General features: G+C 32.3%; 8 protein-coding genes across 15 annotated transcripts in view; 4 read left to right on the forward strand and 4 right to left on the reverse strand.

Annotated features, from left to right (window-relative positions):
• Nucleotides 1-7,425: 7,425 nt before the first annotated feature.
• Nucleotides 7,426-8,938, forward strand: LOC114751926 (putative clathrin assembly protein At1g33340). Its single transcript, XM_028940626.1, has one exon. The coding sequence runs from the start codon at nt 7,475-7,477 to the stop codon at nt 8,747-8,749; it is 1,275 nt and encodes a 424-aa protein (XP_028796459.1). The 5' UTR covers nt 7,426-7,474; the 3' UTR covers nt 8,750-8,938.
• A 6,325-nt stretch (nt 8,939-15,263) lies between these two features.
• LOC114751927 (monooxygenase 1) lies at nt 15,264-18,031 on the reverse strand. Of its 4 annotated transcripts, none has more exons than XM_028940628.1 (6): nt 17,859-18,031; nt 17,593-17,739; nt 17,113-17,163; nt 16,562-16,730; nt 16,181-16,409; nt 15,264-15,908 (listed from the first exon to the last, which is right to left on the reverse strand). In XM_028940628.1, the coding sequence occupies exons 1-6, from the start codon at nt 17,993-17,995 to the stop codon at nt 15,421-15,423; spliced, it is 1,221 nt and encodes a 406-aa protein (XP_028796461.1). In that variant the 5' UTR covers nt 17,996-18,031; the 3' UTR covers nt 15,264-15,420. The 4 variants fall into 4 exon arrangements, with proteins under 4 accessions (XP_028796461.1, XP_028796460.1, XP_028796462.1 ...); XM_028940627.1 differs by having other exon boundaries at nt 15,264-15,914; nt 17,859-18,030; XM_028940629.1 differs by lacking the exon at nt 17,113-17,163 and having other exon boundaries at nt 15,264-15,914; nt 17,859-18,029.
• A 1,556-nt stretch (nt 18,032-19,587) lies between these two features.
• Nucleotides 19,588-20,310, forward strand: LOC114751929 (22.0 kDa class IV heat shock protein-like). Its single transcript, XM_028940631.1, has one exon. It carries the CDS (start codon nt 19,588-19,590, stop codon nt 20,137-20,139), a length of 552 nt encoding a protein of 183 aa, XP_028796464.1. The 3' UTR covers nt 20,140-20,310.
• Nucleotides 20,311-22,621: 2,311 nt separating this feature from the next.
• Nucleotides 22,622-28,384, reverse strand: LOC114751915 (meiotically up-regulated gene 184 protein). 4 transcript variants are annotated; one of them, XM_028940611.1, is made up of 3 exons: nt 28,229-28,384; nt 26,953-27,093; nt 22,622-25,732 (listed from the first exon to the last, which is right to left on the reverse strand). In XM_028940611.1, the coding sequence occupies exon 3, from the start codon at nt 25,583-25,585 to the stop codon at nt 23,240-23,242; it is 2,346 nt and encodes a 781-aa protein (XP_028796444.1). In that variant the 5' UTR covers nt 25,586-25,732; nt 26,953-27,093; nt 28,229-28,384; the 3' UTR covers nt 22,622-23,239. The 4 variants fall into 4 exon arrangements, with proteins under 4 accessions (XP_028796444.1, XP_028796443.1, XP_028796445.1 ...); XM_028940610.1 differs by having other exon boundaries at nt 28,222-28,384; XM_028940612.1 differs by lacking the exon at nt 26,953-27,093.
• LOC114751916 (CLP protease regulatory subunit CLPX3, mitochondrial) lies at nt 27,000-42,918 on the forward strand. Of its 2 annotated transcripts, XM_028940614.1 has the most exons (16): nt 27,000-27,007; nt 34,403-35,637; nt 35,867-35,928; nt 36,078-36,175; nt 36,317-36,396; nt 36,686-36,736; nt 38,015-38,089; nt 38,167-38,244; nt 39,265-39,321; nt 39,703-39,773; nt 39,893-39,992; nt 40,208-40,312; nt 40,854-40,916; nt 41,477-41,599; nt 41,714-41,866; nt 42,566-42,918. In XM_028940614.1, the coding sequence occupies exons 2-16, from the start codon at nt 34,693-34,695 to the stop codon at nt 42,638-42,640; spliced, it is 2,136 nt and encodes a 711-aa protein (XP_028796447.1). In that variant the 5' UTR covers nt 27,000-27,007; nt 34,403-34,692; the 3' UTR covers nt 42,641-42,918. The 2 variants fall into 2 exon arrangements, with proteins under 2 accessions (XP_028796447.1, XP_028796446.1); XM_028940613.1 differs by lacking the exon at nt 27,000-27,007 and having other exon boundaries at nt 34,351-35,637.
• Nucleotides 42,919-43,815: 897 nt separating this feature from the next.
• Nucleotides 43,816-46,119, reverse strand: LOC114751930 (probable fructokinase-5). The gene is made up of 5 exons (XM_028940632.1): nt 45,914-46,119; nt 44,973-45,383; nt 44,754-44,888; nt 44,048-44,164; nt 43,816-43,958 (listed from the first exon to the last, which is right to left on the reverse strand). The coding sequence occupies exons 1-5, from the start codon at nt 46,094-46,096 to the stop codon at nt 43,821-43,823; spliced, it is 984 nt and encodes a 327-aa protein (XP_028796465.1). The 5' UTR covers nt 46,097-46,119; the 3' UTR covers nt 43,816-43,820.
• A 7,870-nt stretch (nt 46,120-53,989) lies between these two features.
• Nucleotides 53,990-55,883, reverse strand: LOC114751913 (reticuline oxidase-like). The gene has a single exon (XM_028940606.1). It carries the CDS (start codon nt 55,859-55,861, stop codon nt 54,233-54,235), a length of 1,629 nt encoding a protein of 542 aa, XP_028796439.1. The 5' UTR covers nt 55,862-55,883; the 3' UTR covers nt 53,990-54,232.
• A 10,309-nt stretch (nt 55,884-66,192) lies between these two features.
• LOC114751914 (histone-lysine N-methyltransferase ASHH3-like) overlaps nt 66,193-71,006 on the forward strand; it is a 6,170-nt gene continuing 1,356 nt past the window's right edge. Inside the window, exons 1-12 of the mRNA XM_028940607.1 lie at nt 66,193-66,243; nt 66,621-66,750; nt 67,204-67,315; nt 67,789-67,888; nt 68,031-68,109; nt 68,191-68,362; nt 68,466-68,546; nt 68,643-68,769; nt 70,411-70,438; nt 70,626-70,692; nt 70,822-70,873; nt 70,951-71,006. The exon at nt 70,951-71,006 is cut by the window's right edge and continues 28 nt beyond it. Coding sequence (XP_028796440.1) covers nt 66,226-66,243; nt 66,621-66,750; nt 67,204-67,315; nt 67,789-67,888; nt 68,031-68,109; nt 68,191-68,362; nt 68,466-68,546; nt 68,643-68,769; nt 70,411-70,438; nt 70,626-70,692; nt 70,822-70,873; nt 70,951-71,006 — 1,022 coding nt within the window. The 5' untranslated portion in view covers nt 66,193-66,225. The remainder of the gene's footprint in view (nt 66,244-66,620; nt 66,751-67,203; nt 67,316-67,788; nt 67,889-68,030; nt 68,110-68,190; nt 68,363-68,465; nt 68,547-68,642; nt 68,770-70,410; nt 70,439-70,625; nt 70,693-70,821; nt 70,874-70,950) is intronic.

The following is a 71,006-nucleotide window of genomic DNA, read 5'->3' on the forward strand; positions in this document are numbered from 1 at the left end:
GAAGAAATTATGATTAGATTAGATTTTATATCCATAATGTCATTTTCAGGCTAGGTATTATGCGCCTTTAATTTACAGAGTTGAAATTGAAAGGCTTGGATGAACACCAATCAATTTGTTCTTGTCACCAATCATATTCTCATCCATATCATGGTTCCAACATTCGATGGTTTCACTTCCAGAACCAGATCAATGAAATATATATATATTTATTTATTTATATTTAAATAGGCTAGTTTATGTTTTTAATTTGTGCCACATAACGTGGGATTATTTTTTCCACAAAAGGAAAAATCTTATTTCAAACGATACTCATCTCAATTACACCCAAAAAAAAAAAATGATAGGCTGATAAAAAATAAAGCAAAAAAAAAAGTTTGATACTACCTCCAGTTATTAATATAAAAGCTTGTTTAATTTTTATTTTGATCTTAAATATAAGACCCCAATCTATTTTGTCTCTTATATTTATCTATTTTTTTCCTAAGATAATTTTTTTAATGATAGTAATTCTAGCCAATACATTTAACTACCAAGGATATTTTCAGAAACACAATATTTATTTATTACAAATAACTAACTTAACTAGTTTTCTTAATCTACTTAAATTAGTCAACTAGCTCTTATATTAAGGACCGGAGGTAGTATAGACATTTGTCACTAGAATTATAGGCTCCCTTTATCCTAAATAAATGAGCTAGTCAATTGAGAAATTTGTTTTGATCCTAAACATAAAACATCAATATGTTTTATTTTTTGAATTCATAATTTTTCTCTTAACGATGATAATTAGGCATGTTAAACGAATTTTTCATCAATGAATTCAATACAAATATTAAATGGGATTTATTTATTTATTTTAGTTATGATCAGAGTGAGCAGTATACACTATGTGACTCTTGGACTCTTGGTTTAGATTTATCACCAGATGAATGAAACATAGGAAAAAGTTGGACCTGGAAGCATATATACTTTGTGCATCAGTCAAATTTTGGTGAAATTCTTGGATTCTGGCTTATCTTAACTCTTCTTATTGACCTTGACAAATACCTGATTTTGACACTTGAATTATCTGATTACATATAATAATATTTCACCTTATCAGAATCAGTGGCTTGATTAATGGGACAAATTTATAAGTACCAAAACGAAAATGGTAAAGAGAAGAAAATGTTGATTTAATTCTATATTTTTATGAGATGACCAAATTGTTTTGTTTATTTATTTGAAATTATAGTAGTCATTGTTCCCATAGTGTCATACTACTTCCGATCTTTAATATAAGACCTTGTTTTATTTTTATTTTGGTCCTAAATATAAAATCCCAATTCACTTTATCTCTCATATTTATGCATTTTTTTCTCAAAATAGTCCCTCTAATAATAGTAGTTTTAGCCAATACACTTGATTAGTAAGGATATTTGAGCAAAGACAACACTTATTTATTACAAATGACTAACTTAACTTATTTTTTTAATTTCATCAAATTAGTCAATCAGCTCTTATAATTAGGACTGGAGATATTACTCAGTTTATCTTTAACTCAATTAGTTCTTATTTCAATAGAGCTGATGAATTTGTTCTCATGCAACTATTTTTTTCTTTTCAAAATTTATTTGTGTGTTGTGCCTCTATGTCACATCACACTACATTAAATTTCAAGTTAATTTTTTCCTAAAGAACAGCTCAACAGAAATTTCCCTACGCAAGCTTATAATGTTGGGTTTGTATATTATGTAATAAATTATACAGCAGCACTTTTCTGGCACAAAAAAAAAAAAAAAAAGAGAAGAAATTATAGCACTATGGTGCATTCGAATAATAGAGCCTGAAATACGTTGCACTGTTACGGTTTATTTAAAACTTTATTATAATATCGTTTCAAATTAAAAGATTTTTTTGGGGAAAATTTTTTATCTGTTTCATGATAGATTTTAGTCATAAATCAAGGGGCATTATTATAATGTTACTATTTTTTAAAAGAAAATTAAAATACTAAACTACTCTTCACTATTTTTAATTAGTGTTTAAACATTAGTTTAAACATTTTGTAATTTAAAATAGAGGGAGAGTATATCAATGGCAAATTACTAAAAAAATCTCCCATTGCAAAATTTATTAACCAAAGGCACCAGAAATTTATTTTCAGGACATATGTGTAACTTAAGTTTAGTGGATGCATTTTTTTGTTTGTTTTATGTAATGTATCTTTAATTATGTGCAAAATAAAAAACATTTACACATTATTAAAGATAGGCAGCACAGAAATGAAGACGATTTAGTGATGTGAAACTTTTTTAATAGTTTTCTATATATTAATATTGATGACATACATTTTTGTGACAGATATCAACTCTAAATTTTCGTGTGATATGAAACATTGAGAATGAGCTGATTAAGAAAACTCATTAAAAAAGCATTAGTACGAGGGGTTATTTATTACTTAGAATTTGACAAATCCATGTAGGTGGGATTAGAAAATATCACATTTTTCCCGAAATTTCTTATTTCTCTTTACATGGATTTGTCCAATCCGAAATAATAAACAATATTTTATTACCTCTCGTTCTAAATATAAGAGATAATTGATTAATTTGAATAGATTAAAGAAATAAGTTGAGTTAGTTATTTGTAATAAATATGTGTTATCTTTACTAAAATATCATTACTAATCAAGTTTCTTTGTTATAACTTAGAAGGACTATCTTTAAAAAAAAAAAGAATAAATACGAGGGACAAAATGGATTTGAGTCTCGTATTTAGAATCAAAATAAAACTCAAACAAGGTTTTATATTAAGAATCAGAGGTAGTACATTAATTAACAGGCTTTCTTAATACCAATAATTTAAATTCTTACTTTTATTTTTAATACTTCATAACAAACGGATATAATGTTATTAATGGGAGAGACATTAGCTAATATTGAGATGAGGGGAGCTATAACACATCACTTGGGGTTGGGAGAATGGTATTCAATTGGCAGCCGCCAACAGCATATAGAATGGTTATGATTGGACAATTTGCAATTAATTAATGTCATTTCTTCATTGTAATGATAATGAATATCTTGTAAGTTATGTAGGGTTCATCCCCACTCAAAATTCTCCACTTTTCTTGTGTTTTAATATAATTTAATTGTCATTAATATTTAATTAATTAAGTAGGCAGTGGTGTAGTGTTCTACCACTTTGATTCTGCTCCTCCTATCCCTAATTAACACCAGTCTCACCCCCCTTCCATCTATCAAACTCTCCCAAAATCAATTTATTTGATTACTTTTCTGAGTTATTCATAGTGTTTTTAGCCTCGCAATAGGGCACAAACACTTAGATTGGTCTTGGATTAAAATATACTTCTTCCTATCCTATATAATTAACAACGTTTTTTAATACAGGGATGATCATATATAAACGATATTTTTTTATTTAAAAATTTAATATACTTTTTTATTTTTACCCCTAATTAATTAGATGTTTCTCTCATATCTTTTTTCTACTTATTCTCTTTTATCTTTTTTTTTTCACTTATTCTTTCTTGCATCATCATCTTCATAAATAAGGATAATATTTAAAAAATTGCATTTCTGACACATTTATTGATTTTAACCTATATTTTGACTCATGTGATTTGATTAGTTGTTGCTCATATATAGGAGGGGAGGGAATTTAGCAGCATGAAATTAGTTTAATAATTAAATGGCAAGGGTAGGATTAGTTTAATAATTAAATGGTAAGGGTAGGATAGGATGCTTGCAGAGGCGCATATACAAGCTCTTTTTATGATCTAATAATTAAAAATATGCATGCAGTTCAATACTATTTGTTAGTTAAATTGATTTTAATTAGATTAAATATTTTAATTTTATATACATTATTGAAATGCCAAAAAGATCATTATTGATATTTTACATTTAAATAGGTTAATATTAATAATGGCAATTAACTAAAAAATACGTTGGCAAAAAAAATTAACTCAAAAATAGTTCGCACCAATTAAATGCATAGTTTTATCATTGAGAAATACTTTACTTAAACAACAGTTGTATGACATTGCAATATAACAATAAAAAAGGTTTTTACTCAATAAATAACATCAGTTTGTGTCAATAATACAAATATTGAACAACTTGAGTCAATAATTAGTTTGATTTTTTTTTTTGACGTACTCCCTCTGGTCTTTATTATAAAAATTTACCAACTGATTCACATGTATTATTAAAACTAGTTAAAAGCATTAAATTTGTCATAAAATTCAAGTAATTTTTAATGTTATTTTTTTTGGTGAAATATATTATCCTTATTAATCACACTAAATTTCAACATTATATTAATTTTTATTCTCTCACTAACCTTATTAAATATGAGCATATAAGAAAAAGTCATTTAATACTTATTAAAACTATTGAAGGTTCTTTTAAAAGAACCAATAATTTCTTCTAGAAGGACTCCTATAATAAGAATAAGATGGAGTATAAGTTATGGATTATTTTTCACCAATCCCAAAAATAACTGCTAATGTAGAGATTTCATGCCGATTAAGGCATTGGCTCACTGATCCCTCAATTGATTGAGTTGGTTCACTTTAATTTGGAAAACTAAGATATTATATTCTAGTCCATTTCATTTTATATACCAAATGCATCCCATCAAAATTAGAACACATGAAATAACAATGAGTGACAAATTTAATCGGGCTTTTCCAATAATAACAGACAATTCAGCATTTGATACTATCAACTAATTCAAATTCAAGTAAATATAAGATATACTACGAAAAAGCTCTCCTTATATGATTAGTCTTGCCATCACAAGTTTCAAACTCCATAACCTTTTTTAATTTCTTTCACAAAAAATATCAATAAAATGATACTTTCAATTTGAAAAACCTCAAAAAGTCGCTTGAATAAAAAAAAATTTCATTTCAGTCACACATGATTAAATAGAAATTTTGAAATTTGTTAAAATAATGATATTGCCCTTATGTCATTTGTGCTTATTCTCTAAACATATTTTGAAAACATGTTAATTGCGTTACCAAACTTATTAATAGTGTTACGTAATTTGTTAATCATGTTATAGATATTGAAAAATTCTCAATTCGTTAGACACTCAAAAAAATTTTAAAGTCAAAATACCTCTCAACTTATGTGGTGATAGTGTTATTAAAGTTATTAACCATGTTAATGAAATTTGAAAAAAAAAAACCCCATTTTCACAATTTTCTAAAAAATAGGGTGGTAATTATGATACCAAACTTGTTAATACCATTATATGATTTATCAATCATGTTACAGAATTTAAAAAATTTTCAATTTCTTAAGTACCTAGAAATTTCTCAAAGTCAAAATACCTCTTAGATCACGTGGTGAATAGCATTTATTACAGTTGTTAATATTATTACATGAGTTGTTAACTATATTAACAAAGTTGGAAAAATTCTAGTTTCACAATTTTTTGGAACATAGGTTGATAATTGTATCATCAAATTTGTTAATATTATTATATGACTTGTCATATAACGCAATTACATGAAAATGGAATTTTTTCAACTTCATTAAGGCGGTTAACGATTCTTGTAATGATATTTATAACTCTAATAATGCTACTCATCACGTGATTCGAGAGGTATTTTGACTTTGAGAGATTTCTAACTACTTAATAAATTGAAAATTTTTCAATTTTTGTAGCATAGTTGACAAGTGATATAACAATATTAACAAATTTGGTAATAGAATTAGCAACCTATTTTCTAGGAAATTGTGAAAGTGCATTGTTTTCAATTACGGCAACACATTTAACAACTTTAATAACACTATTTACCAAGTGATCTGAGAGGTGTTTTGACTTTGAAAGATTTTTGAATGTCTAATGAATTGGAAAATTTTCAACTTCTATAATATGGTTAACAAGTCATATAATGTTGTTAACAAATTTAATAAAGCAATTAACATGTTTTTAAAATATTTTCATAGAATAAGCACTAACCACATGCATGAAAGCAATATAATCATTTCAAAAAATTTCAAAATTCCTATTTTTAGGTTTTTCAAATTAAAGTATCATTTTATTATATTTTATCTTTCTTTTATTACTTTCTGTTCTAAATATAAGAGCTAATAGTTTGTAGTGTAATTTACTGTTAATTTAAATTCACGCACAAACCTATTGATACCGTGTTAAAACTTGAGATTTCATCCAAATGTGGTGACCCAATAGCATTGTTACCGGGGCAGTTTGTTGTGGACCAAACTCCATAACTTATTTAAAAGGTGTTATATCACTCAAACCAATCACCATTCACACACTAGCCACTCTAGGTGAATTTTGGCAAGTGAGTCCCGTAGTAACAAGAGACATTAGCCATTTGACTTTTTTTCTGAATAAAATAATTCTTCTGACCAAACCAAAATAGTCATGGGCAGAAACATATGGGATTATTGGTAGAATAGAATATACATATGGCAATAAGAATCTCCTTTTTCTTCTGTTAATATCTGTATGTGCGTATGTGAGTGCCAGTGCACGGGTGGGCCTTGAACTTCCCCACCATAAACAAAAAATAAGCAAGCTTCGCCATCTCTCTCTATATATACACATATGGAGAACCTGTGGATGAGAAAAAAGAAACCTTTTCCAAAGTCAATATATCTTTTATGTCTGTGATGTTGCTCAATGGCTAGAGAGAGAAGAGAGAAGAGAGAGAGAGACCTTAAGATGCCCTCAAAAGAATCATATTCTTGCAGAACCAGGTTCTCTCCCACCCCTCCACCACCATCCTTCACTTTTCCCCCCTCGTTGACTCTCTTCACAATAATTACATCAAATTATTTGCTTTCTCTCACACCTATGTGGAGTACTCATCAAACCCTTCTAACCCAAGTTTCATTTAATGTGTCACATGTTTGTGTACTATATATCCGATCTGATCTTTCTTGATCTTTTGACTTTATCAGAAATAGTGATATCTGCTATGTATTGTAGCTTTGATTTTGATTATCCACTCACCGTTTTACATCAATCTCTTCATTATCATGTTGGGGTCACCACTAATCCCATCATGATTAAACCAAATGAAAGGATTATTACCTAGACAGTAAGGTTTGGCATTTTCTGTGTTGTTATCATTACATTCTGTCACTTCAGGAATACAAGAAAAGAAAGGGCTTTTTGATTATCCTCTCGTTGACTTGAAACATATATAGATAATAGCCTATCTTTTTCTTTTTCTCAATAGAAAAAAAAAAAAAAAGTGTTGTGTATTCAGACTGCTAAACAATCCACCAATAACAATTTTATATGGGTGAACATTCTTGTCCTTATTGTAATCTTTCCCCCTGTAAAATACAAGAGATTTGATTCTGCTTTTGCCCTCTACTTCATCAATCTCTCTCTCTCTCTCTCTACCCACCTTTATATTTGTGTACTTGTACAGCTTATTATTATCTCTACCCAGAAAAATTCCTGAGAGAGAATAATGGGTGTGGACATACAGGGAAAGCTTCGTCTTGCTCTTGGGTCTGTTAAGGACCATGCCTCCATTGGAAAGGCTTTGATCATGTATCACCATCAACAAGACGGCTTCTCCAGCATAGAGATCGCAGTTTTGCGAGCCACAGGTCATGATAATGGCACCATTGATGACAAATACATGCATGAGATTCTCTTCCTTGTCTCAAACTCTCCAGGTTCAATCCCTTTTCTAGCCGAGAAAATCTCTCGCCGCCTTAACAAGACCAAGGACCGCCTTGTCGCCCTCAAGACCCTCGTCCTTATCCACCGTCTTCTTCGTGGAGGTAACCGGAGCTTCGAGCAAGAACTATGCAAAGCCCATGTCTCAGGCCATCTGCAAATAAGCGCGAGGTGTTTCACAAAGAACGGCTCATCACCGTCATCATCATCAGACCATCCCTGTGTTTGTTTTCTGCATAAATATGCTTCTTATCTTGAAGAGAGGATGAAGTGGCTGATAAACCAAGCAGGGAAGCTAGAACCGATTATGTCAAAAGGATTAGAATTTAGGAGATACGATGAGAAATCCATTGATATGGTATTTAGAACGTTGCCAAAGTGTCAGGTTCTGATTGATAAGGTATTGGACTGTTCTCCAGTTGGTGATGTTTTAGCTTATGATAGCTTGGCTCAAACTGCTATGAGCAATACTTTAAGAGAAAGCTTCCAAGTTTACAAAACTTTCAGTGAAGGCGTTTCAGCTCTTGTGAACATGTTCTTTGATTTAACAGCTTCAGCAAGAGGCTTGGCATGTGAGATACTCAAGAAAGCTTCCATACAGAGCGAGAGGCTTCATGAATTGTACCAGAACTGCAAGAAGATAGTGGAAAACAAGAACCTGGAATACCCCCGTGTTCATATTATCAGTATGGATCATATAATGGCAGTAGATCGATGCTTAAGAGGAGGAGGAAGTAGCATATCAAAGCCTCCACTTGCTCCTATTTTGGACCATTTGAGAAGATCAACTGAGTTGGAAATGGCAGTAACAACAGAAAAAGCAACAAGGAAGAAGAAAGTTCATAAAGAAGACAAGATTGATATAAACCTGTCATCAACCCTCTTCTCTTGGACAGTACTAGAGACCAAGATAAGCAAGGTCTGGGTTGTGTTTGAAGATGAACCTCCCAATAATAATGAATCATCACCACAAGTGCTTGAAGCTGCTCAGTCAAAATTTGGGGATATAATGAAGAGTGAGTATAGTTCTAGTTCTTGTGTGTTGCTAAACCCATTTTGATCATCTGGTATTGATAGAAAAGGTACAAAACATGCCTGATCATATCAAGTAACTAGCTACGTTGATGAGTTGTTTCATTTAGATATATAGTTTTGGTGAGGTTATGACATATACTGTTAATTGTTTTCTTTGTTGTATAAGTTTTGAGCAAAGTACTGTTCTTGATATATATATATATATCTGTGATTGATGGAGAAACTGCTGCTTCAAATGGTGTACTGTATGAACAATAATAACAAGATTACGAAGTTTTACCTGATAACAGGAATGGAAAGGACAAAACAGAACAAAGAAAGGGGAAGACTAATGTTTCAGTCCCTATAGTTGATGTTAATTACTACAAATCACTCCTTCAAGAAATCTAATTGTTAGCACGTTTGCCCCTGTAGTTTCAAGTCGTCTAAGAATTCGTCCATGGAAGATCCAGCAAAACAAACGAGGTAAATCATTAACCACACTTGTCCTTTTCTTGTGGGTTTTCAATGACGCATCAGGAAATTATATAACCTCATCAATGTGTGTGTGTGTGTGTCACATTTCTTCTAGCAACCATATGAGAACTTTCGTTTCCATGGCTATCTTTTGCTGCAAACACAACCATATTGGCATAATTATGAGCAGAAGAGATTTTACCATCTGAGAATTGGTTAAACAAGAGAGATAGAAATAAAGGACGAACAGAGTGTTGTCAGGTCATCGTCATTATTCATTTGCTTCTTCTTTTAGGCAAGGCCAATAAGAAGAGGACGAGATAGAGTTTCTGGGGTCGCTCTGTTCCTCTTATTTTCATTGGTTGAGATCAAAGCTAGGTTTTTAGCTTTACAGATCAGCTTCCAATTCCAACCTTACCCACCTTATGAATATGACCAACGAAGCCGGAAACTGTAGAAGAGTTCTTCAGATAACCACCATGGCCGGAGGTTACCGGAATTTTTCTTTCATGATATGATCATCCAGCTGATGAATGCCATGCATGACTTCACGTCTTCCACATCAGCAAACATTGACGCCGTCTTGCCGTGATCTATCAAGCTCGACAATGAATTTTCGAACGGCTTTCAAGATTGGGGACTAACACCTGGACGGGAAAGAAAGGGTGATGAGAGATCATTGATGCGGTTCAAAAAACTTGAGGGACTAAATTACAAATCAAGAGTTCAATTGGACAAAAAAAAACAGATGAAAGTAAAAATGAGATAAGCTTGATTTTTGGGTTAAAATTTAAAAATGATTTTGGTGGATAGAAAGAAATCATAAAAAGATAATACTATTGTTTTTTTTTGTGACAAGATAATACCATCTTTAATTCCCGATATTTGTTGGCAAAAAAATTTCTGAAATTTAATTTTAGTTTAATTTAGTTCTAAAATTTGAAATAAATAATTCTAGTTTTCAAAACTACGTTTTGAGGTAAAAAAAAACATTTTTTGGGAACCAAAAATCATTACAAGGATCAAAATAGGATCAAATTTTGAATCAAAATCACTAGTTTCATATTTTAAGGATTGAAATCAAAATGATAAGGTCAAAATTGAGGAACTAGGTATTATATTAACCAAATCATAAATTTTTGATCTTTTATTAAAAGTTTAGTACTCCTCCAATCTTTAATATAGAAGTTAATTAGAGAGTTAATGTTTGTTCTATATATGAGACTTATTTCATATATTTTTTAATATTTTTTTTCTAAATCAACTTTATTTTCCCAACAATAATCAAGTAGAATAGAGAAGAAGGGAATTAAAGATACTTAAAATATTTTTAAAAAAATATATCATATTAACTAATTTAATCAACATATCTAATATACTTAAATTAGTTAATTAGATGACTGGAAGAGTATAAAACAATTAAGAAACGAAACAAAGGAATCAAGGTGGTTAAATAATATGAATACTTCTAATTAAACTATCCAAGTTGAATTTTAAAAATTACAGTCATTATTTTAATATAAAATAATAAGCTAACATTTTTAAGGGAAATAAAAGTTTAATTTTTACGTAAAAAATTCAAATACATTGAAGGATTTTTTAAAAGGAAACAAAATGGTTAAAATGTCTTATGAGTCGGCGCAAAATTGATTATACATTTTTAACTCATATAAAACCGATCTCGAATTTAAGTTCATATAAATGTTAAAAATATTTTTGCAAAAAATTATTTTTAATCATATCCAGTAATATTTGAATTTGCTATATAGTAGTATCAAATATGAGATATATTCCTCTTTTTATGAGATGTACATAAGTTGTCCCTGGCAAAAAGTAGAGGATGTATTTTATACATGTGTGTGTATTTTATGTATAAGTTCTTGGGAACCGTTCATCAATGACAAACATGACTTTAATTATAATCAGATAATTATATCAAAATACAAAATGCATGGTTTAACGGGGTCGAGGTAGAGCCGGTCAAAAAAGAAAAACAGTTAGGGCGTAGGGAATAAAATAACAAAACTTAATATCGTCTCTTTTTTCAAAAGAAAAAAAAAAGATAAGTATCCAAGGATTGTAGATTTTATAATTTTGATGGAGAGTAATTTTAGAAATTATAGTTGTTCTTCTAGAACAAAATTATTAAATTTTAGACTAAAATATACTAACTACCCTTTTATTTTACTTAAATTACAGAAATCTCTTTTATGTTTTAAAAATGTATATAAATCTCCCTTAAAAGTAAACTGTTGGCAGGAATGGTTTTTTGAAGAGTATAAGAAAAAGAGATGAAAAAGAAAGTGGTGCATGACGTCTTTAAGGCGTGGGCAGTATTTTCCTTTAGGCTTAATTCACTCCCACTTAATCCTATCTTTTAGGGTGCAAGTTGGGTTGACTAGTGAATTTTCTTCAGGATACAATGAAGACTCTTGAATATGGATTGTACTTCCCAAATTCAAGTAAAGACAATAATGGCTTTTACAAAGTGATAATTTGACTCTATCTCTGTGTGTAGACAAAGGCAATGAGTTTGATTTTAGTGTTTGTGTTGTGTTGTCTCCAAATGAAGTGATGGTGGAGAGTTTATATAGACCATGGAATGATACCTTGAAGAGATATGTTTTTGAATAAAAACTTATTAAATAAAACGTCACAACCATACGTTGGTTCATGAACCAACATAATTCAAATAAGTACAATAAATTTAATATGTAGGTTCATTTAATGTTTTAACTTCCTACATAACCTTTCATATAAATATATTAATTTATTTATATGAAGACATAACCTCTCATATAAATTTATTAATCTAATAAATTTATATAAGGACATGACTTTTCAAAAAACACATCTCTTCATTTTAAAAATATTCCAACATAAACTTTGTATATTTTACGTTCTATTGCCATACATTAATAGACGGTTAAGTTTGATTTCTAAATTTTTTAACTAAAATATTCTGCCTTAACATAAAAATTCTTTAAACATTTATATTTGTCAAAAAAAAAATTGTTGATACAAAAAAAATCATTTTAATACATGTATTTTCAAATTTTTTAATCTATAATAGAATTTATTGATTTTGATTATATTATAAAATTTATAGTTTTAATTTTTCATCACAAATATAGAAACTTATTTATTTAGGTTTCCGTTAAATGGTTACAAAATATATTAAATATATATTTTCCCCATCATATAATATAAATTATCTATGAGAGATTGTAAAAATTATTTAAATTCATAATTTAAAATTTTTAGATAAAAATTTTGCTAGAAATATTTATAACTTATTTAGGAAATTATATATTTATTTAAAAAATTCATTAAATTTTCATTTAAGTTTTTTATGTCTACATTAACTAAATTATTTAATTTTCTATCTCAAAGCAAAACAAAAAATTTTAAATTCTTCAAAACTTTTTAAACCAAAATTTAAGGATTTAGTATCATGAAGGGTAAATTAGTAAATAAAAATAATTTTAATATAAATTTTAATTAAAAAATTATTTTTTTAAGAATATTCTTACCGGACAGTTTAGGCTTAAGTATATGTTTTCAAAATATAAAGAAGGTCCGTATAATTAGAGCAAACTATAAAGAAGATCAAAATATTTTACTCTGAATTTTAAGACTCATTATTACGGTTTGGGGGGAAAAGACAGAAAGACTTGTTACTTTTTTGGGGATAAAATAGCTAAAGAAAGTATGATTAACTGTGATCATTATTGACGCGGTATGAATTTAAACCATTTTACAGTCAACTGCAATTTCTGCTGACCCAATTTCATTATTCAAGGGTAAATTTCATCCCTTTCTTGTTTACAGGGGGAAAAAAAGTTCATCCTTTTATATCTTTTTTTTTTTTAATATACATAAAAGTTTAGTGAGTTGGCTCTCAATGATTGGCCAAGGCCATACTATGCCTCAAATATCAAAGAGTGCTTTTAAAAGTATTAGGTACTTATAGATTGTCTACTAATCATATCTTCACATTAGCAACGAGATTTAAACTCACAACTTTATAGATTGTGAGTTGATTTTTTATCAACTAAACTAACTTTTATTGACATTCTTTTTTATCAACTAGATTAACTCTTGTTGGCATTCTTTTATCTTTCATCATAAACAGGAAAGCAAATTGGTTTAGTGGGCTTTAATGGCAGATGGACCTACAAAGTGGGCCAGAAGAGGAGTACGGGCCCAATAGTCTAATTTAAGCAAAATTGGCAATGAAGTAAAACAAATTAATTTACAGTTTACAATGCTTCAAAAAGGATTAAAAAAATTAAAAATACAAATTAGTCAACTAAAGCAGATTGTGGCTTCAGAAGCATACTAGTAAGATATGCTAGTGCAGTGCATTTTTGAATTGCATATGAATTGTCATTCATATAGATGTATTTATAAATACAACTTCCTAAGATTCGTGATAATATAAAGGCACTCAAGCCTGCATCTTAATCTTAAGATAATACTCTTCTGGTGTTTAATATAGGACATAATTATTAAGTTAATTTTGGTTCTAAATATAAGACTTATTTATTATATTTATCAATTTTTTCTAAATAATCCATATGAATACTCCCTCAACCATAAGCAATCATGTAGAAGAGGGAGAGAGGATATTAATAAAGATGACTATGGTGTTTGAGGAAAAACATGTCATATTTCTTATAATTAACTAACTTATCTAACTTTTTAAATCTAATCAAATTAGTTAAGTAGATCTTCCAGGACCGAAAGAGTACATTTAGAATGAAAGTAGTGATCACGCGGATACTAATTATGATGGCATAAATGTCTTTCATTAAAATGACAGGGATAGAAAGAACATTCGTCAGTCAACACTTCAAAAACTGGTTAAAACTCATCGCTCCATTAGTTCAATCATGATTCTTGTGATCCACCATATGCTTCATTATAAATAAAAGAGGTTAAGAGAATATAAATATTTCTAATTAAAATATCTAGGTTGAATTTTTAAAATTATAGACATTATTTTGATATTAAATAAAAGAATAACATTTTTAAGAGAAATAAAATTTTAATATTTATGTAATGTAATATACTTACTTTTGAAAATTCAAATTTGGTTAAAGGTGAGGTACACTTTTTTTTTATTATGGGAAAGCACCTTTTTTAACCCATATAAAGGAGATCTAGAATTTAAATTTATGCCAATGTTAAAGACAGCTCTAAAAAAATTATTTCGGACACTTCTCAAAAAATCACGTCCAATGGTAGCAAACAATTAGTTGGGGATTTATATGTGGGGCAAAAATTAAGGTAAGTAGATCAAATTTTACAATCATACTTATTATTTTGTTACTGTTAGTTGCTAAAATACAATAAATTTATCTATAAATACTTATAATTTGTGTATCAAAACTCTTATATTGTAAATTATGATTTGTAAATTTTCATTTACACATTTATTAGTTTGTTATTTTAGTTGTTAAAATACTTATGTGTAACTATAAATTCACATATAAAATATAGACACTTGTTATTTTGTTATTGTTAATTATTAAAATGCGCACGTGCAATTATAAATTTACTTATGAAATATGAACACTTGTTATTTTGTTATACATGTAAATTCACCTATGAACTTAATCTAATAAATATAAGCAACTTCTCATGTTTTATCCTTATATTTAATAGTAGTAATTTATCCAAAAAACACTTTTAAAAAGTTCTTTCATGCAAGTCAAAATGAAATTATTTTTACATACTTATTTATATGTCATAAAATTACTTTTAAAACTATAGTTTGGTTTCCAATCAAAACCTACCAAGATCTTTTAAATTTTGACTATCAACTCTCCTACAATTAAATTATAATAAAAAACAACAATAAATGTTAGTCCAGTTAGTAAAGAGTTTATTTATAATTCATAAAGTTACGAGTCCAAATCCATAAAGACTTTATTAAAAGGTAATTTGTAAATATCTCCGTAAATGCTGACTTTCCTTCATATATGGTCATATAGCCTTTTTTTTTTTCCCTCCTTAGGTGTTGTTCCACTTGTAGTTATATGGCTTCTATCTACTTGGAAGCAATTAGCATACGACACAAGATAAGAAGTTCCAGTCATGTATATTCTGAAATATGTACATAGGAAAAACAAGAGAACACATCAGTTTCCAACTTAAAATACTTCAATTTGAAGGTCTTGTGTAACTATATGACAGAGATTTCCAATTGAAACCCAAATTTACCCAAGTATCAAGCTAAAGGGGGCCACAATTATAGCGGGTATGACCAAGCATGTCATGAAAGAAGACCATTAATAGCATCAAACACAGGTAGTGAACTATAACAGATGATGGTTCCAAAAGCATGCCAGTAAGATATGTTTGCGTAGACAACTTCACCAATCTCATTCTCCGCTGCTTCACATAAGTTTGCAGTGGTGCTTGAACTTTGTTGCGTGTCAGGTGTTGTGCTAAGCACCTAGCAAGAACAATTGCATCTTCTATTGCAGCTGAGGCACCTTGTCCAAGGAATGGAGCCCATAAATGCATGGCATCGCCGGCTACAGTCACTGTGCCTGTTGTGAATCTCCCAAACAGGATATCCCATGGAGCATGATATTTCAATCTTGTGAGAATCAACGATCCAATGTCACATTTCCTTATCATTTCCACAACTTCCTCTGGAAAATTCCCAGTTGATTCCAATGCAGATTCTCTAATCATCTCTGGATCTTTCGAGATATCTGAATCTGTTCCCAGACATAATACAAGGGAATCTTAAATAAAACTGGAAGTTTCGGCGATATTTAAAAATACAATCCTCAGGGCATTGAGATATCAGTTTTATTATTTTATGAAATTTCAAAAAACAGAACACTTCTTTTTTATCTGAATTCTGAGCATCACGAAAAGCAATATCATTGTGTTCGGAGACATGAAAAGCAACTGATGTGTATTTGGCCAAAAAAGAAGAAAAGCAACTGATGTGTAGAGAAATATTGTGTCCGTAACTGACCTTGGGGTGTCCACTTTCGTCCCACAAACCAGTAAACAACTTTATCATCTACTGGAATTCGGCCAACAGAAATGCTTCCTCTCCTCATCCGAATAGACTCACTTTCCAGACCATGGCCATGAGGATAATTTGTGAAACCAAGTATCGAGCATGAGGATAAATATTGGGCAGGTTTTAATCCAAGAAACTTGGACACAACGGAGTTTGCTCCATCACATCCTATCACAAACTGTCAACAATTCAGTCTGATCCTTGCCACACAAAAAGAAAATAAATAAAACAAGATATTTTATCTCTATGTGCATCATTTACAGGACTACATGAGAAGGATCCAAGAGACTTTCACTTCATGGCCAGTCATCCACTAACTTGGAATGTTACCTTAGCTTTAATGGAATTACCATCACGAAAATGAAGTATAGGAAAAGCAGTAAGAGGATCTGATTTTATGGTCACTACTTGGCATCCAAAGTATGATATGCTAGCAGGAAGCTCCTGGACTAGAGTTTCAATTAGGACACTCCGTTTTAAGCACCGCAGTTCTTCACTCCTACAAAGGAAAAAGCACAACAATATGGAAATTTCACTTGCTTCTAGCTCTAGTCTTTTCACATTAGCAGTACTAAATTTTAGTAGCTTTTTCCAATACTACAAATGTAATCCCACTGAAGTAATTCCAGCAAGAAGAATTGCACGACTAATCACAGGATTCATTGACTTACAGACTCATAAAGATAAGATAATTTATGACATGAGTCATTTACAAGTAACTCTACAAGATACCGGTCATCATGTGCAGATAGTTATATATATGCACTGAAAACTCTATAATAGAGTTTACCAATTGACCAAAACATAAGAACCAGAAGAAACCCACAAAATATTAAGACCTCCCCTTACACCTAGAAACAAAACATTGAGTAAGAATTTACCTGAGTGGTATCTTTTGGCTGGAACCATCATCCAAAGATAGTTCATGCAGCCTGGGTAATAGAAAAGAAAAGGAGGGAGGAAGAGAGAAGATTAAAAGCAGAGCAAACGGAAACAAATTAACAAGTGAGACAGGGTTCGGGATGCTTGTACGGCATTTCTGTCTGTCAACATGACAGAGATTTTTCCCTAATAGATGCGTCTTACAATCTGGATGCATAAATTTTAAATTTTCAAACCAGTGAATAAATTTGGGAACTCCTCTTCAGCTCCTAGGGTCTTTCATATTGGACATGCAAGAGATAAAATTTAACTGGATTTCTACTTAAAAAAAGCACAGTTGGCTCTTAAAAAAAATTTCTAGGCATTTAAATCCGCTGCTATCAGTAAATATTTGGGAATCTTCAAAGGGCATTATCCCATCTTCATTTTGAATTCTATTGCAACTAGATAAGGAGCAGTAAGTATAAACCGAGCTCAACCCAGTGATTGGAATTGCAGTAGATCGCAGCTTAGATGCAACACCCAGCTGATCAAGAGCTCGCCAACCATTCGTGAAGATGGTAATTGCTGACCCTACTGCTCGAGTTGTCTCTGATTTCTCAAAAACCAGAGCATTAATACCCTTCCTGCGAAACTAGTTACAATTCACGTCACCAACATTCAATTCACACAAATTGATTAATCAGGAAGAATTTGAACTGGATGTTCCATGAATCAAAGATAAAGTTTGAGAGTGATAATTTACCTATGAAGAGCAAGAGCGGTGGCAAGGCCACAAATTCCTCCACCCACTATTGCTATGTCTGTATCTTCTTGTTGCCGCATGGGATGGAGTTCAACATTTTCTATGAATTTTTCTTTGGATATGGTTCTCCTATTCATTGCTCTGCGATCTTTGGGGCTTTTCTGCTCAATCCCTCACCGGGACGATGCAAGTCTGATAGTGATAGGTCATCAGTCGTCATTACTCGCTTGTCATCGTCATTCATTTGATTTCACATGCATAAAATATCAAAATTACAAACATGCAAATGGCCTGTGCGAGTGACACGTGTCTTACCCAAATGAATGAGCTGCACTGATTTTATATGAATACGTACTATATATATATATATATATATATATATCTCTCTCTTCGTAGTGTAATGATTTCATTGCACGTATTAAATGATATTTGAAATCATATAATCTATAAGTCCATTTCTATATATTTGTATATTCATTTCCATCCTTTTCAAAAGCTCAATTAATTACTTTCTATTCGTCTGTGTTTCGGCTGACCTCGTGCTCAGCCAAAAAAAACTTGACTTATTCAAGGTTTCGCTATTTGTTTTCTTTCCATAGGAGCCGAATAGGCCTACTGCTGCAGCTTATTCTCAGCATGTTTTATATAGATTCCATTAAAAGTTAACAAACTTTTAATTTTGATCCTATTTAATATATATACCTTCAAAAAAATATAACTATTTGCATTATAATAAATAAAGAACAAAATAGTATGTTTATATTAAAAATTTAATAAAACAACTTATAAATAGGATAAAAAAAACTTTTCTTTACATTATAAATAAGATCAGAAGAAAAGAGTATTTCTCTTATATTCATGTTTGGATCCAGATATTTGGGCTTCCTTAAGATTCGCTCTGGCTGTCTTGTTTCATTGGCTAGTTTGGTCACTCGTGAAAAAAAAACAAAAAGCCGGCACTTGAGTGTGACTACTGGAATCAAGTTATTGGGCCTAGTTCGGCCCAAATGACTGACATGTGACGGATTAGGCTTCTTGTTTGGGCCGCTAGTCACAAGTCGGACTCACCTTTTTATATTCTAATGGGCTCTGCCTTCCGAGATGAATCTCAGAAGCACTAGTTTAACTGAACTGTCAGCAGAAACTAAAAAAGTGTTTAGATGGAAATCAAACTGTGGTTTCAAAAGTGATTTTACAGTATACGAAATAAATATATGAAGGAGTTTATCTTAATTTATGAAAAAATACTTTTTAGAAGTACTTCTCATGCCATCCAAACACCTCATAAATTATAATTTTAAAAGTGATTTTACGTTCCAGTGATAATTCGACTTCTCATAATGCCTTGTGTTTGCACCATGGGTTGGATTACGGATATAATGAGACCAGCCCAATTTTATGTTTATCTTTTTAATAATTTAATATTTTAAATTTGAAGGATGAAAACCATCCCTGGATAATCCAAATTTCAGCGTAGCAATAAGCGGCTCATCACTAGTAAAGTTAGCAGGACCGTGGTCTTCTCCGCTTTACTACCCAGCACGTAAGCTGAGGAAGGTGTTGGAGAATTCTAGGATCCTCTTTGTCTTGAACTTTCTTTCTCTCTCTACACTAATCTCCCACTCTGTTCCGTTCCCTCTATATAATCATCACAATCATGCCCTTGTTGTCATCTCATATCCGACACGAATCCGAGTACAACCAGCTTCGCTGTAATCTATTCTCCAAAATGAGGCAGCAAGCCACCGTGTTATTGATGCCATTTCTGTTGCTGATTCTACTTCTCACAGCAGGTTTCGCAAATGGGTCTCTGCTACCATTCACAGATGGTCCAGAGAATTTCTGGGTCGATCGCTTCCCGGACCCATTTCGTGTGCTGGAGCAAATCCCATTTGGGATCGACAAAAGCGAAGCGTCCATGGCTGTGTCTCCGGCGAGAGTGGACTGGAAAGAGACGCCGGACAGTCACGTGATAATGATGGACGTGCCGGGGATGAAGAAGGAGGAGATCAAGATAGAAGTGGAGGAAAACAGGGTTCTGCGAGTGAGTGGCGAGAGGAAGAAGGAGGAAGAAGAGAAGAAAGGAGAGCACTGGCACAGAGTTGAACGATCTTATGGCAAATTCTGGAGGCGGTTCAGGATGCCACAGAACGTGGACTTGGATTCTGTTCAGGCTAAGCTGCAAAACGGGGTGCTTACTTTGAAACTCAACAAGCTGTCACCTGATAAGATTAAAGGCCCAAAGGTTGTGAGCATTGATGAGGCCAAGCAGGAGCTGTGAGTTAGTGCACCTTTCTTAATGACAATTGATGGTACTGAAACAGGGCTATGAATCGTCTTGTGTGGAATAAAACCTTTGGTTGTTCTGATGTACTACTGGGTTTACTGAGTTAAGAGCTTAGATTATGAGTGTGTCCAGTGATGTACAGGCTAATCCAAATCTCCTGTTGAATATAGAGGTGCTTCTCATAATACAGAATTCGGGAGTCCTTCTCCTCTACTCGTGTTTAGTGAAAATGCTATACACTGGATACTTTTAAAGTATTCTTATACTCCGAAATATAAGATTATTATACTACTCCTCCGGTCCTAATTATAAGACCCAATTGACTTATTTGAGGAGATTAAGGAAGTAAGTTAAGTTGGTTATTTATAATAAATAAGTGTTGTCATTCCTAAAATATCCTTGCTAATTAAGTATACTGGCTAAAACTATCATTATTAGAAGGATTATCTTGGAAAAAAATGCATAAATATAAGAGACAAAATGGATTGGGTCTTATAATTAGGACCAAATAAAAAGTCAAATTGGGTCTTATAATAAGAACCGGAGGAGTAGTACATATAGATATTTTATATTTAGAACGGGGTATATATGTACACACACAGATACATATATGCGCACTGCTAAAGATATCACTCCTTAGGTATACGCAGCGTCTTTTTATTTATTTATTTAAAATCACTTTTTTCTCTTTATTCATCAATAACTTGAGCTCCTTTTTATAGAATTGTGCAGTTATCGCTTACTACTTTGCATGTGCTCTTCACTTGCCCATTTTGTTTTTTTCCCCTTTCTATGCACTTGATAGGTTTTTTCGCCTAGGTTCTCTGTTTAGATCTCAGTCAGTCCATATCCGTATTCAAATTCATATATCAATCGATCCAAATTCAAAGTAGATTGAACTTGAGGACGTCAGTGCTGGAAGCCGAGAATATTGGCCCAACATCTGATGGCCTGTTTACTTGCCGGGGTCAGAGCCCAAAGAATGCTGATTTTCATTCCTCTCGTTGGTACTGCCGTTTGGATGGACAAGGCCTCACTTCGTAAATCATCCTTGCAAATGAAGACTTTTGCCTTTGTTGAGCACTTGCATTTCCCTTTCTCAAGGGAATTCACGTGTAATAACCTACTAATTCTCAGCATACACGTGTCTCGTAAATGCTCATTTGTGCTTTCATAACAAATTATAGTCAGCAATAAAGAAAACATAAAGTCAAAATTTTATAGCCGAGTGGCATTAACAATCCATTGTAACTAGGAGGGTTTGGATCCTCTCAGAATTTTTCTTTCTCCTTTTCTTCTCAGTACCTGATCTTTACCATTAGATGATTCAAATTTCATGCTTTATAAAACTATTATTATAACATTACATAAATAGGAGAGAGAAATTATATATCTGCTTTTTAAAATATTAAATCTGAATCATCTATTATTTAATCCAATAGTGGAGATGAGATTCTTTGAAGAAAAAGAGAAAGAGAGAGGCCAAACCCGTAACTAGGAAGTTACACATTCTATCTCCTACTTGTAATATCAAGCCATTGGTGCTTATTCTTTTAATTAAAAAAATAAACATAAAAAAATTAAATACAGACAAATAAAGCACTCAACTCAAAGGCATCTCAAATCCTATCATTATTGATAAACTGCTAGCTTCCTAAAAAAATTAGAGACCTCACATCAAATACTCACTTTCCTTGTCATTCCCTGGACTCTGCTTTCCCAACCTCTACTTCATGCCACCATTTCATCTCATATTTCTTTTTCAATATCCATCATGCCAAGTACTTGAAAAGAGAAGGGGGAAAGATTACCTATGTCAATTCCTCCTATTTCCTTCAAATGTTACCGAAGTAGAAAAGCATCACAGAATTCCCTACTATTCTTGTTCTCTCTCTAAGGATTCAAACTTTTCTGATGTAACCTAGAACAAAAAATCATGATTTTGCTCATGAGCCTAGAGACATTCCACAAACCGAGAAAACCTCATAAAAAGGAGCCATTGTGCTCGTAATAAGTTTTAACCATAGCGGATGGAGAGTCTATAAATATAAAGTCAATAAAAATGCATGAGCATATATTCACCGAATGACTTTATGCGGCATGAATCTCTACTTGGAGAGTGCAACTGATAACACTCCAACAAATGCGCCACAATTAACATTCAGTCACACACCATGTATGGCAAATTTTTTTAAAAGAAAATCCTCTTTTTCTAAAGCAAATTAATTCCAATTCTTGAATAATTGACATCACTCATGCTTCTAATACCCCAATTGCCAAATGAGGGTAAATGGGTATTTGTATAAAATAGTGTATTTCCGAACATATATGATCCACTAAAAAGATAGATCACACAATTTACACTATCGGATGATGAAATTAAAATCAGATGCAATAATAACACCAATAGCAGCAGCAAAACCTTATCTCACTATGTGGGGTTGACTTACATGGATCGCATGGCACCATTATGCTCTATTAGTGATCAAGTATTTGAGTCGATTGTTAACCAAAATTAAAATCACATAATATTACAAAAAAGAATCTATCTTCAAGAAACTTAATCTTCCTTTGGAAAGGGGGAAACCAAGTGTGAAAATACACATGGTGGGAATTGGCACGATCCATTAGATTAATCTTGCAAAATGGGGCCAATCAAGCATGATAAAGAGGAAAATGGAATCAACTTGCAATTGACTGTTATTAATCTATATTGAGAGCTAAAAAGTAGTACAACTTCGCATAGAGGCTGGGAAACGCGTCAATTTCTGAAGGCTACAAAAAAATGATGTGAAAATTGGGAGAAGAACCTATAAAACAGAAGGGAAAGATAGCTTGCAGCCAGACCTCTAGACCTCTATGTACATAAGTTCCACCAGAAACAAGTGTTCCCCCGGAAAATGTAATAGCAGTTTGCACGAGGCAATAAATCAGTTTTTGATGGCGCATGACCTGGAGTTCCAACTTCTCATGGTCTTCAATTCGCAAGATATGCAATGTTACTAGGGATCGTCCTTCCACAGTTCTCCAGAAGAATGACAGTCCTGAATCTGATTCCCTCCAACAGTCAAAAAGCTCTTGCCAATACCCCCTTCTATTTGTCCTCTTCCAAAGGTCCAATTTCGTTAACACCTTTATCATTTTTCTCCCTCTCATTTCCAAATTTTCCTGTGTCATTTATCATTTCCTCATCATTAGGTCTTTTAATGTCATCATTTGTTGTTTCTTTTATAGGACTACCTTCCTCGCCTACAATTTCTTCCTCTTCTACAGCTTTTATAACTTCAAGAAGTTCAGATGGAGTAGCAGCTGGGTCTAACTCCCAACAACCCCTTACGATATCTGGTGTTTCTTTACCCCTGTGTAAGTATGAAGGGACCTGATGAGAGAACCGAAACATCTCTTCTCTTGGAATGATCCTAATTTCTCCTGGGTCCAAGTGCCGGCGAAATAATGTCTTGAAGCCAGCCACTTTTACTAGGGGAATGACCATAACACCATTTTCTTCACTAAAATCCTCAAGTACCTCAACCATATCATACTTGTGTATCACCTCATCTGCTGTCAGCTCATTCCAATCAGGTGACCAATTCCTATAAAGAGCCCAAACATCCCCTTTCATGGGATAAATACAAATGGCTCCATGAGCACCCTTTCTCCATCTAACCTTATGAGAAAAAGAATTAAGTGAGTTATTGATTTCATTTCTACCCATTCTAAACTCTCCGCAAGTTTTAGAAAAGCCTGAAATGATCCAATTTAGAGGGGCCAGTTCATCATTGGTCTTTGAATTGAGCCAACTGATCTGCATCTTTAATGGACTCGAAGAAATCACACTGTGAATCATAGCATAAATTCGAGGCATCCCATCATCATCATATGCAACCCATACCTGATTTTCACCAAAAGACCTATCAGTTCGATCCTGATCAAAATCATGAAAATCAGGATCAGGGATATCAATTGTCATGGTTTTCATGTCCACATTAGCACTAGTAGTTCCAGCAGAAATCTCAGTGGCATGGAATTCACTATTCCTATTGTTAGAATTGCAGAGGTTGTTTTGATCACATCTCTCTGAGCTACATATAACTTTTTCTCCTTTCTCATTTTCTGTCTCACTTCCATTTCTACTCTCTGTCATTGCTCTCTTGGAAATAGTATTTGACTGAATATCCTTCAGTTTCTCGCCAATCTCTTTTCTAGCTCTCACCATAAGAAGATTATTAAGCTCAAGCTCGGAAGTTCCTGCACCACTGGTCTTCAAGCTACCATTAATTGAGAAGCGATCAAAATTACCAGGTTTAGAACCACATGAGCTACCTGCTCCTACTACTCCATTTCTCATTCCTGCTTGATTTGAAGGTTCCTTACCATGGCTGCTCGCACCAGAATCCTCCATGCCTCTTCTTCTCTTCGTAGGATTCATATTACCTTTTTTAGAAGCATGCTGCTTCCTTCGTAAGGCCTGTTCCCTTTTTGTAGCTGCTTGTGCCTCCTCACGCTCCCGCTTCACTTTCTCATATGCCTGTTGGACCACACTTGCAGCTTGAGCTGCTGTTGAAACACCAGAAGTTTTCGAAAATGGAGCCCACTGGAAATCAGTATGGTTATAGGAATCAGTATTACCATAACCTGCTCCAACATTCGAGGTTGGCTTGTTCTTTCCTGCTTTAGACTTGCTTTTACTAGGCGCTGGGTTATTGAAATTTTGCTGCTGCCGGGAAAAGTTAAATGAGGTGGCGGGTCTTACACCACTTGCAGGTGGAGGAGATGTTTCTACAGCCAAAAATGCCCCATGACAATTGGGACACAGGAGTTTCAAATTAAGATAAACTCTAAGATATTCATACTGCATTTTGCATCGATTGCAAACAGTCCAGAAAGTATTTGATTTTGATTTGTGAGTTGAAGTTGAATCTGGTTTAGTAGTATGTTTATGAGCTCTGGCACTAGAAGTGGTAGTTTTTGCAAAATTGAAATTCCCATTAGTCCCTTGATGTGCTGATGCACCAGAAGACTTTGTCGAAACCTTCTGCACTTTTGTGTTTCTCTTCTGATCATATGCTACCTTTTTAGCCTTATCTGACAGCAAACTCCACGCCTCCGAAATAAACTTAAATGCCCCATCAGCCCCAATAGACTTGTTCTTATCAGGGTGGAGTGTGAGAGCCAGCTTCCTATATTGTTTCCGGATTGTTTCGTCATCAGCCCGAGGATCTGCACCGAGTATACCATACCAATCTGCTTCGCCATTTATTTTATTGTCTGCAGAAATATACACATCAAGTGTAGCTAGCATTTGAGAAATACCCTCAAGCTCAGGAAACAATGTTTGGGCCTTTAAAGCAAACTTCTTTGCCCCCCGCATATCCTTTGCAACAAACTTCCTCTCGGCAATTTCTTTAGCTCTGGTGGCCTCATCCTTATTGCATTCCATTTTTCTAGACAGTCTTCCAGTCTATATCAGTGCTTCATTTCCATGTAACAGGAACATTGTCTAATTGATCCAAGTTTTGCAACCTGGTACTATTCAACATAATCAGATTTCCTCCTTATTCAAAAGTTTGCCCATTGTAACATAACCCTATATGAAGAGAGAGAGAAAATATGTTAGCCATGAAAATAATGAAAGAAGCATCAAGCAAAATTCAAATTGTTCATAAATTGAATTCAATCAAAATGAAAGTGATAAAATAGTTTGCAATAATGTTCCTAAACAATATGAGTACATTTGGGCATTGAGATTAATTATTGAAGGTAACAAAAGAAAGGAATTGAGAAATGAATGACCATTCTCATTTTAGTGTTCAGTTCCAAGAGGGATAAAATGGCGTTACATTCTATCCCATTTTGTTTATACGTTTAACATGCAGAATTTCGATATCACAAAATCATAACTGTAACTGAGCAAGACTAAATAAGGATTATATAAAACAAAATTAAGGATCGTGGTTCTCTAAATATTTAATTTCCCTTAATCTAAACTAAATAAGCCTCATCGGCCCATACCTGTGACTAAACGACAATAAATAAGGATATAAACAAAAACTTTAAGTATCATGATCCTCTAAATATTTAAATTCACTTAATTGGGACTTTCCAACCAAGTAAAACTGATATCTACCATCAATTCATGCCATGTCATAATTTTGCAAGTTCCTTCTTGCCCTTTTTTCCTTCTTTGCACAGACTATAAACTCATCTATTACTGGGCAATCAGATCCACACACACACACACATATATTGGGGTAATGTTTTTAATAAATGCTAAGACCACTCCCCACAGACCATCTTTCTTGGGGCTTTGAGTTTTGGCGAAGTACTTTCCTCAATTATGTCTCATCTTCATAAATTAAGTGCCACCGATTAGCAAAAGTTCCAAATGCACTAGACAATGGCATATACATAGCAAGGAAGATTTTAGGAATGATTGCCCAAACACTTGCAGCAAAATTGAAGCTGGACCCATTCATGCATTTTCAAGGATTAGGATTTTTCAAGCACACCAGAGAAGCCCTTGAATTTAGTAAAAATAAAAGTTAATAAAGGAGACTATAAACAGACTCAAACGCTTGCCATGTTCAGGACAATGAAAACATATTGAAATGATGCCAGCTATACTTGATAATAAAAGGATTTGGTAGAAATATGTAAAAGCATCCCTTCGTAAAAAGATTATTCCAGAATAACTGGGTAATAGTTAGGAGAGGTGTGCCAACGGAAAACAGAAGGAAGGTTGTTAGATAACTCAAGAATTTGCTAAGGGATGCTTCATAAACAATTCACAGATCATGAAAGTTCTACCCATCAGCTAGAGTGACTTGATCCACTACTTCAGCTCATGACTCGGAGAAGAAACGTCCTTGTCTGCTGTCTCAGTGCAACAGAAACTTTCTTTTATTCTCTATTGTTAACGAATGATTTTTCACAAATGCAATGTGACTTCTACAAGGAAGAAAGAAATAGAATGAATCAGTGAACTTGTGAGATGATACCACGGCACGAATAAAGGGAAGATGTGATTTTTTACTTGATTGAACAGTCTAAATTAAAATCCCTCCCCTTCCCTCCATTGAACCAATCACTTATAAGCCTTAGAAGAAGTACTTTGCAACGAGCTTCTTCTCAGCTTGCCCATACCACTGTTCTAAGTACCGGCATTCTTTCAGCAAATGAAAGATTTCCCTTGCCTCAGAATAAGGGATGAAGTGCTGCGGTATCCATGGGTTCCGTGCTAAGGATCATTGGAATAAGCAAGAATACTAAAAAATACCATCGAGAGGCATTTCAATTGAGACACCGGGAGGGCCATTAGTTCTTTGTCTCGTTCTTGAATAGATTGGAATGGAATAATTAATCTATTTCTTGAGGAAATTGATCCACTCAATTTCTCGTGATACAAAAATCATAGATCTAATACTTGCCCACAATAAGTATTCCTTCCTATATTTCTTGGAGAGAATGATAATTCCAGCTTCAGCAGAGTTAAGGCCAACATGAGACCATCATTCCTATGAAACAGAGACAAGTATGGAATTATAATTTCCCCTTGTAGACTATCTATGGAATCATCATTCCCACACTCCATGTCAAATTGAGAAAAACTACTTCTGCATTCAATCACTAGGGCAACAACAGATAATAGAATTCAGGGGCGTCTTTGAAATGCAAGAATAGTAAAAGGCCCGTTAAAAATTTCCTTTTACAAGTGTCGTTTATTTATAGGATTAGTTCGTAATATTTCCCCCAAGGATCAAAACATGGTGAAAGAATGATCAGAAGGTGGAACTAAGTGAAAATGACTATCGATACATAAAATCTTGAAAAGAAGACCAAGTGGAGAAAACAAAAGCCAGCAGTTTAATTGAAGTCATATTTAACTCAAACTAAAAGCTTAATCAAACCCTAACTATGAACGATCAGGAAGGCAAGCACTAGAACCAGTTATAGTTTCCGAAAACAATAAAATATCCCGGAGAACCAAATATACGTATAAAGCAGATTGATTAAAGTTAGGTTTGTGGGAGTCAAAGGACCAAAGCTTCAAAAAATACAAAGTGCCGCAGAAATTACCAAATACCACAGAGTTGGGAAGATCCAATAACAAAGGAGGAGTCAGTTTTCCAGAATTTCCAGTACAAGGGCGTTCTTCTTTTCTTGCCTTTTCCCGACGACAGCCGAGATTCTTTCCCTTCCCAACCTTGAGCCCTGTGGTCTGGGTGGGAGACTCAACTTTTTTCCAGCATTATTTAGATTTTAAAAAAAATTCAAATCAGCCATACATGTGGTGCGTGGTGGGGAATGACACTTATAGTTCAAAAAGTGAATTTAATAGTTCCTAAAAAAAATTCTTGTCATAAAAAAAACTCTTTTGTTGACAATTTTGGTAATTATAAATATAAGACTATTAATTATAAAAAGTAAAATATAAGCAAATTTTATTATATGGATTAGGTCCAATTCTCTAGTCAAATCTTGTCATATTTAATTTTATTATTAATAATGATTTAACAGAGTTTTGAAGTTGGAACAAAAACCAACAAAGTTTTGACATTTTATCAATATAAATTTTTATTATAAAAAAGTTCGTATATTAAAATTTGATTAGGAAATTAGACCTAATAGATATAAGTGAATGGGAATAAGTTTGTCTAATTATAAAGTAAATATTTAAGCCATATAAGTTATGTTTTATGATTTATAACTAATAATCTCATACTTATAATTATTTAAAACAATATTATAATTTATTTTTAACAAATTTAATGTGAAATATGAAACTGGGATGGGATTCGACCAAGCCTAATAAACTTGTTCTTAAAATGGATGGGCTCTATAAAAACAGATTTGGAAAGCTTTATTTACGCAAATGTGCCGATTTTGTGAAGCCCCATCCTAATGCGGGGGATTAAAGGGTTGGTGCTTGGTGGTTTAGTCCAAATACGTAGTCATTAAAGTTTTTAAATTTAAAAACATGTATCTCATTATTTTATTATTTAATATGTAAAATCAAAATATACGTAATCCACAGCTTAATTCAAGCATCCCACTATTCATATTCATAATTTAAACTATAATTCATGTAATTCATCCATAACAACCCCTCATCTAAAGTCTTACTATCTCCGGTCCTAATTATAAGATCCAGTTGACTAATTTGAGGAGATTAAGGAAGTAAGTTAAGTTAGTTATTTGTAACAAATAAGTGTTGTTATTCCTAAAATATTCTTGCTAATTAAGTGTGTTGGTTAGAACTATCATTATTAGAAGGACTATCTTGGAAAAAAACATATAAATATGAAAGAAAAAATGAATTGGGGTCTTATAATTAGGATCAAACTAAAAGTCAAACGGGGTCCTATATTAAGGACCGGAGGTAGTATTATAGAATGATCAGAATCATCATCAAATTTTGTGTGTGCGCGTATAAAAAATTCTCATCAATAGCTTCTGATAAAAAAAAAAATCATCATGACTAATAATATTTGAAGCTCAGTTGATCTTGATTTGGTCGAAAATATCAAATTTTAGAATTTATTCTTTATTTATTATTATCCTTATGAGCAGCCACAAAATATTAATAAATAAAGGTTAAAGTACATATATGTTTCAATTTGATCCCTTGATTTTAAAAAAACACACATTTGGTGATTTAACTCTAAAACTGTTAAATTTAAATAATATTTTTGTAACATTTAAAGTTAAACTTAATATATTGGCATTTGAGAAGATTTTATCAACATATAAAATTTTAATATCGTTATTTTTTATTAACAATTTTAATGTTAAAAAACTAAAAGTATATGTTTTTAAAATTAAAAGATTAAATTAAAACTCTTTATAAAGTTAAAGAATTAAATATATATTTTTATCTAAATTAAAATATCACATATATAATAATGCCTCACTAATTATTGACAAATATACATCTCATTACTCTATGTATCATTTTTTTACTTAAATTTTATTGACACTATTTACAAACCATGCAAAACTCATTTTAAGCACTGTATATTTGTTTTTAATTATATTTGAAGAATTTTTTTTTTTTCATCTACTTCCACCAAAACCCCATTCCTTCCAACAAGTGTGGCGATGTTCGGGTTTGTGACATGTCTTATCCCTTGATTTTGAACGAGTTTTGCTCTAGTCTTGTTATCCAAAATAAATAAATAGGTCAGGAAAGATAAATGGGAAATTTGGTATAAAAAAAATCCTTATTTGGAAAGTTTATTGATTAGCTCAAAAAAAAAAAAAGGGGACCTGGTACAACTCATCTCCAGGCTCCAGCGATGTTTTTTTTTTTTAATTATGTATAACATATTTTTAATTATATGCGAAACAATCGTTAAACCAAAAATTTATTTAGTTTCAATTATTAGAAATAATTGCACCTCATGACCTCGTCAAATGATGATTCTTCCCCTAATTTTTTTTTTTAAATTTAACGATATAAATTGAAGATCAAATGAAATCTGGCCATCCATTTTGTTTTAAAATTGTCATTCAATTTCTTCCTTCATGCATCTCTCAAGCATGAGAAAGTTCTCCGTCAACCTGCCTACCCAATGGCCTCCATCATTTTGCTTTGGTGCTACATAAAGTGAAATCCCACCATTTTTTTTTTAAAAACATAGTTAATTGACCGCAGCAGAGAGTAAGGAGGACCTAAGAAAATTAGTGGCTTTTAGAACACAAGAGCCAAGACTTACAACCTTACTCAAAACTAGACGAAAAGCATGGTTGGACGATGAAGGACCAGCTAGAAGATCCTCCAAGACTTAGTACTACCTCTTATCTTTAATATAAGATTTTATTTTATTTTTATTTTAGTTCTAAATATAAGACCCTAATCCACTTTATCTTTCATATTTATCCATTTTGTTCCAAGATAGTCCTTGTAATAATTGTAGTTGTAGCTAATATACTTGATTAGTAAGGACATTTAACAACACCTATTTATTACAAATAACTAACTTAACTTCTTTTCTTAATCTACTCAAATTAGTCAACTAGCTCTTATATTTAGAACCGAAAGTAGTATAAGACTTAATTAACTAATTTGAGTATATTAAATATGTTAGTTAAATTAGTTAATATGATATATTTTTTATAAAGCATTTTAAGCATCTTCTTTAATTTCTTCCCTTCTTCTCTTACTTGATTATTGTTGAGAGAATATCAATATGGTTAATTTGAGAAAAAATTGATAAACGTATGAAATAAATCTTATAGATAAAACCAATATCAACTTTCTAATTAGATCCTATATTAGAGATCGACCGAAAGAGTATGTGGGAAAAAAAGGGAACTTGAATAGTATGATAATATTCTTTTTGAATTAGATGCAAGAACAACCCACAGCCTCTAATTTGTAGAGGATTATTCATGGCTATCGATTGATGGTAATATTTTACAGAGATAAAATTGCATGCAGTTATCCATGACATTGAGTTTGATAGAAACAGTCTAATTTCTCACAGCATGATAAATTAATATTCAAAATTCCATTAAGAAAAATATCTATATTTAGTACCTAAATGTCTCAAGTAGGATTGCTTCTAATAAAAAAATACATATGCTTATTATAAAAAAAGAGAAAATCCTAATTAAATCCTGCTGAAATACTTAAAATTAAATTGAGGCCTACACTTTTAACAAATTCTTTATTAGGACATAAGACCTAATTAGGAATTGCTGAATATTGTTAAGTAACTATAATGCCCCTCTTTAGTTAAAAATGAAAATTGATTATTTTATCCCTCTAAAATGGTTCATCATCTCTTATTATTAATATTTAGACAAAAAAATATAAATAATTTTTTAGTGTTTGAAATTTTGTAATATAACTAAAATCTTCAAAATATTTTCATAAAACATTTCAAATTATAATATATGTAATCTTTAAATAAATATTTTTAATATATTTTTTTTCAGGTTGTAAATATTTATTTTAAAATTTTAAAATATTTTAATTATAATAAAAAATTAATATTAAATCGTAATCATTTACGTTTTCAATTCGATCCAACATTGTTTAAATAAATAAAACTAACGTAAATTACAAGAACTGAAAATAAAAAATATTTATAATTTTACTTATATTTGTAATTTAACATGTTTTATTAAAATATTTTTAATAGTATAAGTTATATATACAAATTTCAAACATTGTAAAATTACTTATATGTTTTTTGGTTTAAAAAAAATCATAAGAGATGAGGAATTACTTGGGAGAGGTATATTAATCAAGTTTTCTTTTTAATTGAAGAGGGGCATTTTGGTGATTTAACAACATTCAAAAATCCCTAATTAGATCTCATGGCCTAATTAGGAATTTGCTAAAAGTGTAGGCCTAAATTTGAATTTAGGTATTTCGGCTGGATTTAATTGGGATTCTCCCTAAAAAAATGTCTGAATATGAATTTTGCAAATAATTTTAAATAAGCTGGTCATATAGTTAAATAATAAATATTATTCTTAAAATAAGCAAACTGTGATTTGGATATAATCCAAACAAATTACATTATTCATTAATAACTCCCTCAATTTTTTACGAGCTAGTGAGCTATACTCCTCTCATTCTATATATATGAACCGGCGAACGAATTTGTTTTAACTGTACAACCCAATTCATTTCATCTTTCAAATTTAAAATTTGTTCGGCAAATTATTCCTATTAGTTATAATTAATAAGGAGATTTATATTGGGATGAATTTTCAATACAAATGATTAAAGAAGTATTTTAAAAAAATCAACATTTTTTTAACTAATTTTTTAAATTTCTATCAATTAATTATTTAGTTCCTACATTTAAGATCAAATGTATAGAATTTATAAAATAATACTTAAGTTAAGTTTTTTATATTTATTATATCAAATTCTTCAATTACATACTAATCATGTGTCCTATTTTTAAAATATTATTATTAAAATATAAACTCATATGAAAGAAATGACACATGGCCATATGAAAATTTCACATAATGAATATATAAAACTTAATGCAAATATTTTCCTAATTTATATAGGAATGCCTGGCTTTTTCCCTTTAGTTCAATAACAAAGTTAATCCCGTGGGAGAAACGAAAATTTATATACCAATACATAGATAATAATTATATTGGCGTAACTAATAAGGGTTGGTCCAGTTGGTAATGAGTTGGCTCATAACCCATAAGGTTGTGAGTTCAAATCCTGCTGCCGGATGTGAGAACTTTGTTGGTGGACAGCGCTTTTTGAATCTGGAGACATATCCTGATCCTAATAAGCTCTTAAAACCCAGCTCACCTAAACTCTTTTTTAACAAAAAAAATAATTATATTGGCGTAACTTCTACTGTTCTGCACGTACCCAAACTTCTAAATATTACAACTCACGCGAATCTGGTCACATGCGTGCGCCAATGCATGGAGCAATGGGCGCCGAACTTGGGCATCACGTTTTCCTTCTCTCTGTTACAAAAATGTAATTACCAAGAAAATGCTGTTTACTTGTTGAAAAATCCTTTTAATAATTACAATATATTTTTGACTAAAGTATACATTTAATTCTTTAACTTTATGTAAGGTTTTAGTTTGATCTCTTAATTTTAAAAAGTATAATTTTAGTCCTTTACCTCTAAAATTATTAGCCTTAAATGATATTTTTTATAATAATCATGGTTATTTTGAAAATTAAACTTAATATTATAGTATTTAGTAATGTTTTATCAATATTCAAAAGCTCAATATCATTGTTTTTTTATTAACAATTCTAAGATTATAGAAATAAAAGTTTACTTTTTAAAATTGAGGGATTAAAATGAAACCTTATATAAAATTAAAGGACTAAAAGTATACTTTAGCCTTTATTATTTTATTAGAGTCTCTTTTTGAAAAGAATAATACATAATGAAATTTCCTAATTTTACCCAAAAAAAAGAAATTTACTAATAGTTTTTGTAGGATCAATTTACTCATAAAAAAATAAAATTTTTCAAAATTTTTGTTGTAAAAATTGTAGATTTTTAAAATTTACCTTATCCATTACTAAGAATATTTGTGTTTGAGAATTGCTGCCACGATTTATCTGTGGGAAGAAAGAACTGCTGGAATCTAACCTAAATACTTGTAGAACGTATGAAGTTGAACAGGAGGATACGGTCAAAGTGTCAAATTTAGGAACTATACACCAAAGCCGTCACCTTCTCCCTGCCTCAACCGCTCTACGGGCAGTGGTTGGGGGAGAGAGAGTGTTTCTTTCTTCTCCGAGAAACACTCCTCTCTTTATCTTCGTGCTCAATCCCCTCTCATTCTCTGTTTCCATTTCTTTATTCTCTCTCCCTTTCTGTCATCCCACGTTTATTTATTCTATCTCCCTCATATCCATATCTTTTAATATTACATGCCCACAATTTGTTTACTCATGCAGATCCCAAGGTTCTTCATTTTCTTCTCTTAGCTTGGATTCTTCATTGGGTCATTCAAAAAGGACGAGTTTATAGTTCAATCTGTCTGTCATTTCTCGTACTTCATTTGCCCATTAATCCAAACAAGTTCTCTATGTCTCGTGTTTTCTCGAGATGGAGGAAGCTGAAGGAAATGGCGATGCTTACTTATGGAGACACAGAGTTGGCTGTTCCAGTACGGTCTCGGAATAACTGGAAAAAGTGCAATTTCATGTTCAAGCAGGTGCGTCCAATCTCTACCCACTTGAATCACCTCCCAATTGCCACCTATAGACGGCGGGAATCGCTTATCGGAGTTCAGAAGAGGTATAAGTGGGACCATAGTGGCTCCGATGACACTCACAATCCGACATCACAGACCCGCAAGATTCGGGCCGAGACTAATTGCCCGCGCTGCACCAAGCACATGGCCATCCTGTTCTCTAATCACCATTTCCCCGTTTCTTCTGGTTCTGATCCCAATTCTAACCCTTCGGTCCCTCTTCAAGGAGAAGGGGGTTATCAGGCGGTAAACATTTGTCCTAGTTGTGGAACTGCCTATTATTTTCGACCTTATAGCATTGCTCCTCTTCAGGGCTCCTTTATAGAGATTGGGAAGGTAACTAACAGTAGTGTTAATAATACCGCTAATAAAACGCCGAAGAGAACTCATAGCAAAGACAATGTTCATGATGGAGGCTCTGGAGTAGAAGATTATGATAAGAAAAGAAATAGCAGCGATAAGCTTAGAGTGACATTCTGGGACACTCCAAGATCGCACAATGGTGAAAATGGCGGGGAACCACCAGAGAACTGGCCTCCCCCTTTACCAGGCTTGTCTAATGGAAATGGGTTGACGGCGCATACTCCACCAGGCCCACCGCTTCCACCAGGGCTGAATGCCATTCGATCTTCAGGGCCACGGCAAGGTGGCAGAAGCGGGGCTGGCAAAGTGAAGACTATCTGGGGGGGCTCCAATTTGGGTAAGGATTTACCCACGCCGAAGGAGATCTGCAAAGGTCTTGACAAGTTTGTTATTGGTCAGGACAGAGCTAAAAAGGTATCTTAGCCTCAAATTTTTTTAAGATCAATGTCCCCTATTTTATCCAGTTTTACGTTATTGCTTATTCAGTATGCTGACAATACTTAAGCAGTTTATTATTCCTACCCTAAGAAGACGTAATAGTGTGTCAGTGCTCCTTTAGCTTTATCTTAGTAGTCTCAGTAAACGCAATGTTCCAAATTGTGGCCTAGGATGACCTCACGGTTGCTCCATGTTTGTATTGAAGGTGCTTTCTGTAGCTGTTTATAACCACTATAAAAGAATATACCATGCCTCTTTGCAGAAAGGGTTAGTTCTTGCACTGTGCGTTTTATTTTCCCATGTACCTTAATGGTAATACAACTGATGCTCCTGAGTTTCTTCTTTCCGTTTATTTATAATTCTTCTTTGAGGAGTTATTTATTTGCTATGACTGAAATGGTGGATTTTATTACTAGGTCAGGGGCAGATTCAGGAACTTCAGAAACATTGGATGTTGATCAAAATGTGGAGCTAGAAAAGAGTAATGTTCTATTGATGGGTCCAACTGGATCAGGTGCAGCTTGCAACATGGCTACTTTTTGTTCTTCTCAATAAATGAGAAACAGTTAGACCCATATTGTTAAGATGCTATTTTGTATAAGGCATCTGAAATTACAGTATGATTTCTTTGCTTATTTGAATTTTTGATAAATAGGGAAGACCTTACTTGCAAAGACACTAGCTCGTTTCGTGAATGTTCCATTTGTCATAGCTGACGCTACAACCTTAACGCAGGCAAGTTGCTCTTTTTTTTTTTTTTTTTTAGTAGGCCAGCCAAATATGCTTTTATAAGGCAAGTATGCTAGAATTTGTATTGATATCTTCATCTTCTTCTGCCAAATATTTGAATTGCATCTGATATATATATTGAATGAACTATTGTTGTATTCTTGCTTCTTTCATTAAGTTTTACATACAACTGAAAATCTGAGCACATGACAGTAGGTTTCATGACTGTTCAATATATTGTTGCTCTAGGAAGATACTTTTGGTGTTATTGACAAAAGAGGAAATTACTTTGCAGGCCGGTTATGTTGGAGAGGATGTTGAATCAATCCTGCATAAACTACTGGCGGTATGTGACTTCTTTCTGGTGACCTATCATGTTCCTGTAATAACATTTCAAGCCGTTCCTCTCTAGGGATGTGCCTGTTGATGGTTTTCACAACCTTCTCTGGATGCTTTGATGAAATCTGAAAAATCTATTGTGAATCCCTATTAGCTCAAAGAGAAGAGTATTTAGTTTGTGCCTTCATTGATTTCTTGATTCCTAAGCTCACACGATGTACTGTATCTTATTTACTTTTGCGGTCAAGTCATGAGTTTGAAAAGGGCCTGTATGGTTGACTCGCTATTCCTTCAGGGTTGATGTTTGTGGACATGATCTAGATTCTCTGTGTTGAAAAGAAAAATTGTTGTTGGAATTTGTGGAGTGGCAAATAGTGACATGTAATCTGATCAATATTGTTTTTTTTTTTTTTGGTCTGGTGCTTTCCTTGTATCTTAGCTATAATCTTTACTCTGTGCTCCTGCAATTATCTAAATCACATAGAAACTGCTGCTTTTATAAGATCTTCATTTCTTTTGCTTTCCAGGTAATAATAATCTGGAGTGGGTCTATTGCATGTAATTCTTTTGTTGACTGTCTCTTTTGTATTTAGGGAGTTAATCATTTAATTAATACCTACGGTTCTTAAGAGGTATAATGTCTCTGTGAAATTTAGATCTTTTGTCTCGTCCTTTTTAAAGTACCACATGCATTGAGGATTTGGGTGTCCTGCTATTCTTGTTCCCTGATGAATGTTTTGTTACAAGCTTTAGTAGTTTGCAGGCACAATCGAATTTATCATCAATTATTGAATGGCTTAAATACATATTGTAGATTGTAAGTTAACAGTAGGTTGATGTGGGTTTGCCCTCAGCTCTGAAATATCCTCTTTTGACTTGTTTTAGGGATATTGGCGGGAAAAAAAGGTGGCAAAACTTGTGGGGATTTAAAATGTTCATTTAATTTGGTGTCTCTGGATTAGGTAGAATGTTAGAAATCCTTGAAAAATTTTACCTTAATGACCCTAATATTACTTTTGAATTTATTGCCTCTTGTATTGTCAATCTTCTCTTGGTGCTTTAACCATATTTATTTATTCTCAGTATGTCTACTTTCATTTCCAATCTTTCGTAACTGGGGTACTTTCTTTGCTTATGACTTCTCTACTTATATTATTTAGATTTTATTTTGTTTTATTTGCTATTTGCTATTTGCTTTCCGGAAGATTACATCAAATGTTCTTCCTATGTACTTATCATTATACTCTCAAATAAATATCATGCGCTAATCATTCTTGCTGCACAGGCAGCAGAGTTCAATGTTCAAGCAGCTCAACAAGGGATAGTTTACATTGATGAAGTTGACAAGATAACTAAGAAGGTATCTTTTTCATATAACTGAAAGGTTCATGATTGTACATCCATTGTATCTTTCTAAATTTATGGGTAATATTACAGGCTGAGAGCTTAAATATCAGCCGTGATGTTTCGGGTGAGGGTGTTCAACAGGCGTTGTTAAAAATGCTGGAAGGAACTGTGAGTAAATTAATTCCATACTTCTTGCCGATTGGTTCATCTACTCTTTAATTGAAATCTGCTTAATGTTATGATGTGTTCCTTTGCATATACTCAGCAAATCGTATGTCTTTATCACTGCCAGCATATGAAAGTCATTTCTTGTATATACTGTAGCTGAATACTGCTGTCTGACATGCAGTTTGTTATCATAGGATCTTATGGCAATTGCATTTTGAACTTAATAGCATTGACATATAAGTGAAAATGGTGGTTAGGCTAAGTGAAAACAATGTATTCTTGGTGGTTCTTAGGTTCAAAGGATTCTTTACATGTATTAGTTGCAGGATGCCGCTTCATTGTGTGATTAGGCATTGAGAACTGTAGAGTGGACTTGAAAAAGCAATTAGGAGAGTTATTTGACAGGATGGTAATAGTGCTGTTCCTTCTGTGTGTGGACTTGAAAACAAAGAGTACATGCTCCAGAAGTAAATAACTGGTGCGCTCACCGTTTTCTATGTCTGAGTAACACAAGATAATTCCTGTGTCTCCTGTCTGCCAAGAATTCCAAATATTAAACTGCAGTCCAGGCAAAAAATACAGCCTTGATTTTCTAAGGGAATTGTGCGTGGCTTTCACTAATCAGCCCCTTAAAAAATCCCTGGACATACACGGTCAAAATAGGAACAATGTGTGTGGAAATGAAGAGTGAATTATGAATTATTGGAGATGAAATAGAGTCCCTGGTTAATACTAGTAATGTGGTTCTAAGTACTGGCATTCTTCGATCTTAAGCTCAGTTTTTTGAAGCCTTTATCAGCCGAAGTCTACCAAAGTCCCCGGTAGATGCTTGACTGTCTTTTTGTGGTTATTTTTTTTTTTCTAGACTTTATTTTAACATGATATGTCTTTTTCTGTTTTCAACATTTTCAACTTCCTAGTTTAGACTATTTATGCTAAATGTTTCTTAAAACTTAATTTTTGTATAATGGTTGGTATCATTTTAATGGTAGCCTAAACATTGAATGATGTCTTGTCTAGATAGTAAGTGTTCCGGAGAAAGGAGCAAGGAAGCATCCACGGGGTGATAACATACAGGTATGTTAGAATACCTTTTTTCCTTCATTTCATGCCTGAACCAGGATCTCATTAGACATGCCTTACATGTATGGAAAGGACGGTGCAATTGCCTTATGGTTGGTGACAATAGTGACAACTCTTATGGATAAGTGCTGAAATAGTTCCTACTTCCTAGTCCTATGGTTTATATGCAAAGTCTTGGTATTGAAAGAAAGTTTGATATTGCATATTAAGGAGAATTTATAATAATGGTAAAAAAAATTAAAATTTAAAAAATACTAATCCTGACACCCATTCAGTGGATGTGGTGCCCACTTAATTTTATTTATTTTCACTGATAATGAGATAATGGGGAATTTTGAAATTTCATATAATTACCCACTAAATTTTTATATGCAGATTGACACAAAGAATATTCTTTTCATATGTGGTGGAGCATTCGTAGATCTTGATAAAACCATTTCAGAGAGGTAAATTTTTCTTTGTTTTGTGGTGTTGTTGTTGTTGGTTGTTATTTGGTTTTCAAGAATATTATTGTGTTTTATTCCAAATGACGCTTTAAATTTTGAGAATTTATGAATTAAACCAGACGAGAGGATTCTTCTATTGGTTTTGGAGCACCAGTTCGTGCTAATATGAGAACTGGTGGAGTAACAGATGCTGCAGTAACGTCATCTTTACTTGAGTCGGTGAGAATTGACCTTCTTATCTGAATAGATATTCTTCCCGTCTTTTAGTTCTTTAATAGTGATATGCTATAGGCAATTGCAGCCGACAAATCATGTACTTCAGTGGTACTGTCTACTTCAACCCCCCGCCCCAAGGAAAATATACGAGTAGCAATATGATTATTATAGATCATAACCTTCTGGTTGAGTCTAATAGACGCATTAGCAATTGTCAGGTAGAAAGTTCTGATCTGATTGCATACGGTCTCATACCAGAGTTTATTGGACGGTTTCCAATCTTAGTGAGCTTGTCAGCTTTAACTGAAGATCAACTTGTACAGGTGTTACTTCACTTTTTATATCTTCTATTATCCTACCACAGCCTTTTCTAGTAGTATATTTTAACGTTTAATGCTTATGTCATTAGTTCATCTAGTCATTCCTCGGGGCATTTGTTTATATCATATGGTTCTCTCCTTTATACATCAATGTATTTAGCTTTTGGCTATCTTCAATTGGATCTAAAGATGAACCTCCTCGTCTTTGCCAGAGTTTGGATAATGAAATCTAAACAAAAGGAAGGAAAAAGTGGACACCTCAGATGTGCAAGCACATGGGTGATAGTTAATTTTTGAATGGAAAAGGGAGAAAATTTTTTGATAAGGATGAAAAGGTCTAATAATGGATTCTAAAGGTATCAAGCTTTTTAATATCACTTTATATGTACAAAACAAGGTCGTGAATTTGTAGATGCTGCAAGCAGTATGACATGTACGTTAGTTTAGACTTTAAAATGTACGTGATAGCTGATGAAAATGTTCAAGTTCTGTATGTTTATGCTAAGATATCTCGCATAATGACACAAATATCTTGGCTTTTCAGGTTCTCACAGAACCAAAAAATGCTCTTGGCAAGCAGTACAAGAAATTATTTGGCATGAATAATGTAAGCACATCTCTCTCTTCCCCTCCCCCCCCCCCCCCACCCCACTCGCTGAACCACCTCATCACCACATCCAGATAAACTTTTTTTTTTTGGGGCCAAAAAGATCCAGATAATCTCAAACCAACTAAATTTGTGCATTTGGGTAAGTAAGCCCCTCCAATTTTAAATCGGTCCACCTGCTTGATTGTCTGAAAGGGACCTAATATAACAATGACCCACTGAATATTTATTTTCTTTTGACCTTACTGTCACATTTTCCTAAATTCCCATATCTTTCTTTCATGTAATCTGCTGATCATTACAGCCCGGCTCTAAGCCACTGCTTAGTGTCAATGTTCAATCATTCTTCGACCATTCTACCATTTGATATGAACTTGATTTTTGGGAATCTTTAATCATTCGACTATTCTACCTTGTCTGAACTGTTAACCCCCTGCCCTTCCCTACGAACTCAGCTAAGTTGAGTGATAAGCATTTGTTTATTCATCCATTCATTCGTTTTAGTTGTGAATGGTGGGTGGGAGTAGTTAGTTATCTGAAATTCTCCCTCTACTCTTCAGGTAAAGCTACACTTCGTTGAGAAAGCACTGAGACTTATTGCCAAGAAAGCAGTGGCCAAAAATACTGGCGCCAGGGGTTTAAGAGCCCTACTGGAAAGCATCCTAAATGAAGCCATGTTTGAAGTATGAAAGAGTTTATTGCTTTCATAAAATACCTGGCTATCATCGAATGTCCAAGATGGTTATTTATCTTTATTCTTTATGGTGTTCTCATGTGTTCAATGCTTCTATGAACAGGTTCCAGATGTGATGACAGGAGATGAGCGGGTTGAAGCTGTTCTTGTTGATGAGGAGTCTGTGGGATCAATGAACGCTCCTGGATGTGGTGGCAAAATTCTTCGTGGAGATGGTGCTTTGGAACGATACTTAGTTAAGCTGAGAGATTCAGTGGTATGATCGTATATCTAATTATGTGCTGGGTTATGCCTTATAAGCATTAAGTTGTATTGGTTTCTAGGCATCACTTACTTAAAAGTAAAATACTACCTCTTCCCTTGAAAGTTGACATAATTACACTTCCTCTCCTTTATTACTAAGGCACACGTGCATCTTCCTGAAAACCAAAGAAAAATGCTAAAACTAAAATCTAATTTTGGGTTTGACATTAAGGAAACTGTTTAGCTCTGTTTTCTGGTGATCAATGACCTGGTACCACATGTTTTAACTGAAAATATCGTATAATAACCTTTGCATATGTTGATTCCCTTATATTTGCATTCAAACGGACATAAAAATGGAAGATGTGACGCCAAGAGAACTTCGTTCAATCACCAGTCACATATTTTCCATTTACCTACCAATAAATGAATATCAACAAATGCAGAGGTTAATGAAAGGTGGCTTGGTCAAAAGTAGTATCAAATCGTTGACCCCCAAAAATGGAGCTAAAAAGAAAGCTGCAATCTAGTTATAGCGTATGTCTCTTTTTTTAAAAGTAAGTTCAGATATGTTTTCATAATGAAAAGGAAGACAATGTAATTAAGTCGAGTTTCATACTGGATATGATTTACTTCGGTTTGAGCAGCAGTAACATAACAGGGTATTCGGAAGATTATTAGTCGATCCAATTGGCTTCATTATTTTTTTCAGGTTAACGGCCAGATAGTTGAATCAGAGTTACAAGAAGGAGAATCGGAGCTTGCATCAAGAGCCATGAGCATATAATAGTTAGGCATACCATATTGTTAAGGTGTATAATTTATCCCTTGTGAGTTTTGTTTGTAAAATTCCAATTCAAAAGGTGCTTTGATTATTTCTTTGTATTTGCATGGCTTCTTTTTGAAGTCCATTGGACCAAACATGTAGCACTGCTGATTTAGGGGCTCGGAATAAGAGAAGGAAGCGTATAGCATTGCTAATTTAGGGGATACATAGAATTTTTCATGTGATTTTTCTATTGTTGTAGAAACACATGAGAAGATCCAATAATATACAATGCTTTTAAAAAAAAAAAAATTACTCTTCTGAGTTTTATCGAAGTTCCCTCTCATCTTAGAAATCTTTTACTCCTCTTCATAATTAATGTCTATAACTGCAAGCATTATTTGCACTTGCGTCTTTTAAACATCCTGTGCACCAAAATGGATTAGACTAAAGAGTTCTTTAACCCTAAACCTAAGGTGCCTAAAGACTTTGCCTTTTTTTTTTTTGCTACAGTATAGGTATCCTCCTATTGAATGCAATCCTATTCGAGGTACTGTCGGGCACTAAGTGTGGGCACCTCTCTCAGCAGGGATTTGAACCTTGGTTTACCGCGTTGTGGGAGACCAGCTCCTTCAGCTAGACCCAATTCCCATTGGTTAAAGACTTTGTCTTGTACAAAGTAAAAAAGTTATTGTCTTGATAAAATTAGAAAGAAGCTTTCCTGCCTCTACCAGGATGATGCTAAGGGCACATTTGGTTTGTGGACTGGAATAGAATTGCAGGGGAAAAAAAAGGCCTTTTTGTAACAAAAAATACTTTTTAGACATGAAATATTACATATAAAAAGGACTAACAAGGCAGAAAGAAAGGTTATAGTATATATTCCATGTATGGATTTATGTCCTAAGATGAAATATTACACTATGTTGAACGTTTTACCTTGTGATGATGGACATCAAAATGCAAGATCAAGAGTCACCATATTTCTAAATTCGTAATTTAATAAACATATAAAATTATTTATTATTTTTCAAAATTCAACCCATCTAAACTCTTCAAAAATTGTTTATTACCCACACTTCATAAACCACACCTACTCTAAATCCCTTAAATAAAAAAAGATTAACTCAAAAATGGTCTGAAATAAAAAAGGCTTGAGTTGATCCATTCACTAAACAAATCCCAAAAAGCTAGGAAGGATCTATTTGGCACTAGACTTGGAAATGAGACTCTGGGCATCTGAGGCAGTTGGGAGTGCAGGTATGGCTCCTTTCTGGGTTGTACAAAGTGCTGCACAAGCATTTGCAAATGTCAGAGCCTCTTTCAGTTTTGGTTCATCCTGCAACATAGTGCATTCAATAAATATCAGAAACAATAAATCTAAGGCTTGATCTCGCAACTGAAGTGAGAACAGAGGGAAGAAAATACATCAAATATGGAAGGGTTGTTAGCCACAGAAACGAGAAGTGAACCAACAAAAGAATCGCCGGCACCAGTTGTGTCCACTGTGTTCACTTTGAACCCTGGAATCTTGCCTTTGAATTTCTGTACTCAAACAAGATGATTCATGTAAACATGTATGCGTGGAGTTTAGATCACTCTTCGAAACCATAAAAGGAGAACTAAAATGTATAGTATAAGTATTGACTAAGTTTATCATAAATAGGTACAAGTCTCACTGGAATGTATGTATATCCAACGTCTTTATGCGATGGACCAAACATTACTTAAGAGGTCAAACTTCTCAATTTCTCATGCCAAATTCTATCCTCATCTGGTCTAATTTTTTCCCAACCATCTGATATATTGTGTACTAATAACTAATTTATATTTGAGCATTATAGGTCCCGAATGAGGGGTAACTTTCTAGTGTGCATATTTACATCTGCAAAATACAAATCTAGAAATGTTACTTAAGAGATATCGAGTCTTTTTTCCTCAACTCTAACATTAATATAGAGAATTTTTATTTTACTCATAAAGCTTCTTTTTGTGATGGAACAGTAACAAATCAAATTATTGGATCATAAACGTTTTTAAAATTTGAATCACACCAGTTAGCAATGACAGAATTCATTTTCCTGAAGAAAAATGGGGTATGAGGTAACTCAGCAAAAACAAAAAGGAATAGTACCTTGTTGAAGTATCTGCAACCCTTTTCTCCATCGGTGACAATAAGAAGCTTCAACTTGTCATGCCACAGGGACAAAACAACCTCTTCCTTTTCAGGATCTCCTTGTGTAAGAAAGTTCACTTCATCATCACTTACCTATAGAGAAAATGGTAAATCATGTGAAGATTTATAGAAATATACCAAATTTGAATACCAAGCTTATAAGAAGAAGTTTCATACCTTGATGAAGTCAGCTTCAGACCAAATACTCTTAATGCCAGACCTAGCAGCTTCAGCAGAAGGCCACAAAGGAAGCCTAACATTAGGATCATAGGAAAGCAAAGCTCCGGCTTCTCTAGCAGCTTTCATGGCTGCCATGTGAGCTGATCTGCAAGGCTCAGAGATGAGGCTAATAGAGCCATAATGGAATATCTTGGCCTTCTTGATCATCTCCATCTTCAACTCAGAATCCTTGAGAAGCATATCCGCACTAGGATTCCTGTAGAACATAAACTCCCTCTCTCCATCATTCCTCAAGGTCACAAAAGCCAATGCAGTTCTTGCATCTGCGTCGAAGCAAACCCCATCTGTATTCACCCCATTTTTCTTTAGTATATCTGCTAGCATCCTCCCAAACTCATCATCTCCCACCTGTTCACTTTATGTTCAATTATTAATGTTCTAATTCTGAGACATTCCAAGGTTTAAATGGCCAACATGGAATAACAGAGTGCAATCAGAGATTTCATGAAATATATACCATGTGTATAATATCATTGTGGAAACAAAAATGTTTGGACAGAGGCATCCAATACCCACTGATTCAAAGACAAAAACAGCACGAAACAATACTGCGGTATCCTTCAGATCATATGTTTGGACCCATTTAGCATTTCTTTTTCATTATCTCTCTTTTTTGTAATCTCTATTATGTTACTATGTCACATTTTCTCTTAAAAATAAAAAAACATAACTACGTAGATATAGATCATCTAATTTGAAACAAGGTTATTCAACTAGTTTTTAGATGCAAAGGAATCTCTCTAAGGAAGTGAAACTATGAGTTGAAGGGGATCCAAATTGGTCGAAATGCACTGAATTGATCGAGAGTATGTAAGCATAAGAAAATCAATAATATCTGAGGAATAAGATCATGATGATAATAGAGATTAAAGAGTAACCTTGCCAATGAAGGCTGAGTTGCCACCAAGTTTAGCAATGGCACAAGCAACGTTGGCAGGGGCCCCACCAGGGGCTTTGATGAAGCCTGGAGACTCAGCTAATGATACTCCAGATGTCGTAGGAACAAAGTCTATCAGCATCTCACCGAATGAGATTACTAACGAAGCTTCTTTGTTCGCCATAGCTTCCTCTGCTCCTGGTTCTGGATCTGTCTCTCAAATTATAACCTTAGTGTTTCAAAGGAGGTTCCTAACTTCTATGATTTCCTCACGCAAAATTATAGATATGCTGTTATAGACTGAGTCTTGAGTCATCCCGAAATTTTAAAATAAGACCAACGTATTTTTAATACTACCTCCGTTTCTTAATATAAGATCTTGTTTAACTTTTATTTTGGTCAACCAACACAATTAATTAGGAAGGATATTTTAGGAAAGACAACACCTATTTATTACAAATAACTAACTTAATTTCTTTTCTTAATCTTCTTAAATTAGTCAACTAGCTCTTATAATTAGGGCTGGAGGTAGTAGTCAGTTTTGTTATGACTAAATAATTTAATTTCATGCGTATATTAAAAATTGGAATTATATATTTTGGGTTAGTTGCGATTTTTTGCCATAATTTTAGGTGTTTATGTTAAATAATGATAACAGACTATTAGAGGAAGTATCTAAAAACTCGCTTTCAAGCGGCCTGGTGCATTAAAAAAAAAAAAAGAAATAAATGAATGAAAAATAAACGCAGGCTACTCATTTGAGGAAAAAAATTTGATCCGAAAATGAATGCATATTATATGGGAAGAGAAGAGAAAAGTCTGGCGCGGAACCGTTCCATTGAGCAATTTCTCCACTTCCCTCCACTGACCCAAAACGAGGTCGTTTCTTTCTTTCCCACCAATCAGCTTCCTGTATTTCCCCAGCTTAATGCAGCGATCAGGTTTTATGAGGTTCTGGTTTTATCTTAAATAAAGGCAAAAATACCCAAACACAATGCAAGCTTCCTCTGTTACGCAAAACACAAGCTTCTTTTGCGATTGATTAGCATTGTCTTGGAAACTGGATGCTGCAAGAGTTGGTGGACTTTTAGTTTGAACCTCAGGAAAAAGAATCTGAAAGGGGTGAGTCTTTGAAGGTTTTTTGTCCAAAGAAGAAGACTATTTTTTTTTTTTCAAATGGTTGATTGAGGCTTTTTTTTTTCCCTCCCCAAAATGGCATGATTGCAATACTGCTTAAATTATAAAACACTGCATTTTATATAAATGGAGGCTAAATGGGGAGGATTTGCAATGGAGAGGTTCCGCGCTGAGAAAACTCACCACAAGAAATTTAAAACTAATCACGGCATTTTAATCTGGTTTTACATTATCTTTATGAGATTTGAAATTCAAACACCGGTTTTTTGAGGTGTTTAGGTTTTTCTTTTCTACTCATAAAATTTCTATTTTAAATATAGAGATATTTTTTTGTAAACAAATAAATTTATGAAAACATGTGATGAGTAAGGATAAAAATTTTGAAAAAACAATTGTCGCAGGGGAATATGAACTTTTAATCACTAAATACCCATTAATATATCTATTAACTCATGTTTTTTTCGTAAACTATTTTCACTATTTTATTTATTTATAACATTTTTAAACATATTTTGTGTGGTTCATGAGGTGATGCAGCAAATAGAAAAGATCCAGGACAGGTTTCATACGGAATGAGGAGGAAGGGTGTGGGAAAATTCATGCAATAATTAGCGGGGAACTCTTGTGCAGAAGAGGGGTGGGCATGGATTGAAAGATTTACAGACTAGGAATGATGCTTTGATTGGAAGAGCGAGCTGGAATTTAGTTGCAAAGCCTGACAGCTTTTGCTCTTTGGTCTTGCATTGAAAATATGGAAAGAATTTGGACTTGAAGAAAGAACATATTGCTATAAATTCAGATTCAGAATTAAATGAAAGGGGCCAGAAGAGTGCAGGGATTCCTATAGTTAGCAACTCAAAATAAATTGCTAAAGGCGGCAAGTCATCATGATGCATGTGCTTAGAGACTGCAAATCATGGGGGAACTTGAAGAGGAGAGCTACTAATTAATCCAATCTTTCACCAACTAAATGGGAAGGACTGGTTCAATTGGAAGTTGATGAGGAGCAGGAACGAGCCTTGGGCTATGATGCTTGGGATAGCATGTGGGCATCTCTGGATTCAGAGGAATGAAAGCTTGTTTGGTGAGGAAGTATTAAACATAGCAGGAGACATGAGTAGAGTGGTTGAACATTATGTACAGGAGGTGAACATGGCAAGAGACACTTGAGGAAGTTGATATATGTCAGGTGGAGGGAGCCTAAAGAGGAATGGGTGATGCTCAATGCAGATGGAGCTTCCAAGGGGTAGGATAAGGTAGCTGGATGTGGAGGTTTGTTACAGAATACTTCTCTGGTTTTATTTATAGAGCAGAGAGAGAAAGTTTTTTTTATCTTATTTATAAGTCATTTCATTAAATTGTTAGTATAAATATATTATTTCGTCCTTCATTTATTATAGTGTAGACAATTATCCTTTTTGAAAAGTGTATATATTAAATAGGGATAAAATTGAAAAGTGGTATATTTTAATAAAAAGTTAATGCACTTTAAGGTTTTTCTTAATTTATGTAAAAATATACTAAAAGTGTCTTGTAAATAAGATTAGAAAAGTAGTAAGAGAATATGGATATATCACAGCTAAAAGAAGGAGTAGAGTTTCAGTCAACAATGTTAAAGCTGATCTGTACAAAGCTTCTTTATTTTCAACAGGCACATGTACATGGAAAACAAATCCATAGAAACACTTTATTCAGATATTACAATTGGTATCTTAAATTTGTTACAAGTAGGACTTCAAATTATTAACAATTCATAATTTTATATGTTCTTACTTTTATTATTAAATTTATTTTATTTAATTGAATATAGATTTTAAATTTCAGTTAGTAGCATTGACGAGAACAACACATTTTTTAGGATATAATGCTCGTCAACCACGCAGAAGAGGACTTACGCAGCCATTGATCAGTTTTTATCATAATATTAAAACTTAACCTGGATTGTTAAATGGATTAGTAAATTGGTGAATCACTTTTTTTAATTGGTCTTATTAAAAGTTTTGGACGAATCAATTAGATTTGGTTTTATATTTTTTTTCCTTCTCTTCAAACTTGATTTGATATTATTTTGAATTTTTAAATAAAAATAATAATTTGTCATATTTGAATTTTATTAACTCTATTTTATAAAATTATGTGTGATTTAAGATTGAATGTGTTACTAAAAATACCAATTCATCTCTGAACTTATTTTCATAAAATAAGGCCTATAGCACTATCAAGCCCACCTTTTTAATGTCATGTGAGCTTTAGTTATAAATTTAACTACTTGTATGATAATTATATAATAAATTTTGTAATAATATATTACTTCCTCCTCTCCTAAATATAAGATCTCTTTTGTAGTGTAAATTACACTATAAAAGGGGTCTTATATTTAGGACCGGAGGAGTATTATCTTATGAAACATATTATAGATGTCTATTACTTTAATAAAATTAGTCTCCAATATGACAATACATTATTGTATTCAACTTAATTACACTACAAAAGGGATATTATATTTAGGACCGGAGGAGTATTATCTTATGAAACGCATTATAGATGTCTATTACTTTAATAAAATTAGTCTCCAATATGACAATACATTATTGTATTCAACTTAATTACATTACAAAAGGGATCTTATATTTAGGACCGGAAGAGTATTATCTTATGAAACACATTATAGATGTCTATTACTTTAATAAAATTAGTCTCCAATATGACAATACATTATTGTATTCAACTTAATTACATTACAAAAGGGATCTTATATTTAGGACCGGAAGAGTATTATCTTATGAAACACATTATAGATGTCTATTACTTTAATAAAATTAGTCTCCAATATGACAATACATTATTGTATTCAACTTAATTACACTACAAAGGGATATTATATTTAAGACCGGAGGAGTATTATCTTATGAAACGCATTATAGATGTCTATTACTTTAATAAAATTAGTCTCCAATATGACAATACATTATTGTATTCAACTTAATTACATTACAAAAGGGATCTTATATTTAGGACCGGAAGAGTATTATCTTATGAAACACATTATAGATGTCTATTACTTTAATAAAATTAGTCTCCAATATGACAATACATTATTGTATTCAACTTAATTACACTACAAAAGGGATCTTATATTTAGGACCGGAGGAGTATTTTCTTGTGAAACACATTATAGATGTCTATTACTTTAATAAAATTAGTCTCCATATGACACTACATTATTGTATTCAACTTAATTACATTACAAAAGGGATCTTATATTTAGGACTGGAGGAGTATTATCTTATGAAACACATTATAGATGTCTATTACTTTAATAAAATTAGTCTCCAATATGACAATACATTATTGTATTCAACTTAAACTTTCAAAGTAAGTGAATTGTGATTATTCAAAGGATGCCGTGACTTCTTCTGCTGCTGTCTCTCAAATTACAGTCTTAGTGTTTCAAATGATGCTCTCGATTTTTGTGATTTCCTCACCCCAAAATTATAGATATGTGGTTATAGACTCAGTTTTGAATCATACCGAAATTTTAAAATAAAACTCTTATTTATGTAGCCAATTTTGTTTTAGGGATTTTATGACTAAGTAATGTTATTCCATGAGGATATTAAAAAAATGTGATTATATATTTTGGGTTAGTTATGATTTTTTACCATAATTGTATGTGGTTATTGAAAAATAATTCTAACATGCTATTAAAGAAATATCTTAAAAAAATGTGCTTTCATGATTCCGGAAATGAATGCCTATTCTATAGAGGAAGAGAATAGAAAATCCACCACATGAAAATGAAAAGTAATCCAGATTTGAAATTTAAACTTGTTTTGAGATGCCAAGGTTTTTCTTTTATGATCCTGAAATTTCTGTTTTAAATATAGAGATATTATTTTTCTTAAAAAAATAAATTTTATGAAAGCATATGCAAGTAGGGGATGAATTTTTCGAAAAACAATTATCTTAGGAGAATATGAACTTTTAATCACTAAATACCCATTGTAAAGTTTTTTTCCCAAAAATACCCATTTCAAATTAATTAATATGTCTCCCATAAACTATTTATACTAGTTTATTTATTTGTAACGTTTTTAAACTTACCTGATTAAATTTTCTTGTCATCTTTTTTCTTTGAATTTCTTTTGTTTGGGTGCCATAGATTATCAACCTTTCACTAACAGGGATGAATCGCCTAAGTGAGGATATAGCTGATAGTTTCAGGCTGTATAATAGATGAAGATTTAATTTGAAAGTCCTGAATTCTATACACAAACATAGCGTTTTAATATATGAATCATCTTTTATTATATTTATAAATTTTTTCCAAATATTACAAATGGCATTTTAAATTTGTTACAAGTAGCGCTTCTGATTACCAACAATTCATAATTTTATATTTTTCTTACTGTTATTAATAAATTTATTTAGTTGAATATAAATGTAATTTCATCTTAATATTAAAAGGGAAAATTTCAACTAAGTTTTACAATCTAGAATTAATAAATTTTTAGGCTTAGGAGATATTCAGTCTCCCTAACCCAAAATAAAATTAAATGAACAAGTAGAAAGATTATTTAGTCCTTAAAATTTGAAGCTAACATCTAATAGGCTTTTTTGTAAATTTTTTATGTTTAGAGCTGTTGTTTTTTCATTCGTTGTTATAAAAAAAGTATATGTATAAACGTTACATTTTTATGGTTTATTATAACTTTTTATATGCATAGTTGTTATTTTTCTATTCGTTGTTGTAAATGGCCATCTATTTAGTTTTTATTTGCCTATTTTTTGTTATAAATTTCCATATGTAGATTTGTATTTTTCAGAGTCTTCGCTGTATTTTTTTTTTTGTATGTAAAGTTGTTATTTTTCTGTCCTGTGATATAAATTTTCATATGTAACATTGTACCTTTTAGGAGTAAGCATTTGGTTTTTTATTTAGTTTTTAATAAAAACTGAATCTAAATATATAGAACCAATTTTATATACCAAAATGATAATGATTAATCAAATTAACCGAAATATTCGATTCAGTCAACTAATCAAGGGAAATATATAGATGTCAAGACCATTTTAGATCAGAGAAGCACAATAAAACATAGTTATAGCCATCAATTAATAATATTTTATTGTTCAAGATGGTTTCATATAAGAGAAGTATAATAAAAATTCAAATAAAGACTAACTAGTTGTTGGTTAAGGTGGTAAGTCAGAAGAGAACACAAGTTCGAATTTTGAGAAGTGTAATTGTTGGGAGAAATGAAAACCCTTTGTGCTCTAAACCTCGAAAAGAAAAACCACTTGATTAAATTAAAAAAAATTCAAATAAATTTTTTTTGTCACAATCAATAATTGATTTTGAACCCGAAAATATTACTATCCCGGAGGTACCATTGTCTTGATCCTCCAAGAACTCTCAAGCTAAATTAGAAAATTAAGACGCCCAATTTTCTATGGGTTAAATGATATTTTTTTTCTTTTTCATTTAATTTTATTTTGGGTTGGAGAGACTGAATTGAATTTTAGAATCTCATTGGCTTAAAAATTTATTAAGTCCAGGCATTTAGCTCAAATTTTCCCATATTAAAGCCCAATTCAGATTGCTTAATTAAACCGATGGATCAGAGGTGAATCAAACTCCTAATCCTGAAACATCATTTTGAGTTTTCTTTTTTTTAAAAAAAATAGCAATATATCATATTTATGTTTTACTAATCACGCTGTCTTGTTGACTTGTATATAAACTATATATGAATTTTTTATTTACTTGTGAATTAATATTATTCTTTTATTTCGCCTTGAAACCTAATTTGTTTGGAAAAAGGTCAGCTCCAATCTCTCAATCAAATAAGTTAATAGACTGGTGTGTTTAGATAAAACCAAACCATGGTTTGGAAAATAGATTTTGGAGAGAATAGATTTTATGAAAAAGTGATTCTGAGAAGTGAGAGTGTTTGGATAGTTGTTACCAGAAACACTTTTTATATGTGCAAATTACTAAAAAGGGCATAAATTAATATTATAATTATATAAGGGATAGATTTTATAATATATTTTGATTTGAAGAAATAAAATTGTTAATAAAATAATTTTTACTAACATAATTAATAATATATAAGATAATATAACTAATAAATAATTAATATGTGTATATATATTTATAAATTATAAGATTAAATAGTGAAGAACCGAGTGTAGAATGAGAGTCAGTCATTATGGGGGCTGCTTTGTCATATGTTGTTGGGCCCACATCAATGTCTGGAAAATTTGAGCCAGAAGCAACTTCAAACCACTTCTGCTGAAACCATGGTTTTGGGGTTCAAAACCATGGTTTTGGAGTTTAAAACCATGGTTTGACCCCCAAACCATGGTTTCACATTTCTCTCCCTGTTTGGCTGGTTTCTTCCCAAACCATGGTTTGGTTCTTCAAACCATGGTTTGGAGGGACATCCAAACTTAGTGACATAGAGTAAGGCCCTTAGCTATCAAACTTATTTGTTTATCAGGCTAAGCATATAAGATTTTTCTTCGTTTTAAATGTTATGTATAATAATTATGCAATAAATTTCGCCTTGATATATTATTACCTTATAAAAGACATATTACAAATGTCTAATACTTTGATAAAATTTACTTAGGAAGTGTTTGGGTGACCTCAGAAGCACTTCTCAGAAGCACTTTTCCGCAAATCGAGACAAACTCCTCTACATATTTACTTCACATACCGTAAAAACACTTTTAAAACCATGGTTTTATTTCTACTCAAACATCCTAATCTTCTTAAGTTATATAAAGAATTCCAGGGATATTGATATTGTATTCAACATGAACTTTCTAAGCAAAGTGAATTTTGATTATTCGTTATGATTAGTTTTCCTGATTTAATTTCAGAACAAATAGTGAGAAAAAAGAAGTTTGAACTGATAGATCTCAAGAATAATGGACATTAATATTAAGTCTTATTAGATATATGAGATGTACGTAGTACGTACTACTACTTTTTGCCATAGTGCCAAAGGAAAGAGCTTGCAAACCTTTTACAATGTATTTATAACTTGCACACTATACGATTAAATACCAGACTTCAGATGCGTTTTCTAACACATGCATTGCAGAATCAAACTTGTAAATGCACATATTTACAGAGGAGCTGAAACTTAAACTCACCTGTACAAGTCTAGCATCACATTGAACTGATGGAAGAAGATAAGGGAGGAATGCCTTGTTGATTAGTGAAAACATTATTGGGATCAATCAGAGTCTTGGCTTTAACCAGTCTATCATAGTTGCTCAAGAAGTACCTTTCACCCCAAACTCTGGCTTGTTCCCCTGCAGCCTTTGTGTTAATGGGTTCCACCATTATTCCAAGATCAAAGTCCAAGTAATTGATGTATGCAGCCCTAGGACCCCATGAAACAAATGAAGTCATAGAATCATAGAACTCTCTTATCCACTCAATATATTCACTGCTTCTGCCATCATCGGCTTCTTTCCAGTATATCAGGTACTGAATGGTGAAGAGATTGCCTTTTCTGTGAGGAAAAGCTATGGATTCACTGCTTATATTGTGCATCATCCCACCATAAGGGTCCAAAATGACATAACCTTTTGGCTCCTTCTCAAGTATGTTCAAAGCAGTTTCTATCCCCTCTAGAGGAATATGACTCCTCACAAAGTCTGATTTGGCCTTGAAATATTCCTTGTCTTGCATATACCTGTTCTTCAAGTCAGACACTGTGGCTCCATTTGTTAGGCCAGAGAAGAAAACTATAGACTCAATCCAACTCATTTCTTTGCAATCTTCTTCCTCAATACCCAGTTCAGGGAAAACCTGGTTTATAACAGAGATGGCCTTGTGCCTAGGACCCAGATAAAACCCTTTAAAAGTTGCAGATAATCCTTTAGATTTAGCTTCAGGCAAGCCTGCACCAACAAAGCATGAAAAATAATAGTCATCTTCCAATCTTGGTGCTACATATTGCCATTTATCAACTAGTTTCTGAAGATGATCTTTTGTGCCTGTTCTTGAGACTATGAAACTCGTTACAGTTTCTGGCACCTTTTGTAATTTGATCTTCCAGGCATATACAATCCCCCAAACACCACCCCCACCTCCTCTAATAGCCCAAAACACATCTTCTCCCATTTCTTGCCTGTTAAGTAAATTCCCATCAGCATCTATAATAAGTGCATCCACCACATTATCTGCTGCAAGCCCATATTTTCTTGACAAAAGCCCAAAACCACCTCCCCCAATATGCCCACCTACGCCCACGGTTGGGCATGACCCTGCTGAAAACCCGTGGGCCTTGCTGGCCAGAGATATTGCATAGTAGGTCTCTCCTAGGGTGGCCCCACCTTCGACCCACGCTATTTCAGCCTCCATATCCACCTGAACATGGTTCAGGTTCATGAGGTCAATGATGACAAATGGAGCTCCATCATTGGCCACAGAGGAAGTCCCTTCGTAGCTGTGTCCACCACATCTCACTCTGATGCCTACAGAGAATTCCCTACAACACACCACACTGCTCCTTAGCTGCTCCAAGCTCTCAGGCAGAACAATTGCTATAGGTTTTGGGATGTTAAGCTGTGCAAAGCGAAGGTTCTGGATGGAGAAGTTGAGGATTTTGAAGTAGTCAGCATCATAACTGTGAGTAGAGGATTGGTCAGGGAATCTGGTGAAGTTTTTGATGTTGTGATGGATCAAGCAAGATGTATAGTCTGGGATTGAAGAGGATAAAGAAAGAGAAAGAAACAGAGATAGCAAGAGGAGGAAGATTGGTGATGAGTTTCTCAGAATGATGAACATGGCTTAAGACTGTGAATGAATGGAAGAAGAAGACGAAGAAGCATAGAGTGTGGTGATGATGATGATGAAGCAAGCTAGCTATTCTGCAATTTTGCTAGTGAGGTCAAGTTTTATGGCTAAGACAAAACGATGCAGGAAACAAAGTGCAAATGGCAGGCCGGCCATAGTTTTAATATTGGAAACACAGAAGGTTATGAGATTGAACTTCTATATGATACCAAGGAACCAATCAAACTTCCCTAAAAGATGACAAATTTTTTATGGTTATTTGCACATGAATTAAATACAAAAAATGTGGGTGTAAAGTGATGTAAAGAAGAGCATAAGATTTTTAAAACATTTCTTATTTTGGATTGAATGATTTGATTTGAGATAAAGTGAGGTGATGAGTTCTGCATGAGACAGAGAGAAGCTACAGATTAGGATTTCTTCATTTTAATTACTAACAGACACAAATTTTGCCGGCGGGTTTAGAAACTTATTCCAATGGCCTGCTATGTTTGCTCTTGTCTGGAAGATATTCATGTCCCTAATTTTATTTTATATTTTACTTTTATCGTTTTAATTATTTTTTAAAAATTATTTAAACTTTTTCTATAAAAATTTGGAGAAATCAATCACTTGCTCCTTATAATCTTAAATCAGTTATAGCTAAGATTCTGAGCTTTTTTTGAATGAACTTAATTATTAACTAAGTCCCTCGACCTTAACTGAGTACAACCTCATTCATATAATTTCAACAATTATAAATATTAGTCCCTAAGTTTTAATAAATAAATTTTGTTCTTATAATTTTATTTTCTTAAAACGTAGAGACCAATATTTTAAATGATTAAAACTATATGAGCTTATTCACATTGAGTCAAAATTTATAGAACAAATTTTAATCAAATCAAAACTATAAAATTTGACTTAGAGTGAATGTTGAACTCTTAATCAAGTCAAAACTTTTATTAAATGATTAATATTTCTTAAAAATATTGTCATTTGATTCATTTCTCTAAAGTGCATAACAGAAAATTGTTACGCGGGTTCGATGGTTCATTAGTAAACTAAATTTGTTAGCTATTAGAGAAAGAATAAATGAACAAACCTAAATATGCATAGCCTAAACAAATATACATAGATGAAAACATAAAATAAAATTAGCGAACGAAATGGAAACTAAACAGCGTTAATGAACAAACATAAAATCGGCAAAAAAAATGAAGGAATTAATTTGAAATTAAATAAAGTTAATACAAAAAAATAAAATATAAAATGATATTATAAGGGACCAAAAGAATATTTTAACCATAATCAAGCCGGGTTAAGCATTAGCGACAAAACTCAAATTATGCTATGCTCATGTTTTGTCAAAGGAAATAAAATAACTTTAGCTAAACATATTAGAACTCTTTATTCTATTTTTAATTGATGATGCATTATGATAAAACCTAAGCATGTTAAAACAAGACAAAGTATAAAGGTAGGCCAAATTATTACGTAATTAGACTTTAATTTCATTCGTTTGTCTTTTCATGATCCGGATCATGTTAGGAAAAAGAATATAAAAACAGTATTGGATTAATCAAATTTTATTTAAAGTTTTTATTAATCCCTTATTTAGGACATACTAGAAGATAAAATATTTTTTTATAGACTTTATATTTTATAGAATAAAAAGAATATTTTATTTTTAGTTCTTTAATTCTAATACTGTTGACAAGGTATTGAGATCTTGAATATTAATAAAACATTCTCAAATGTTAATTTATTAAGTTTAATTTTTAAACAAACATAATTTTCTAAAAAATCATCATTTAAAACTAATAATTTTACAGTTAAAAGACTAAAAATATTTTTTTAAGTTAAAAGACCAAATTAAAATGTTATATAAATTTAAATGATTGAATATGTACTTTAACCTATTTTATATCGACACTTATATTTAACATTTAAAAAAATAAATTATAGTTAAAATGAAATTATAAAAATATGTAAATTATAAAATTATAAAACCGAAAATCCAAATTAATATTAGTATAAGACATAAAACTTAATTACAGAAATATGTATTATTTATAATTAAATAATTTAATTTATAGTTCACATTAAAAATATAGTGATATAAATAAAAATCAAAATCAAATAGAGAAAAAAAGTAAGAAAATTGCAGTGAGTCCTAACAAGGAAATTTTAATCACAAAGTTTTTTTATAACAAGCTAAGCTAGCAGCATGCAACAATAAGTTTCAATACAGAAAATGATAATAAGTTTATGCCATTTATAATTACATTTTTTTAGTACTTCATAATGAGATTTTTAAAAAAAATGTTATGGAAAATATCTGAACCGTAAGTTCATTAATTTATTGCATGAGCTGAAGACAAACAACGTGAGACAAGATATGGCCCTATCTCGTACTTGAGAATGAGCAAGCTCTTGAATCGCTTTCATTGCTTTTTCAAGGGAGCGTACCCGGGATGAACTTCCTACTAATATTTTGAGTTTTGTTGGAGTTTGTGTCAAAGAGCTCTGCCCATGTGGATGGTACTTTTTGTGGCCTCCAAGTTCTTTAGCAGCCACTTGGAGGTCCATCAAGCAGTATTGCAACCTTTTTGTCTTTTGATATTTTTTTACTCTATGATGGTTGCTTTCCGTTAATAAGCTATGTATGTCCTTGTGTTTGTTTAGTTACAGTTGCTTTTGTTCAGTCTTTGTTTTTCCAAGTTTATGTGGATGTTGCTACTTAATGCTATCTTGTGAGTTACTTGCTCAAGCACTAGCTTTGTTGCATGTTCACTGGCATTTCTTTGCCTTGGTTTTCATGCCAAATCCTTGCTTATTGGTGTATGCTGCCAGGGACTTTTGTAGTACACCTGGGGATACCTATGCCTGAGCTTTGACTCTTAGTGGTATAATTTGATGGCCTTTACTCCATACAATAGTTAGTGTAAATGATGCTTATGGTCATTGGGATTCTCTGGAGTGTCATTGATGGCAATGTCTTAGCTTGTGTGAGCCACAACTTGTATTTTGGTTTGAGTCTCTTTTGTTGACTTTGTATCATGAGGTCGATATTGCAAGAAATGTTACTGTATGTGTCTTTTATGTTTTTTTTCCCTCTACTTTTAGTTTTTTGTTTTGTGTTGTTGTTTTGTCTGTTATTTTCATGTTGCCGATGTTCTGGGCCGGCCTTCTCCTTTGGTTCATTTGGGCTTTGCACAAATTGACTGAATATGATTGGCAAGCTTTTTTTTGTACTCATTTTATTTTGTTATATAAAATTGTCTTTTTGTCAAAAAAAAATCTTGAATCGCTTTCCATCACAGCATTGTTTCAAAGTAGGGAGAGCCAAATTAATTAAAAAAGTCCAATGCATTTAATATAACTTTATTTAAAAAAAATTTTGGTTTGGCTTGTTTTGAGGTTGGAAAGACCAACCTCACATCTTCTTCTCCTGTTGGCATTATCCTGTTGGCATCTATCAATTGTTATCATATGTATATATATTCTCATTGAAATATTTTTATCTAATGTAAAGTAATTGAGATGAGAGTTGTGTAAAGAGTAGACCAAATTGGTAAATGTCTAACCCAAAATTTAGTATGATTTACACCAGACTAAACATAATTGTCCTTATCTTGTGGGACAAAATAATATTTGAAAAAATAGGGAAAATATTAAAAACAAAAAGACTAGAGTTTTTTTCCCCTAGGCACATATCTTATTGGAAGCAATCATGTTGGACGCAATGTTACGTTGTACACTAAATGTGAACATATCTTTTGATGAGAATTCTAATCTTAGTTCACTATGTTGTGAAAATATTAACTCCTTTTACCAAATTCAATTCCTATCGGTGACTAGACTAATTGGTTTTAAAAGCTAATTTGAAGTTTAATTTAGTCTAACCCCAATAGCCAACTTAGTTTGGTAAGTGGATACCAATGTTCAAATTAGTTTTTTTTTCAACTTCAAACCAAATCGAATTAGGTCAAACTAGACCAGGTCAATCAAGATTTTTTTACTTACTTGCACTCCCTTGGTTAATAAGGCTTTTTTTTTTTAAAAAAAAAAAAACTTTACTCTAGTCTAAATGCATGCAAAATAGACCATATTAAAGAAGGTAAGCAGGTGATTTTAAAATACTTTTATGAGCTTTTCTTTTTCAAAAAGAAAATGGCAATGAGTAGATACAAATACAGCAAGAGGTGATAAGAATAGGACCCAACCGCATGGGTAATCACTCTTATATCAATAAGGCACAATAACACACCCACCATGTTCCTTCTATCCAACAAGAAAGAGAAAAATCACCTCAGCATGTAGTGTGGTACATACTTGAAATGGTGAAATGTTCCTAACTAGTCCACCTGTATGGGGAACTGAACCCCACTTTTGAGGATGGTGACTTGAATTGCCCATTTTAAACTTAGAAAATCATGTTATTTTCATTCCAACTGCATATCTTGCCAGCTATCCATGTGTATGATATTATTAGGATTGGAGCCTATAATATCTCATTTTTTAATGTTCTAACCTCTTAATTATTTCTTTGGAATTTTTTCCTTCCGAGCTCCTAGATAAAATGAGAAATTTTCCAGTATTTTAAATGGCGTAATTTAGTTTTTTTTTTACGTTTTTCTCAAAAAAAAAAAACCCCAAATTTTGTAGTTTCCACTTATTTTCTTTAAAAAAATCATAAAAAAAACAAAATTACACTATTTATAGCTGCAAGATATCAGAATGTCCTTTACTTTATGTTAGAAGCTAAAAATCAAAATTAGAAAAAAAATAAAATTAAAAAAATTAAGACATTACAAGAAACATCATAAAAGCGAGATATCAGAGCTTAGGAGACCAACATAGAGAAAAACAAAGCACCGATCCATGGAGAAGGAGCAGGAGAGGAAGAAAAGGAAAGTAATATATCTCACCTCCAAATAACAACAGGCATGGAGCCCAGAGAAGACGCAAGGATGAATATCTCACTTCCTCAGCTTCAGCGTAGCCTTCTTCTTCTTCTTCTTCTTTGACCCTAGATTTTCTACTGCTATTTTCCCTTCTGCACAAGATCTTGCGTCTATATATATAATGTAATATTTATGGAATAAACGGTGGAGATATATAAGATAATATTATTTGAATATATGGAGGTGAAACAACTCATTTTTGATTGGGAAATTAAGGGATAAAGATGCTCCCCGAAAAGGCAATATCAACCTTACAAAAATCATGTACATCTCTCATCATCAGGTTGTCTAATTACTGACGAAACCTCCCTAGCACCCGAGCATATTCTTTTGCTTAGGCTCATTTCCCAATCCCCGACACTAACCTCTGTATATTTTTTTAATATTAATAAGAAAATTATATCTTAGTAAATACAACTACTGCCATTTGACTTTTATCTTGATTCTAAATATAAAAACTTAATTTACTTTTTTTTCTTATATTTATTTATTTATTTCAAAATAGTTTTTATAATAATGGTAGTTCTAGCTAATACATTAGATTAGTAAAGATATTTTTTGAAAAAAAACAACATCTATTTATTATAAATGACTAATTTAACTGGTTTTCTTAATCTACTTAAATTACTTAACTAGCTTTTATATTAACAACTGGAGGTAGTAGCATTATACTACTTTCTGTTTTTAATATAAGAGTTTGTTTGGCTTATATTTTGGTCCTAAATATAATATCATAGTCTACTTTGTTTATCACATTTATCCTTTTTTTTAATGTAGTCATTGTAATAATAGTAGTTCTAGCCAATACACTTGATTAGTAAGGATATTTTAGTAAAAACAACACATATTGATTATAACTAACTAATTTAACTAATTTTCTTAATCTGCTCAAATTAGTTAACTAACTTTTATATTAAGAATCAAAAGTAGTGTGTGTATGTAAATTCAGGCTGATCTAAATATTAAGAAATAGACATGTCAATACTGATTAGATAATTTTTCAACTAATATGTAAATATCTCTATAAGTATTTTTTAAATAATCATATTCTTAATATACTATAAAAATTAGATAACTAGTTTGTGAATATTAAAAAAATTAATTAATTTAATTATTTATAATAAATATGTGTTAATTCTTATAGAATACTTTTTTTAACTATGTGTATTGTAACTACTCTTTCATGAAAATATTCTTAATAGGATATTTTTAAAAAAATTATAAAATTGAAAAACAAAATAAATCGAGATCCCATCTAGGATCAAAACAAGCCAACTGTCTTCTTTAATATAGGAAGTAGTATGATTTTAGAAATTTATTAATACTTATATATTATATATATAAGGTCCTCATTCATTCACTCACCAAATTTATGTGCATATTTTGAAAAGTCATAAATGAAATTGCATATTCATTGGTTGATTCAATGAACAACTCAAAAAGTGATACATGATCATATATGGATTGATTTTTTTTTTTTGACCAACATCATATATGGATTGATTGATTGATGGTTAAATAGTGAAATGCATGTTCATCTGTTTATCCAATAAATAATTGGATGAATTTGTGTATGTACTATCTTGTTATGTTTGATTAATAAATAGTTCAATTAATGTCTCAATAACCAACGGATAAGGGCTTATAAAGTAGCCCCTTGCTCCGTAATTATTAGATCATCTTGCGTCTTTTTGTGAAGTGTGACCCAGAAATATTTTGCAAACTTGAAAATTCTCATGTTACCAAATTTCTTGACTTTCTTGTGCTTGTATATCAGGGTGTTTTTTTAGCAACTAAATATGAAGTAAATATTTCTCTATATAAAATGACCAGTTGGATCTTAAGACATCTATTTTATTTATTTTTATTATTTTTAGTGTATTTTTGGTTTTCTATTACAAGTTGCTAATGGATCACGTCAGTGTACCAGCTTATTCCTATTTATAAGTTAATTATAAAAAAAAATTTGTTCCTAAATATAAGTAGGAAGTTTTGTTTCTAAATATAAATCACTTGTAGAGTAATTAATATTTTTTTTATTTTATCTCTGTTGACTTAAATAAGTGAGAGAAAAATATAGAACATATTTTTTAATACCTTTTCTTTAAAAAGAGCAAAAAGTAAAAAAAAAATTATTAAATTAAGACATTTTTTATTTACGGATTTAGAATACAAATAACTTATAAATAACAACAAATTAAGGAAGTTAGGTAAGTTAGTTAATTATAAGAATGTGACACGTTTTTTTTAAAATACCATAATCATTTTTCTTAATATCTCCTCTTCCTCTTCTACCAAGCAGTCAAGCACAAAATTATTTGCGACTAAAAAAATACTGGACTTCATACGAGCCAATAAGTTACTTTTTAAGTAGTTAATTTTTTACTTTTTCATTTACTGCTAGTTTTTTTTGCTAGGCTCATTATTAGTTTATTAAAAGTAATCTTATTCAATATATTATCAGATACTAAATATAGATATCTTTTTTAACGTTATGAGAAACTAATTCTTTTTGTTAAACTTAATCCTTGATAGTTTCCCACTAGTTTGTATGTGTATTAATATTTTGCTATTTGGATTTTGCACTAGATTGTATATCTATTAATCTTTTGCTATTTGGAGGCGTCTGTCTCCATTTCCCCCATTGCCTGGACTCTGCACCCTCTTCATCTTAATGGGCAAACATAAAATTAAAAAAAAAAAAGACTCAATTTCCACTATAACATGCTGAACGAAATTTCAAATTTCTCTTAGAAATGTCTACTATAACTTCCGATTTTTAATATAAGATCTTATTTGACTTTTATTTTAATCCTAATTATAAGATTCGAATCCAATTTGTCTATCATATTTATATATTTTTTTTCAAGACAGTTCAATTAATAATGGTAGTTCTAACCAATAAACTTGATTAGTAAGGATATTTTAGGAAAGATAATATCTATTTATTACAAATAACTAACTTAACTTATTTTCTTAATCTCCTCAAATTAGTCAACTAACTCTTATAATTAGAATCGGAAGTAATATTTAATAGGTAGTATTTAATAGTGTGTCCAATGTAATTATTTTTAATAAGAAAATACGGTGCGTAGTGGGAAAAAAAAAAAAGAAAAGCAAGAAAACTCAATCTCAAAGGTTATGAAACTTATGACCATTATTGTGGTCGTATTGTCATTTGCTGCCTAACCATTATTTTTTATTCACGATTTGCTGGATGGAGGACCTATTTATAAACATTTGAAGCGCTGAGGACTAATTTTCAAAGGTACCTTATAGGGTGGGAAGTGGGGTTTGAAAATAATTTAAAATATGAAAGAAAAAATGTAGAAAAGCCCTGAATATAAAATTAATTAAAAATTCATTTTTTTCCAAAATTAAATTATCTGCAGAAGTGTACTTTTATTCTCTAATTTTGTACGAATTTTTTTGACCAGCATACAAAATTTATTTTTAGTTCTTTAATTTTAAAAAATATATTTTCAACTCTTTAACATTATTAGATTTAAATAATAATTTTTTTATAATTATTGTTATTTTGAGAATTAAATTCATTATGTTAATGTTAGAAAATATTTTGTCAATATTTAAAATTTTCATTTCATTACTTCTTGTTAACAAAATCAGGTTAAGGAATAAAAAGATAATCTATAAGATTAAAATTAAAAGATTGAAATGAAATTTATATTTTTGTTGTAGATTATTACTAGTAATCTTTTGAATTTTTTTCTAAATCCAAAATTATACTTTTTGACCAGCAATCCAAAATTATAATTTGAAAATACTGAAAAAGGAAATATAAATAAATCGCTGCAAGATGAGTTTCTTTAGTTAACTCTGTTTTTTTGCCAGATTTTTAGCTAAGTCTTCATCCAATGTTTGAATTAAACTGACAAGTTCACAATTGCTGTGGTGTATTTCTCTTATTTACGTTATCCATCTATCTTGACCTTTTACTTTAAACTCGAACCCTCACTTGGCTTCTCTTCCCGCGGCGTCGGCTTCCACTTCAAATCAAGCTGGTACCTTCGCTGGTTATCAAGTAGCACTACATTTCTTCCAATCTCAAATTCAATTTCAACTCCACCATTTCTACAGTTTTTAAAACTATTCTCCCTCTTGTTCCAGAAAGTGCTGCTGCAGTCTTCATCTTCTTCTCAAATCTCATTGCTGCTCTCATTATAAACCTACTTGTTCTTTGGATCCGAGATCCTGCAGGTTCTGTCATTGTCACTTTTCATATCTTTATACTTGTTCTCCAGGGTAATATGTTTGGGGCTTGTCCTCTGATTTGTTTTCCCTGTCTAGTTTCTCGATTGGTAGCTCCTATATCATTTTAGAGAAGCTCTCTGGATTTTTTTTTTTAAAAATTAAAGGTTGTCTTTGATGAACCGCCAAAGACTCATTTGACTTACCCAGTATGGTTAATAAAAAAAATTGTACATGGTGGGAAATGGACGTGGTTTCTGGCGAAAGAATTGGCTTGAAATACTACAGGTTTTTGAAGACGAATGTTTAGTCACTGAGTTATTTGTTTGAAATGTAAGGATTCTAAGTACGATATGATATTTAGGATATAGTGCTGAAAAATTGTTTCGAACAAGTTTTAAAGTTCAATGGACAATGCGGGATGGGAACTGCTCGATGAAGCGAACGGGGGACAAGTCGGAATATGTGAGATTGGGAAGAATGGGAAAATCTTTGATTTGAAGGGAAAGAGATGCACATTTTTCTACTTCAGATATTGAAAACTGACGAAGACATTTATGAAGTGTATTTAATTTGAGACTTATGAAAGATTTCCGGTCTTCGTGGTTCTCTTCTTTCTCATTGGTAATAATAAAATGAACTTGACGACGCGTGGATCTGTTGAGGGTGATGAGGAATCTGCTCTATATTGTTATGTGTGGATCGATTAATTTTACTTGATGTCAATATCATGTATGCAATTTTATTAACTGAATCGGGTACTCTTACGTGGTGCTGTTTTCATCGTTTTTTCCGCTTATATTGACTGACACAATCTGAAGAACAAATATTTAACCACATTCTATCGCTTAACTTATCTACTTTCTTTCTTTCTTCCTCAGAAATTCTCATGCGTGCCATAAAAAGCTACAGATCCATATATATGATAAGAGGAATTTATTAATCAATGCTACTTCCATAAGATATTTTGAGTTAAGGTTGAATTTTGGAATTTTTACTTGGAAGTTTTTTATGCATCTTGCTGACTTCACTTCATGCGCACGAATTCTTCCATGTTGCAGGAGAAATCTTCCATGTGCATTTTGAGATATTGATTTTTAGTACCCAAATTTGTGGTCTGAGACTGTGTTGAGATATTGAGATCAAACCTGATCGCAACACTTTTCATTAGGTGACTTCACCAGGGGCAATGCCAGCATGCCTGCCATGAAGAAGGTTGTTATGAGTTGGAATACCTTTGACTGCTCCATTTTCATGTGTCTCTTTTGCTCCCTCTCCCATACACACACGTGCAAATTAGTTAACGCTTTACGTGGAAAGTCAACCCCTAGTAAGATATTATATTTATTCCATGTAAATTTCTTTTTTTTTTCCAAAAAAAAAACTTTTAGTTTGCGTTCACTATGGAAGTTTTTCAGGATTTTTCAGTCTATTGAAGAATTGACTACCGAGATAATTGTTTATCTACTGAAGAATTTATCTTGGCTTGATACATGCGTTCTTCTGACAGATGTTCTTTTTGAGAACACGTAACAGTAACCTTTTGCTATCATCTTGTGCCTGATGCTTGTGATTTATTTCCTGTTTAACAGAATTCTGAGCAGACTCGGTTAGGCTTTGTGTTCAACAAGTTGGTGAATGAGATAGGAGATCCTGTTGATTTTGAACTTCCAGATTGGTTTAACAAGTGGAAGGCAGTATCATACGTCTCTATAAAGCGCAGTATCCTTTGTGAATATTATTAAAAATGTCCATAGTAATACTTCTCATATTTATTTCACTCCAATCTTTGCTTGCATTTCAAATTCAGATTTTGTTTACTTGAAATTTTTCCTTCCATTTTTCATATAACAAGTAATCTTTAGTAGTTCATTTTTTGTTATGACTAACGGGGACTGTGCTTTGTATTAGAATACATTATTCTCACGTTGACTAATTGGAGAATGAATTGAACGTATATAATCTAAGTCAAGTCCTATTAAATTGGCCTAAGCTATTTTGATAAAAAGACAAACCTAATATATACTTAATTCTCTAAAGTCTAACACTTTGTATAGAATTTGAGAAATGAGCAGCGTTATTCATGACTTATGATAAATAGTGCAGCCTGTTGGAGTTTTTATATCTTACATAGATATATAGATAACTCCCTTTGTTGGTTCTTACAAATTTAAGATATATATGTTACAAAGAAGGTTAAGAGAAGGCTTGATGATGATGGCATATTCTGTTCTTGTACTCCTTCCCCTGGGTCTTCTAGTGTGTGTGGTAAATATTGCCACTGTGGGTAAGTTGTCCTTTTCAAATGTATTACTGTAATTTCTTTGCCTTATCTATTCTGACATTCTAAATTATTTAATAAAATCATTGCCGGCCAATTGTGTTGTCTATTTTCCTGACATGTTAACTAGACACATTTTCTATTGCATTATATGAATTCTGAGGAATGAGCCTCATTATTTATAGCTTGTCAATAGAGCACCTTACTATAAATTTTATTTATCATTATTGTATATGATTATATATTGATATATTGATTATTTGGTTATGACCTCTTTGACTACAGTGCTAGTGGCTTGTCCTTGTGAAATCGAGGTTTTCTTAAGTGAAATTTTTGGTTTTCAGAATCAAAATTTGCTGATGCTCCATGTAATTATTGCAAAAGCTTCCTCTTTATGCATATAAGTGCAGACCGAAGTAAATCAGCATATCCTTGGGAACTCGAAGTTATATTTATTCTTTTTTTTTTTTTTACTACAGGATGCTTATGTCTAGCTGCTCTTCAGGCTGTAAATGTGGCAGTTCCTGTCTCAACAAACCATTTCAGCATCGACCTACCAAAAAGATGAAAATGGTTCAGGTATAAGTTCCTAGCTCCGAATTATATTATTTCTGCAATGTACATTTGATGCATAATGTTGTCCAAAATCAGGTTCTGCAATTCAGTTATAGAGCATGTCAATCATATTTTGTTAATACTTTGCTTTTCTTTGTTTATTTAGACTGAGAAATGTGGTTCTGGAATTGTGGCGGATGAAGATATCAAGCGAGGGGACTTTGTCATTGAATATGTTGGTGAAGGTGATAATTATGTGTTTGTCTCTACATAGCCGTGAAATATGAAGTCTCTTCCATCTTTAATGGATATTGCCTCTTTCTCAGTCATTGATGACAAAACATGTGAAGAAAGGCTTTGGAATATGAAACATCGGGGGGAGACGAACTTCTACTTATGTGAAATTAACAGAGATATGGTGATTGATGCAACATATAAGGGGAACAAATCAAGATATATAAATCATAGTTGCTGTCCCAATACGGAGATGCAGAAATGGTTTACTATTTTTTTTTATCGTTATGTCTTAATATTAGGTATTTCATCTAATTTCACATTAAAATTTATCTTAGACTGTACCTTTTCTCCTTTCCTTCATAAGGATAATTGATGGTGAAACAAGAATTGGCATATTTGCAACACGTGACATAAGGAAGGGCGAGCATCTTACTTACGATTATCAGTATGAACAAATGCTTAACTTTTTAGTTGCATTCTTTCAGTTTTATTTCCTCTTACAACATTGCAAGACCAATGTTAAATTCTAACTACATAGCAGGTTTGTTCAATTTGGTGCAGATCAAGATTGCCACTGTGGTGCTGCTGAGTGCAGGCGTAAGTTGGGGGTCCGACCTACCAAACCTAAAACATCATCAGATGCTGCACTAAAATTAGTCGCATATCAGGTGGGTGCATCTTCTCTAGTGTTAAAAATAATTTTATCAAAAGAATATGTATGTCTATGGCTTTCAAATTATCAGTTATAACGTAACCGTAATGGATTTAAGTGGCACCATATTACGTTTACAATCTGTTATTTGACTTGTGAGCTAGTGCTGGCTATTTAATATATTTTTCTCCCTCAGGTTGTAATTGCTGCATCAATTTCTTAATTGCTTTTTTGTGTCTCCCCCACACTGTTGTTTCTGTCATTATGTGTCTTTTCATCTTTTTCTTTTTTTTCTTTTTTTTTTAATCAGTAGATATGTAGAATCATAGTTGTTTGCATGAGCTGAATCAGGGAGCATAGTTGAAAGCTATGTATACTTTTATATATTTCATTCTGCAGTCACTAATTTTTTCATGTTTGTTTTTAATTTTGGACTTAATATTAGATATAGATGAGATTGTTCTACTGTAAATATATGTTCTTTTTTCCCTTTTTTGGCTGAAGTAAATAAATAGATTACTCCGGTCCCATTGGACTTTAATGACTAGATAAAATTATGCTTGTACTGGTTTTGGTGTGAACGATCCTGGAGATACTTCTCTTTTTTTCTTGTGGGGAGCGGCCTTGGCTCAATCTGGGGCTGGGAAGGTTTGTTGTGGCCTTTGTGACAAATGGCAACGTCTAAGTAAACTTATTCTTGGGCCACTTTGTGGAGCTTCACCATATCTTTTAATTATTTCAATGTTTATTGTGTGATGCCTATTAAATATACGTAATAGGCCTGGATGGCCCAGCTAGTCAGAGGAAAGGGGAGTTTGGTATACTGAAAAAACACTTAAAAAAAAGTATTTTTACACAAGCCAAGATAGAATTCCTTGCATATACTCATCTCCTACTCTATAAAATCACTTCTAAAAAGCTAATCCAAACATCTAAAGGAGAGGAAAAAAAAAAAAAGACAAGGGAAGGGAAGGGATTGAGCTGACCGGGAGAGAGGAAGACTGTAACTTAGTCTGACAAATAGGAAAGAGGAGGGCGGGGAGCCAAAGAGTTTGTTTTGGAGAGTCTAGCCTCTCAAATTCTTAAGTATGGTCGTATGTTTTCGTTTTGTTGTTTTTCTTTAATTTCTATGACTGCTTATTGGTAGTGCCACTGATTTAAGCACAAAACCTTACATGGATTTGGGATAACCTCAGGTTATAGCATAAATAATGTGCATTATTATTATTAGTTTCATCTACATGTCGTATGTTTGTAATCTTTGGGCTATTATGGGTTGCTCAGAATCATAATGTTCTGTCCTTTTTCTGTGTTTGACTACAGTCTATATTATAAAGTAAGGCATGAGAAGTGTCAGGATAAGTAACTGATATAATGCATGATTTGACAACTTGACTAAGATCTTGATTGTGGCAGTAGCTGTTGCTCCAAAAGCTTTATCTTAGAATATTACTCAGTTGTGTTAATTCCACTGGTTCTGCCGACTCAGAATGCTGCCTGATTGTAATCAGAACCTAATTGTCAAGAAAACACATGATAACATGCTACACTTTTTCTAAAATTTAGCTCTATGCAATTCAATTGTTCTCGACTTTTGTAACTACAAGCTACAACATAAAGATGGGCTAATTACGGGACCTTTTTATGTTATTGATAGGTTTATCAGAATGGAGGTTTGCATACTGGTAAGCTTTTTTTTTTTTTTCCCCTTTTTCTTTTTTGCCTTCGCATGCTGGTAAGCTTTGGCTGTACTTAGTTGTTATATTCTGTCTGATAGTTCTTTTAACGGAAAACATATTTTTTACGTTCTGCTATCATTTTCTCTTTTGGGTTATGTTTTGCTTAGTATTTTTGGACATTCTCATGCTACAGTTGTACCAAAGTACTCGCACAATTGCATTGGAGAAGTTATTAGGATAAATCACCCCACAAAAGAGAGGTTTATGTTAGCTGTCTATTTCTTACTAGAGATTCTTCTCTTATCTAATCTATTTTCACTTCATTAACATGTTTACTTATATTTTTTTGGCTGACGAGTTTATTTGTGATCTTTCTCTTTCTTGTATAGGTGGTGTTTTGGGATCATAAAGCGGTTCGATAAATATTCCAAGAAACACACTGTAAGAGATTTTTTTGTTTATGTTTTAGTAATTTTCACGCGCACTTGACCAACATGGATATACATTTCGTTTTGCAGATTTTGTTTGAAGATGGTGGTGTTGACTTTATGGACTTGTCAGAAGTAGATTGGGA

The sequence above is a fragment of the Neltuma alba genome, unplaced genomic scaffold, assembly GCF_004799145.2.
Source record: "Neltuma alba isolate B1F8T4 unplaced genomic scaffold, ASM479914v2 tig00007157_pilon, whole genome shotgun sequence".
NCBI classification, from domain to species: domain Eukaryota; kingdom Viridiplantae; phylum Streptophyta; class Magnoliopsida; order Fabales; family Fabaceae; genus Neltuma; species Neltuma alba.

What these genes read in the sequence shown, in the direction of transcription:
- LOC114751929 (XM_028940631.1), top strand. Translation starts at nt 19,588, where the DNA reads ATGAGGCAGCAAGCCACCGTGTTATTGATGCCATTTCTGTTGCTGATT.
- LOC114751915 (XM_028940612.1), bottom strand. Translation starts at nt 25,585, where the DNA reads ATGGAATGCAATAAGGATGAGGCCACCAGAGCTAAAGAAATTGCCGAG.
- LOC114751930 (XM_028940632.1), bottom strand. Translation starts at nt 46,096, where the DNA reads ATGGCGAACAAAGAAGCTTCGTTAGTAATCTCATTCGGTGAGATGCTG. An exon ending in CTGAAGCTGACTTCATCAAG is followed by an intron (nt 44,889 to 44,972) that starts GTATGAAACTTC and finishes TTTTCTCTATAG; the next exon opens with GTAAGTGATGATGAAGTGAA. An exon ending in GTTGCAGATACTTCAACAAG is followed by an intron (nt 44,165 to 44,753) that starts GTACTATTCCTT and finishes GTTTGAGTACAG; the next exon opens with AAATTCAAAGGCAAGATTCC.
- LOC114751913 (XM_028940606.1), bottom strand. Translation starts at nt 55,861, where the DNA reads ATGTTCATCATTCTGAGAAACTCATCACCAATCTTCCTCCTCTTGCTA.
- LOC114751926 (XM_028940626.1), top strand. Translation starts at nt 7,475, where the DNA reads ATGGGTGTGGACATACAGGGAAAGCTTCGTCTTGCTCTTGGGTCTGTT.
- LOC114751927 (XM_028940627.1), bottom strand. Translation starts at nt 17,995, where the DNA reads ATGAATAGGAGAACCATATCCAAAGAAAAATTCATAGAAAATGTTGAA. An exon ending in ACCGCTCTTGCTCTTCATAG is followed by an intron (nt 17,740 to 17,858) that starts GTAAATTATCAC and finishes CTAGTTTCGCAG; the next exon opens with GAAGGGTATTAATGCTCTGG. An exon ending in ACGAAAGTGGACACCCCAAG is followed by an intron (nt 15,915 to 16,180) that starts GTCAGTTACGGA and finishes GTCTGGGAACAG; the next exon opens with ATTCAGATATCTCGAAAGAT.
- LOC114751916 (XM_028940614.1), top strand. Translation starts at nt 34,693, where the DNA reads ATGTCTCGTGTTTTCTCGAGATGGAGGAAGCTGAAGGAAATGGCGATG. An exon ending in CGTCATCTTTACTTGAGTCG is followed by an intron (nt 39,993 to 40,207) that starts GTGAGAATTGAC and finishes AGCAATTGTCAG; the next exon opens with GTAGAAAGTTCTGATCTGAT. An exon ending in TTAAGCTGAGAGATTCAGTG is followed by an intron (nt 41,867 to 42,565) that starts GTATGATCGTAT and finishes TATTTTTTTCAG; the next exon opens with GTTAACGGCCAGATAGTTGA.